This window comes from Eptatretus burgeri, chromosome 4 (assembly GCF_056783735.1).
Source record: "Eptatretus burgeri isolate ZD-2024b chromosome 4, Ebu_testis_v1, whole genome shotgun sequence".
In the NCBI taxonomy this organism is placed as follows: Eukaryota; Metazoa; Chordata; class Myxini; order Myxiniformes; family Myxinidae; genus Eptatretus; species Eptatretus burgeri.
In genome coordinates this window covers 76,208,166-76,280,254 of record NC_140964.1, presented here as the reverse complement: position 1 = coordinate 76,280,254, position 72,089 = coordinate 76,208,166, and the positions used below count along the sequence as shown (strand labels likewise).

The following is a 72,089-nucleotide window of genomic DNA, read 5'->3' as shown; positions in this document are numbered from 1 at the left end:
CCCTAGAATCTTAGGCCAGCCACCTTAACCTTAAAGCCAACACCAGGCTTGGAGAGCAAAGTAATCAAGTATAAATGGGGTAATATTCAATGTTGCTGATTTTTTTTGTTGTTATTTGCACCCCACACGACCCCAAACATGCCTGAGACAAGCACCTTCGTTCCCCTCCCCTTCAAAACAATCTGGGATGGCAGGATTGTCTATACTATAGGTATGCACACTCCCCTCTGAGCTGTCTTGCTGGGTTTGAATGTCAGCCCAGCTTTGAAGTGCCACCCTGGTGTTTCGCAAACAGAGTGAGTGATTCGTCAATTTGAGTCCCATCCCTTGGTTGGATGTTAAACTGGGTGTCCCATCTGCCAGCATTAGTTTGTGGACGTAAAGACCCCATGGTGTTCTTTGTGAATGACAGGCGGGTTATTGCAGGCTCTGAACAAATTACAAATTCTTGTCAAGATATGCAAGTATTAAGTGCTCTAGTCTTTTGGATATCCCTTAACATTATGGATTAGACTGCTTGTTTCCCAGTCGGGTTGCTGGCTGGGGAGAAACTCCTCCACTATAAACAAATTAATCATGTGGTTCACATGTTTCGTGTGAATAGCCATCATCGATCACATATGGCAATCCATTGTCATAATGATGCAACAATCTATGATTTCTTATGAGCCCTGAGAAGTTTATCAAATCTCACAAAAACCTCCTGTGCACGTCTATGGTGACATTTAGTCTTATCTCCTCCCTGCACCTTTACATTTTGTCCCTCATTCCCCCCCCCCTTTGCCCTCCCTCTGTATGCCTTTATTCCTTCACCTTCCCTTCTCCATCCTTTCCCTCCCACCTCACTTTTCCTTAATCTCTTCAATTTTATTTTTCTCCTTTTACCAAACACTTCCATTTACATTATTTAGATATACCCTTTCAACTGTTTGAGAAACTTCCTGTATGTGGGTTCCTCCTCTCTTATCTGTTCGAGAGTGGTTGTAATTGTTGTTTATTCGATGCATAAAGGAAAGTGTAAACCGTTGCTAATCGTGTGGTTACATTCCTGGAAAACACAGTGAATACTAAAATTATGGTCCAATGGGGAAAAGGGGAGTTTGGTGGCTCATATGGAAGAATAAACATGATGTACTGTATTAGTGACTATAGTGGTGATTATGATGGTGTTGGTGTCAGGTCAGGTATGGGAGCATGTGCCATAGCAGCACACCGATGCGTCCATTTTCTGCCGGTACTCCAGGGGCCTCCGTCTGGCCATCCTCCAGGCAGATGCCTGGCCCTTGAGATGCTGATCAACCTGCTGCAACCACGAGGCTCCTGTCGTGTAAATTTTGAACACCTTGAAACAGAAAAGACTTTATAATTCAAGGAGGGTTGTTTATTGAATAATGAAACAAAGGCAATACACATGTGCGTGGAAACAGACTGTAGTGAATCCTCAGCAATCTAACTATGGAAGGTAACATCGAGTATATATGTAATCTTAACAAGGTATGGTTATAGCTTATGAGCATTATTTCAAAGAAAACTGATCAATCACTGACAAACAGAGGCCTTGAGAAAGTATATAAGGGTCTTGTAGGGTTTAAAATCATAAACGCAGCATTAAAAACGGCTCCTTATCTGAACCTCACTCTAGAAGGCACGGACGACGGAGTAGAGGGTCTTCAAATCAATACGGCCCAAACACACCTCTCGAGCTGGCAGCCACAAAAGCAGTGACTTTCCGACCCTAAAGCGACTTCTCTTCAACCTCATCTGGACGTTGACTTCCCCAGAAAACGTTGTTGTGTGAATTGACACCACCATTGACGTGAAAGCGTGCCTCGTCACTAAACCACACATCGCGAATCCATTTTGGGTTTTCCTCCATCTTCTGCTGCAGAATGTCACACATAGCGACTCGTGCTGCTTTATCCCCATCGGTCAATTTATGAGCTGTTGTGATGTGGTAAGGATAAAGGTTTAAATGTTGTTTCATTATTCTTCTGATACTGCTGGGAGTGAGACCCAGTTCAGCCGATCTTTGTCGATGTGATTTCTTTGGACTTTGCACGACTGACTCACGAACTCGCAAACTAACGTTTTATTGACACACCCTGTATATCGAACCAACAGTTTCAAATGGAGCTCCTTGCTGCCATTACAGCATTTAATTGCATTGGATGTGGCAATAAATGCAAATTGTTGTTGACGCCATTTGCATTTTTCCCGGTAATTCAGAGGCAAACGGGGGTTTCATCGATGATGTAGCATTTCATGAACTGTCATAAGAACATTAAGAAATGAACAGAAAATGTCAGTGACTTGAAATTACATCTTCTTTTTATATATTATTTTATTATTTCTTATTATGATGTATATAAAATAGTAGTGTATGTATGTTTGTTTGTCCTCTTATAACTCGAGAACTACGCATCCCAGAGCAAAACTAAAGGCATATTCACAATCAGCACGTCTCACAGGTACGACAGCACACCTTAGATCTTTAAAAAGATCTTGAAAAAAAAATGTCTTTTTTGCCGTTTCAATTTTTCTGCCACAATTGATTGATTTTCCGCATCGTGACTTTGTTTATTCACAACCTGATCAAAATAAGACAAAGACAGACCAGTGGATGGACAGACCAGTGAACGTTTACAAAGTTTCTGATCAAAATTTGACTTTCTGATTTTCGATTCCCCGAAAAAGGAAGAGCTCCATTGGTCCCAAGACAGCTACAGCTAAGCGATAACACACTAAGGGACAACAGGAGACTGAAGAGGAGCAAGATGTCAGGCTAAATGAACAGGCACAGCAGCAGCGACAAAGAGACTGAAGAGGAGCGATCAGCCAGGCTCAATGAACAGGCTCATTGGCAACAACAGCAGCGAGCAAATGAGACTGAGGAAGAGTGAGATGCAAGACTTGAGGCAATGTATCACCGCACTGCAGAAACACGAGCACTGGCCCGGGCACAAGAGGACAACACTGCCAACAAGGTGGCATTCACGTATGACCTGGCTGACCCAACAACTCATGCAGACATCAGCCAAATGGACCAAGTCTGCACCCACTGCTCTGCTTTCAAGTTCAAGGGAGAGACCAAGGGTGTGTGCTGCAGCGATGGCAAGGTCGTCCTTGAGCCCTCTCCTGCCCTTCCTCCCTTGCTGAAGGAACTTCTCGCAGGCAAAGGTCCCCTCAGCAAGCATTTCCTTGACAACATTCGGACATATAATGGCAGCTTTGCGATGACGAGCTTCGGGCACAAGGAAGCTGAAGTCCAGGGCTGGAACCCGAGCTTCCGGATCCAAGGTCAAGTGTTCCACCACATTGGCAGCTTGCTCCCGCTTGTAGAGGGCCAGCCAAAGTTCCTACAGGTCTACTTCCTGGACTCACACGCCAAGGAGCTGGCTGCCAGGAACCACAGCGGCCTCAATCCACACATCCTTGAGATGTTCACAAAGTGGTTTCACGAGAATAACCATCTGGTCCGTGAGCTCTAGACTGCTAGATATGTACTTGCAGAAGGAGGCAACTCTGAAGAGCGCCAGATCATCATCAGAGAGAACAAGCGACCACAAGGAGAGCACACACGCCGCTACAACGCCCAGTCTGCACCAGAAGTCGCCATCCTAATGGACAATGAGCCAACAGAACCCAGAGTCATTGTCCTCAGACTTCATGATGTGGGCACTTAAAAGGATCAGTGAGCTGCATGCATCTTTTGATGTACTCCAGTATCCCATCTGTGTTCCCATATGGAACAGATGGCTCCAGCATCCATCTGGTGGCTAGGACTGCTACTGGACAGGATGGATGAAAACTCACACAGCTGCAGTACTACAGCTACCACATCATGGTGAGAGAGGGCAACCACAGACTGCAGATGCACCGATTCTTTCGTCAGTTTCTGGTCGATGTCTACTGCAATATCGAGACAAAGCGATTGGGCTTTATCCGCCGGGAGCAAAAGAACTTGCTTGCTGATAACTACGACAACGTCCGTGACAGCCTCATGAGCACTGATGACGAACGCTGACGACAAAGAAATGTGAAATGTGTCCAGATTAAATGTGATATATAAATGTGATATATATGAAGCACCACAATTTACCCCTTTCTTATTCCTATTTTTTACCCCAGGCAATGCCGGGTACTCCGCTCGTAATATATAAATAGACAAGAATAACCATACTGTTCTGTTTCATTAGCCTAGTGCTGTTTGTCCCATGTTCCCATATGAATGATTAAATACAGCTGTGTCTGTCTTGTGTTCCCATGTGAATGAATAAGATTAGATAGAGCCGTGTCTGTCCCCATGTTCCCATGTGAATGATTAAATACAGCTGTGTCTGTCTTGTGTTCCTATGTGAATGAATAAGATTAGATAGAGCCGTGTCTGTCCCATGTTCCCATGTGAATGATTAAATACAGCTGTGTCTGTCTTGTTCCCATGTGAATGAATAAGATTGGATATAGCCGTGTCTGTCCCATGTTCCCATGTGAATGATTAAATACAGCTGTGTCTGTCTTGTGTTCCTATGTGAATGAATAAGATTAGATAGAGCCGTGTCTGTCCCATGTTCCCATGTGAATGATTAAATACAGCTGTGTCTGTCTTGTTCCCATGTGAATGAATAAGATTGGATATAGCCGTGTCTGTCCCATGTTCCCATGTGAATGATTAAATACAGCTGTGTCTGTCTTGTGTTCCTATGTGAATGAATAAGATTAGATAGAGCCGTGTCTGCTTATGCTCCCATGTGAATGATTAAATACAGCTGTGTCTGTCTTGTGTTCCTATGTGAATGAATAAGATTAGATAGAGCCATGTCTGTCCCATGTTCCCATGTGAATTAATAAGATTGGAGCCTTGTCTGTCCCATGTTCCCATGTGAATGAATGGTTAAACAGAGCTGTGTCTGTCCCATGTTCCTGTGTGAATTGATAAGATTAGAGCCGTGTCTGTCCCATGTGAATTAATATTAGAGCCGTGTCTGTCCCATGTGAATTAATAATATTAGAGCCGTGTCTGTCCCATGTTCCCATGTGAATTAATAAGATTAGAGCCGTGTCTGTCCCATGTTCCCATGTGAATTAATAAGATTAGAGCCGTGTCTGTCCCATGTTCCCATGTGAATTAATAAGATTAGAGCCGTGTCTGTCCCGTGTCTCTCATGTGAATTAATAAGATTCATCATGATTCCGAACAGGGGATTTACTCTTCATATCTGTAACATCCGTTTGGTCGTGTGAGTGAGTGTGTGTCCCGCTCTCTTTGTTGTAATAAACCTTTTGTTCATAAAACCTGTACGTCATCATTTGAAGTATTAAGCGCGAGTGAATTGTCTTTAAAAAAAATCATGTAACGGGCTGGTTGGTAAACACACATTTAAATCACTTTTAAAAAATATAATCTTGTGCCATGGTGGATGGAGTCAAGTGACCAATGTGGGTGTGAGCCGTGTCTGTCCCATGTCTGGCATTTGTCTTACCAATGGATGCCCATTTCAAAAAATCGACCCCCAACAACAGCAATGTGGCATGTTTTTCATCAGTGTGTATTAGTTCACGAGTCAGTGACCACAAGATTCGTTATGTGTGTCTGTCTGTCCCGAGCATAGCTCCGTGGGTTTTGATCCGATCTTGATAAAATTTTGGTGGGAGGTTTATATCATGATCTAGTTGTTTTCCTGAGAATGGGTGGAGCCACGCCCAAAAAACATGTTTTTATGGGGTAGCCGATTTCAAGTTACATCTTCTCTAAGGGGGTTTGTCGAATCTGGCAGGGGTTTTGGTATTTGGTTAGCCCAATGGCACCTGCATAGCCCTACGGAGCTCGATTTTTCATTTTCGTCCCAAGGTCAAGGTCACAAGGTCACGAACTTAGAAAATGTCAAAAAAAATCAATAAATTGGGCATCGAGCTCCTAGGGTTTTCAACTGTTTCGAATGAAAGTTGGTATGCAAGTAGTGCTCTTCGAGTACTACAACTTTCATCATTTACGTTTTTCCCGATTCCCGCCAGTTTGCCCGTCGCAAGTCAAAAAAAAGGTCAAAAAATGTTCCCGTGTGAATAAAAACAAGGTCGAACTAGAGGGGGAGCACTCGGGAGAGTGCAAAACCTCCGCTGCCAATACTGCTGGGTCACTCAAGTGAACCTTATATCTTGTTCATTAAATATGTCAACAGTGCTGACAGTTATAGTTCTTTTCTCAACGATTTTTTTTTGGGGGGCGGGGATTGGAAATCACTTAAAACATGTAGAAATGCAAAAAAAGAAATCGAAATTTTGTTGAAAAAAAAAAGTTGCAAAAATTTTTTTTTTTGGGGGGGGGGAGTTGGAAATCACTGAAAACATACAGAAATGCAAAAAAACCTTTTTTTTTCTCTCACAATTTTTTTTTTGGGGGGGGGGACGAAGTCCAAAATCTAATGGCATGATCCTTGGACCATACATAACCCCCCCCACCAAGTTTCGTCGAAATCCGTCGAGGAGTTTTTCCGTAATACTGTTCACAAACAAACAAACAGAAAGGGGTAAAAACAGTAACCTCGGATCTTCGATGGCGGAGGTTAAAATTAAAAAAGGCGAACCGCGTACATCGCTCGTGAACCGTCGCCGTCTCCAGACTTGTTTCAGTTTGTCGTGAGCAAAACAAGTTTTACCGCAAGACACCTTTTAATCATGCAAAAACGGTCTTGTTTTCCTGATTCGAGCAGTTTTTGTCACTATAAGCTTGTTCTGAACCTGGTTTTTGGTTCCAAATCACCATTGTGTGCTTTTCATCAAAAAGTGTGTATTTTAGCTCGGACAAAGCAAAATTACACATTTTATACAATAAACCAAAATGCAGGCAAAAACGGTCTGATTTACCTCATAAAAGTGTTTTATTTTTTAATTTTCAACCATTAACCCCATTGTAATCCTTGGTGATGGCTATCAGGCACCTGGGCGATGTTTGGTCAGCATTAACCTGAGAGAAATCGGCTCCAGTCGTTTTCCCGTAATCGTTCTTGTGAGCCTCAAACCAGCCGAATGCTCACTCGCCCTGAAGCTGTGGTAAAGCGGGGTCCGACTCTGACGACAGCCAGAAGAGGACTCGCTGCAGAAACTCGAATGGGCGGGGCCAGGGAGGAGGAACGCCAATGCTCGCGCAGGCCCGCCCAATGACGTGCACATTCTCGAAGCTTCCAGGCCGGCCTTCCAAAATCGCGAAACCCGGAGCATTCGCGAGTGGCTCCTTTCAACCGTCATTGGAGGCTGTCTTTTGCAATGGTCATTTACACCTGTCTTTCAAGAGTCGTTTGTGTCTTCGGGCCCTTTCCACGTCATTTTATTTGCTTGACTCTTTCAACGGTCGTTTGCGGGCACCCTGAGGCACGACGTCAAGGGGCGCCGGACACTGTTTCCCTGAGGACACTGTTTCCCTGAGGACACTGTTTCCCTGAGGACACTGTTTCCCGTGCTGCTGGTTCTTAACACTTTCACCCCTTTGGTTTTTACTTCATGAACCGTCATCACGAGCGAGGAGCCGAGGCCGCGAGGGGCGGGCGGAGCCAAGACGATTAATAGGACCGAAACCAAGATCCACCGACTGCAGACACATCTGGTAGGATCTCACACGTAGGCTGTCCCCTCACACATTTTTTCTGTTGCACCTTTCTCAGTTTCCCTTTTCAAACACACACGTGCACACGCACGCACACACGTCACTCTTCTCCACACACCTTCGCTGCCTCACAGTCTTTCTTCCCATTTATCTTCCTTAGCGTTGAATGGCGGTTGTGAATGCTGGGCCCATGTACTGTGTTAGTGGTCGGTAAGGCGCTTGTTAAGTTTTCTCTGTGTCTCTTTTCTCTTTCTCTGTTCTAAATGCTGTACAAATTGCTGAACGCTCATTTCTCACCGTGCCATTAAAACCCTTATGTTCCCTCTCCACTCTCCCCCCCCCCCCGACTACCAACTACCGACTACCTACTCTGGTTCGGGTGCAGCCGAGCGGAAACTGCCAAAGCCGTGCCTGCTGGGATGAACGGATTATCGGGTATAAAAACCCGGCTAAAACTCAGATCCGAACCATGCTGGACGAATGCAAGAAAGGACGGAAACGAACTGGGGGCATTTCTACAATTGTTTTATTTACAAATAAAGAAAAGACACAGGGCAAGACTTATCGCAGAATATGCAAGCAAGATTTACAAGGATTCAAGCACTTAAACAGTTTCTACTTACAAGACGGGCCCACACACATCAGACGCACACTCAGACGGTTTTTTGAAAGATCCTCGCAGCCAGAGAGGGAGAGACAAGCTGGAGGTCGCAGTTTATGTGGGTAACTGCACGTTGAAGGGAGGGAGTGCTCCACGGTGCGGCATCCGACAATAGTCGTGCAGCTCGGCCCACCGTCACACGCGTGGGGCTCGTGTCCACGGAGGAACTCGAGTCGAGTGGTCGGAGTCCCAGGGCGGGAATCAGGGTCACAGACAAGACCCAGCAAAGCTCCAACGAACGCCCCACGCAGAACTCTCCGATGCAACAACCAACGAACCTCTTCAGAACTCAGAACTCTCTCAGCACTCAAACCTCCCAGCCAAGGACCAACAAACTTCTTCAGAACCAACGAACTCTCTGCTGCAACAACCAACCAACCCTCATCAGCACTCAAACCTCTCAGCCAAGGACCAACCAACTCTCTGCTGAGGAAGGCGTCGTAACTTTTATGGACCTCCCCGGACGGGACGGGGGCTCGGTGGGAACAGACGTCACCATCTGCCCTGGTTGGACGGGGCTCCCATGGGTCCGCCCTTTCTGAGCGGGGTTTCGGCCATGCCGGGGAAAATCCCGACCCCACTCCACACGTGCCTATACTCGTCAAAAAGAAGTTACAAAAGTTTGGAAGTCGAGAAGGAACTGCCAGAGATTCTGTCTCCGACAGCAAGTCGCCGGTTAGGCGAGTGAAGCGCTTGTTCAGTAGCGGGTTGTTGGTTTGTTTGTGGGATGGTCATTAGATGTAAAGATTCAATAACCTACCTAAAAATAAATCGTAACGCACGCCTTTGATTCTCCCACGAGACAAAAGGAATGGACCTGTCTCACATATACTTAATGGGATAACTGACTTTTGGGACATCTGTATGTTTGAATGCAAATGGTTTCCAGATCCGTAAATATATATATATATATATATATATATATATATATATATATATATATATATATATATATATATATATATATATATATATATACTAGCTGAAGTACCCGGTATACCCGGGGAATTTGCCCTATTTTCCTCACACTAGTTAGAATGAGGCATTAGTTGTATGGAGAAAATTAGGAAGGCTTCTTTTATTCCTGAGATTTATGGAAGGAAGGCTTTATGCTGCCGTAATCCTCAGAGAGGTCATAGTTGAAGGCGGCCTTGAGCCACTCAATGTTTCTAGCAGCAGTGGCAACTGTCCTTGATGTCCTGCCAAAACCCAGACCGAGAAAGCTGGAATGTGAGTTTTGTGCTTCTCTCGCCTGACGCTCTCTCTCTCTCTCTGCAGCCGACCCTGTTTGCCTGGCTCGTTCATGAGCAGATATATCAGCAGTAAGACCTCTCTCTCTCTCTCTCTCTCTCTCTCTCTCTCTCTCTCTCTCTCTCTCTCTCTCTCTCTCTCTCTCTCTCTCTCTCTATCTTTCTATCTATCTCTATCTCTCTATCTCTCTATCTATCTATCGCTCTCTCTCTATCTATCTCTCTTTCTCTCTATCTCTCTTTCTCTCTATCTCTCTTTCTCTCTATCTATCGCTCTCTCTCTCTCTTTCTCTCTTTCTCTCTATCTCTCTTTCTCTCTATCTCTCTTTCTCTCTATCTCTCTTTCTCTCTCTCTCTCTCTCTCTATCTCTCTATCTCTCTATCTATCTATCTATCTATCTATCTCTCTCTAATCTCTCTCTCTCTCTCTCTATCTCTCTATCTCTCTATCTCTCTATCTCTCTATCTCTCTATCTCTCTATCTCTCTCTCTCTCGATATATATCTCTCTCTCTCTCTCTCTCTCTCTCTCTCTCCCTCTATCTCTCTCTATCTCTCTCTATCTCTCTATCTCTCTCTCTCTATCTCTCTATCTCTCTCTCTCTCTCTCTATCTCTATCTCTATCTCTATCTCTCTTCCACCCCCCCCCCCGCAGCTGACTCCACTTGCCTGGCTCTTTCATGAGCAGATCGATCAGCAGTTAGCTGTTGCCGTGCACGTGGAGTTCGAGAATTCAAATAACAGGAGGAGAATGTGTATGTTTAAAAAGTCAACAAATACGAACATTTTGGATTTCAAAAAACCCGAGCGTTTTTAACCATGAAGCCTTTTGTTATGATTAATACGCCGGCGCACTATTCCAAAGCCATTTTTAATTTTTTTAATGGGAATTTTTTTTTAATGTATATATATATATATATATATATATATATATATATATATATATATATATTCATTTTTATGGAAAGCCACTTAGCGCATCCTGGAGCTGAATGTTAGGTCTATATGTGTGTAAAGGTTCATCGAGATTGGTTCACTGGTCTAGGAGCTTATTGGTTACAGACAGACAGACAAACAGACAGAATGACTGCCATTTATTTTGTATATATTGTTGTGGTTACCAAATTCGCAAACCACCATTCAGGTCCCTTAGGTGAGGTATCTCGGTAAGTGCATGTGTAGTTAGGCCCAAACCCGTTGTCTAGTGGGAATACATGTCATTTATGCGAGCTGCGACTCTTCAGGATAGCCGTTTTTCTTTTACTATCTTTATTTTGGACCAACCGCCATGATTACCACCACAACCACAACATCAACCACCAACCACAACGCCGCTTCACCACAACCGCCACGACCTTCACGTCACACCTCGCAACCGTAGCATCGCCACCGTTCTTGCCCCGCTGTGGGTACCGGTGTTGGACTCGTGCAGGGCGCGCGTCGAACAGCGTGTACAAAATCACGGATTTTGTGCTTCAAAAACGGATCAAAAACGACACACGCCCACTTTTTGCCGTCCAATCGGTGAGCGAGGGGCGATTTGGCCCCGCCTCCAGGACGATCGATATATGCAAATTTGTGGATCAAAAAGCCTTCACGCCCACTTTTTCTCGGGCCAATGGGGAGCGAGGTGAAAGGTCAAAGGGAGGGGGTCAAAGGCGAAGCTACGGGGGGGGGGGATAAAAGGACCGTGTTCGTCAGTCAGGAGAGAGGAGAGTCCAAAGAAGAGTCCAGAGTGGAGAGTCGGAGAGTCCAGAGTGGAGAGTCGGAGAGTCCAGAGGCGGAGAGGGGGAGAGTAGGAGAGTCGGAAGCAGAGGGTCAAGACTTCGCGGGCGGTGGAGCTGCTCGTCGTGTGCGTTGGAGTCGGAACGGAGGGGACGAGCTGTGGAAAGGCGGCGACACCAGGCGAGGGGGTGCTCGCGTCGTGCAGGGAGCTGCACCCGAGGGAGGCCGACAGCGCGACCTGGCCGAGGTGGAGACGCACACCAGGGATAATAAAGATCCTCTATACCCCGAGCATCAGCAACCCCCTCCTGTTTCCCCCCGCGCTGAGATAGTGCGACCAAGGGGGCCCCTTTCCCACCCCCTACCAGACACCGTCCGCGAGGCCCGCGGGGTTGGGGCGCCATCGCCGCTCCGCGTCTCATCACCAGACGGGTAGGCGCGACCCGGTCTCGGCCTCAGGCCCGCCTCATTCTTGGGGGTATTCTTTTCCTTGGTTTTGGGTATGTGTTGTCGGCGCCGTCTGTGAGGTAGAATTGTATAAGTGTTGCCGTGTGCTCGGTAGTCGGTATTAGCTCTGCATTGTCTTCGCTTTTATATTTGCTTTTTGTGTAAATGGAATTGTGTCTTTTCTGTGTGCTTTTGGTGGAATTGTATATGTGTGCTTCCCGTGTGCCGCGAATAAATGTGCTTTTGTGTTGAACTGTTTCCCGCTTCGCTTCGTCATTTCTCCCATTGAATCCTCATCTTGCTTCACGTAAAGGGTTGGTAGTGGGCTGAATACGCCCGATAATTAATCGAACCGTCGAGGTCGACGATAACACCGCTCGGTTATTCTGATAGTACGGAACGGGTCGCTTAAGTGGCCCGTGTCCGAAGTCGACCTGCGGCGAGGTGCGATCGCCCGGTCTACCCTCCGCGTGGGTACTTAGGGAGGTCGAATTTGGCGAGCAACCCTATCCCACGCGGGGGCTGATTGGCTCGATCGCGGTGAGACCGAAAGGTCCACCCGTGACTGGTTCCCGGCGTTAGTCCGAGAGGGTCATGACTGGATTGTCCGTCCGGTGGGCGACGTGCCGCGATTCGAGTTACGTGGCCGTCAGCACGCCGGCGGGCGCGAAATCCGCAACACTGGTGTCAGGTCGTGCGATACAAATTCATCGCCCTCCTCGCGGCACTGGTATCGGAGAACAGGACAACGGGCTCTCCTGTCTCCAGCGAAATTCACGGGAATCGGTCCAGGGGTGAGAGAAGCGACCCCCGATTCCCTCCAAATTACGAGCGAGCAAATTAACCCTTCACGAGAAGCAAGATGGCGTCTCAAGGCGAGCGGGAGCCGGGGGTATTAGAAATGGATGTAGAATGTGTGGGATCCATGGTCCAGGATGGAATCCCCGAGCAGGAAATGTTGATTGTGCAGGAACACGGACTCGCCCAACTGAACCCAGGGCCCGAGGTGGGTGCGGCAGCGGCCGCGGTGTATGACACCTCCCCCCCCTCTCCACCAAGACCCTTCCCCAACCCCTGCCGAAACGGCTCACTCAAGCGCACCCGACGTGGCCCAGCTATGCGCCATGCTGGCGGCAATGACAAATGAAATAAAAAACGAAATGAAAGACATGAACAAACAAATAAACGAAAAGATGGATACAAATAAAAACGAAATGAAAGACATGAACAAGCAAATGAATGAAGTGAAAACGACGATGGATACAAATACAAACGAAATGAAAGGCATGAACGAAAAGATGGATACAAATACAAATGAAATGAAAAACGAAATGAACAAACAAATGAACGGAATGGAAACAAACATGAGGGAGGAAATGAAAAAGTTCCGGGGTGAGACGCAGAACATGGGCCGATGCCTGCAGGCGGGCATGAAGGCCGTGACAACGGAAATAATAGTGGAGACAAGGGAGGTAAAGGGTGAAGAGTTGGCAGTGACGGTAGCCGGGAAGGGAACGATAGAGGAGAGACTGCACGGTGAGGACGGGGTAAGTGACGCACACACACACACGGAGGTAGTGGAGGATAGTGAGGGTGAGGGTGAGGCACCGCGGGTGAGTGCCCCCGCGCGAGTGAATGGAGCACCACGTGTGAGTAGTATGGTTTGTGTGAGTAGTGAGGCACGCGTGAGTGAACGGCCGTGTGCAAGGTCGCTGTGTGCCAGGGAGACCGTGTGTGTGAGAGAGCGGTATGAGAGGGAGATGTCGGTTGGCATGCGGGAGCACGCAGCCGCGTCTCCCGGTGTGAATGTGATGGAGTGGACTGTGTGCGTCGTAACACGCAGGTATGCGTGTGTGGAATGGAGACGGCGACGGCGACAGAGAGAAAGCCGAGTAGCGGCTGTAGTTGTTTCGAGGACCGTGCCGGGTTCACCCAGCAGTGAGCACGCGGTTCGTGCTGTGCAACGCACGAGACCGCCACGTGCTCGCTTGCGAGAGTGAAGTCCCGGTCCGGAAACGCACGCGGTGGATTTGCCGATCCCGCGGACGGACAAAGTTTAGGCAGGTAAACGGATTTGGACCGGACGGGTTCTCCACGCGATCGTGTGTGTGTGTGTGTGTGTGTGTGTGTGTGTGTGTGTGTGTGTGTGTGTGTGTGTGTGTGTGTGTGTGTGTGTGTGTGTGTGTGTGTGTGTGTGTGTGTGTGTGTGTGTTAAGCTCCAACGGGCAAAGCACATGTGTTCGCGTGGGGAACCCCTCGAGACGTGGGGCTTGTTTTTTTTTATGCGCACGGTGACGTCATGGCTGCACGTGGGGTTGGAATCCGGCAGGAGGGGTATCTCTGCCGGATGGTCCCGTCCAAGGAGGGACGAGGAACACGTGCAGCTGCATGACGTCACGGGCAGGTGCAAAGTGCGCGAGCTCTGAGTTGCCGCGCTGGCGCTGCGCATGTAAAGAAAAAAAAAAAAAAAAAGAACAAGCCTCACTTTCGGGTACACAGGATTCCTGGGCAAGGGGTGGAAGACCCCCTTGACCTGGGCACAGGATGAAAACTAGTTAGGGGGAAGGGTTAGCTTAGCTAGACCGACTTCATGGGGCAGGGGTAAGTCCTCATGGAGTCCGTGGAATGGATTAGGTAGAGGGATTTAGTGAGCTTTAGGTTGGGAAATAAAATGAATTTTTGAGTTAGAAGACAGTGACAGACTGGTGGATGTGTAGAGTTGACGTAGTTTAGCTACGTAGTGTTAAAAGGAACGTGCTATAGTGTAAGGGACGACGTGGGAGCACGAGTTAGTTAGGGGATGTAGTTAGAAGGATGGCAGAGTTCAGTGGTGTGTGTGTGTTGAAAAGAGTTGGTGAGTGAAATGGAAGCATGTGCTTGGTGAGTGAGTGAGGCCAGCGGGTCTGTGTGTATGGAGTGAATGGGGAATGCATGGTGCGATGAGTGATTGGGGGGAGGAGTGACTCCCGCCCAAGGGACCCCGGGGTCAGTATAAAGTGAGTTAGGGGGTTAGTCAAATTGAAAAATGGAGGTCGTTTTGTTGTTGGTGGGAAAGTAGGCTCGAGACCCATTTGGAGGGGTGCAGGAGCCCTGTTGACGGGCTTGGGAGCGTGGCTGCGAAAGGTGAGTATCGCTGAGTGGGTACCCCGGGCACCAGGCTAGTCGGCCGCGGTAGGCCATGGGCCCATGGGGGGCCGGGATAGAGTAGTGGGCACGGGTGCGCCTGCTTGGTGCGGGGGCCCGGGCGCCATTAGCCGCGTGGGCAGTGTTGTGGGCACGGGTGACCCTCGGAAAGGGGCCCGGGAGGCCGGCCTGCCACGTGTGCGTTTCAGGGAGGTGCCATGGGGGCACTCCCGGTGTTAGGGAGCTGGTAGGCTCGGAGGCAGTGTAGTGCCCGGGGGTGCCATAGCGGGAGAATCGGCAGAGGGTCGTGCCTGCCAAAGGGAGCCACGTGTCCCAGCCAGGAGACCGTGTGAGGGCACGGAGAGAAAATTGGGGGGCGAGGCCCGAAATTGTAAGGACACCAACACAGGCGACGGGAATCTGGGTTGTTAGAACCAATAGTTTAAGCGAGAGGCGCTTGTTGAAAGCCCCGGGGTAGTTTAACTGTTAAATGGATAGGGTAGATTAGGAGATGTACCCTTCCGCACCATCCATCCCCTCGCTCTCGTTGTGGGCCGCTGGACCCACTTTGGTTATAGATCGCCGAACTCTGGGGAGGCCATTCTGAGGCTTCGTTGGGCCTCGACACAGGACGTTAGCTCTCCCTTGTTCCCCTCTGGGAAGGGAACGTAGGGGTTGGGAGTAGGCTAGGTGACAGGATAGGTTAGCCGAACAAGGACGATAAAGGGGGTTAGGGGACGATTTATAGTGGGGAAGTAAAAAAATAAAAACAACAAAAAAAATAAGTGGGGGCTAAATTGGTTTTTCACAAATTAAGGGAGTGGGTATGTACAGTGACAGGCAAAGGCGATAGGTTGGGAGGGAGACAGGTAGGTAGGTCCGAGCCCGCCTTCCAAGTGGCCAGCACCACCGCACTCCCTCCACCAACCTCCACTGAACGGCAAAGGCTGGCCAGCTTCATCTGCTGGCTGTGTTACTTCAAGGCCTGTGCCGGCCCACTTGATCGGCAGCTGTTGTGTTGCTGCAAGGCCTGTGCCGGCCGGATCATCTGCAGCTGTGGTACTTCAAGGCCTGTGCCGGCCAGTTCATCTGCCGGCTGTGTTTGCCTGCAGCGGCCTTCTTCTGCGGGCTGTGTTTGCCTGCTGCCTTTGCCATGCCATGCCCACTGTCCCTGTTCACCAGCCCCCGTTCAATTTTTGCTTTGCCCTCCCTGTTCATTTCCATGTGCGCCAGGATCCGCAAGGCAACAGTTTGCAAGCTGCAAGAACTGCCCTGTTGGCAGCTACAACACGGGCCTGCAGTGGCGGCCCGTGCACCGTGTTTTGCGTCCATCCATTCATCCATTCATTCGTTGTGCTCATTGCGTGTGCCACTTGAGCTGGCACGGAGACTACGTTTGTGCAGCCCATGCACCGTTGTGGTTCACTGCGTTCAGTTCAAAAAGGGAAGGCCTTGGACTGCGTGTGAGCAGCCAGCCACGTTCCCTGTCACCTGCATTGTTTGAGCCAGAGACTGCATGCGGGCAGCCTGGCTCCCTGCTAACTGCTTTCTTTTTGCAGAGTTCAGTGATCCTGGGCCATGGTTTAGTGTAAAATTTGTAAGTTAAGGTTAAGATGTACTGTACATATGAGTGCGCCCCCGGCATGTTTGTCTTAGCGCCGGCAATTTTATTTCAGTCATCCGTGTGAGTGAGTTTGTTTAGATAGTTACGCAGCCCTCAGGTTATTTATTTTGGGGACACGAATACCATGAATGTCGCACTCAGGGATCCGTAGGTAAAATGTACTAGGGGAAAACTACACATGATGGTACACGAAAATTTGACGACTCGGGACGAGTCTGTAAAAAGGGGAGGGGGTAGTGTTGTGGTTACCAAATTCGCAAACCACCATTCAGGTCCCTTAGGTGAGGTATCTCGGTAAGTGCATGTGTAGTTAGGCCCAAACCCGTTGTCTAGTGGGAATACATGTCATTTATGCGAGCTGCGACTCTTCAGGATAGCCGTTTTTCTTTTACTATCTTTATTTTGGACCAACCGCCATGATTACCACCACAACCACAACATCAACCACCAACCACAACGCCGCTTCACCACAACCGCCACGACCTTCACGTCACACCTCGCAACCGTAGCATCGCCACCGTTCTTGCCCCGCTGTGGGTACCGGTGTTGGACTCGTGCAGGGCGCGCGTCGAACAGCGTGTACAAAATCACGGATTTTGTGCTTCAAAAACGGATCAAAAACGACACACGCCCACTTTTTGCCGTCCAATCGGTGAGCGAGGGGCGATTTGGCCCCGCCTCCAGGACGATCGATATATGCAAATTTGTGGATCAAAAAGCCTTCACGCCCACTTTTTCTCGGGCCAATGGGGAGCGAGGTGAAAGGTCAAAGGGAGGGGGTCAAAGGCGAAGCTACGGGGGGGGATAAAAGGACCGTGTTCGTCAGTCAGGAGAGAGGAGAGTCCAAAGAAGAGTCCAGAGTGGAGAGTCGGAGAGTCCAGAGTGGAGAGTCGGAGAGTCCAGAGGCGGAGAGGCGGAGAGTAGGAGAGTCGGAAGCAGAGGGTCAAGACTTCGCGGGCGGTGGAGCTGCTCGTCGTGTGCGTTGGAGTCGGAACGGAGGGGACGAGCTGTGGAAAGGCGGCGACACCAGGCGAGGGGGTGCTCGCGTCGTGCAGGGAGCTGCACCCGAGGGAGGCCGACAGCGCGACCTGGCCGAGGTGGAGACGCACACCAGGGATAATAAAGATCCTCTATACCCCGAGCATCAGCAACCACCTCCTGTTTCCCCCCGCGCTGAGATAGTGCGACCAAGGGGGCCCCTTTCCCACCCCCTACCAGACACTGCCCGCGAGGCCCGCGGGGTTGCGGCGCCATCGCCGCTCCGCGTCTCATCACCAGACGGGTAGGCGCGACCCGGTCTCGGCCTCAGGCCCGCCTCATTCTTGGGGGTATTCTTTTCCTTGGTTTTGGGTATGTGTTGTCGGCGCCGTCTGTGAGGTAGAATTGTATAAGTGTTGCCGTGTGCTCGGTAGTCGGTATTAGCTCTGCATTGTCTTCGCTTTTATATTTGCTTTTTGTGTAAATGGAATTGTGTCTTTTCTGTGTGCTTTTGGTGGAATTGTATATGTGTGCTTCCCGTGTGCCGCGAATAAATGTGCTTTTGTGTTGAACTGTTTCCCGCTTCGCTTCGTCATTTCTCCCATTGAATCCTCATCTTGCTTCACGTAAAGGGTTGGTAGTGGGCTGAATACGCCCGATAATTAATCGAACCGTCGAGGTCGACGATAACACCGCTCGGTTATTCTGATAGTACGGAACGGGTCGCTTAAGTGGCCCGTGTCCGAAGTCGACCTGCGGCGAGGTGCGATCGCCCGGTCTACCCTCCGCGTGGGTACTTAGGTAGGTCGAATTTGGCGAGCAACCCTATCCCACGCGGGGGCTGATTGGCTCGATCGCGGTGAGACCGAAAGGTCCACCCGTGACTGGTTCCCGGCGTTAGTCCGAGAGGGTCACGACTGGATTGTCCGTCCGGTGGGCGACGTGCCGCGATTCGAGTTACGTGGCCGTCAGCACGCCGGCGGGCGCGAATACCGCAACAATATATATATATATATATATATATATATATATATATATATATATATATATATATATATATATATATATGTCAGTTAAAATGTGTTATGTGAAAAATGTATTTGAAATTATTAAAAGGCATGGATTGCATAAACGTGTGATGTTCCAGATGTTTGAAATGAGAGTAATGTATTAGAAACCATAGAACAGAATGGGAGCCTCCATCCCTTCCCCTTTCAGAAACCCATACAGGCACGGTCAACTTACTAGTTTCATAAATGTTCAAACTTGCACCACACACCTTCATTGAAGTAATCATGAAACAAGGTCCATCTTTCATTTGAAGCATAAGGCTGTGAGTAGCGCCATGGGTTGAGGGCATGTCTGTGCCACTGATGTTGTGCCCCGTATAGATGAGGTCAGGAATTTGGAATTTCGCCATTGTGCAGGTGATACCTCACCTATTCCTCACAAAGGACACCATGGGACCTTTAATGTCTACCAACGAATGCCAGCAGCGAGGACACCCAGTTTAACGTCCATCAGAGGGACGACACACACATTGATGAATCACCCTGCCTGTGAAACACCGGACTGGTAGTTTATAGCTGGGTCGGGATTCAAACCCCGAATGGACAGCTGAGAGCTAGCTCGTGTGCATACCTCTCGGCCATCCTGCCAGCACAATTGGGAAACTATATAGTACCTGAAAATGGAGCTGCATCTCAACATGTATGTTGAACAAGAGCAAAGAGTATTTTTTAATACAGTGATGTGGAAAGGAAAAGTAACTTTGTGGTGATGTGATTTATTTACTTTTCCCTCCCTCGAAGCAGTTTGGCCATTTCAATGATGCCTGCAATGTTGTTTCCAAGCATGTGAACGAACGGGGAAATTGTTGGTGGTGACCCTTACACTTCATACTTCATGTCAGGCACACAGGGGAAGATTTGTTTTACAATACTGTATTTATTTACAAGAAAAGATTAATTACTCTCAACCACACAATCGTTTCACTTACCAGTGTAAACAAAAGCAAGCTGTATCAGCACTCCAATTTGAATGCGACAAGACATTTCACAACTATTCAACAAACACAAAACGTGTGAGTATACTTCCCCCATCACAGGCATGGCCCTGGGGCCACCACGTCACACTTCTGAGTTATTTGATATCCTCAAAACATTATTTATGCTCGCTGTATTAATTCCGTTATTGCGAGTTTTGTCGCATGAGGGATTCCAAACGTGTTATAAGACTTCCGAGATTACAAAAAAAATATTACTACAACAACGACCTGATACCTTGGTGGTATGAGGAATGGATCTGTAACATCTTGAACGGTTTTTCAAATATCACGTCACCAAGATTGTTGTCATGGCAACATAATTCGGACAATAGGCTGTGATCGAATGTCATGAAGAATAGATATCTCCAAGATGAAAGGTAAATGTTCAACTGTTTTTGAAACATCGCATACACAAAAGTACGTGGACCGATGATCGGTCGGACGGAGCTCGTTTTAATGTCGCCCATCTCCAACCTTGTCGGAGGGGCAGGGACCAGATTCGGTGGCCTTGTGTAGAGTGTAGGTAAGTAGACGGTTAAATGCTGACCTTGGTTGAGTCGTACTGAAGACTCAATGGTATTACACACACACTTGCCGGCCCAAACTCCCCTTTAGTGCATATGTGATATATGGACCCCCTTAAAACGCAGAGAGTCGAACAGTGTGTGAACCATGTTTGGGAAGAGACGACGAGCTGCAATCTTGGGATCCACTGGTCTGATCCTGGGTGAGAATGAGGATTAATTTCATCACTAAGTGGGGAAAACCAGTGATTTAATCCAAAGGGCTTGCTCGCAACATGAAGAGCCCATGTTTGAGCTTCTGGGTTTAATTGCCATTACTTTGCTGTCTCAGGTAGAGGTGCTTTGATTTGTTGCCGTAACCATTTTCTAGGGCCTTGTGGTCACGTTTTGGTTTCAAGATGAAAGTACAAACTCGATGAACCAAAATAAAATCGTCAAGAGACCTCTCAACGGAGCAACTCTTGGGCTGTGATCGGTTGTTGTGCTGACAGCTTGCGGGTAAAAAAAGCACCTGCTTTGGCCCAAAATTGACAGGTTGTGCAGGTGCCTCTGACAGCAGTTGCCTTATCTAATAAAGTCTGTCTCGTGCGCACAAAGGAGTGAAGTCATGAAAAACAATCCTTTGTTTACGGATTATTTCTCACCCAATAAGTGAAAGGTTATCTCATCCAAAATATATTTTATATTAAAAAAAAATTGTTTTATACAGCCATCCCTCGACTGCGTGACCACCCTTTCTTCGAAAAAAAAGTGATCTCTGCGGACAGGTGTCCTCATAAGATGGAAAGAGAAATAATACAGTATATGTATGTATAGATAATATTATACTCAATGGTAGTTTTCAGTTGTTTGCCTTGAAGAATATCTTCACTGCTGTTTGTTGAGATCATGCATTCATGGATTTACACCGCACTATCTCTAAGATGCCGTGGCATTTGCTCATCATCTTGAACTGAATGGTCGTGATGCAGTCCAGAGTCACGAGGTTTCTCAGGAGAGATGATGGGTGGTTGAGGCACTGCCTCTTCTTCATCATCCTCTCGCTACTTTCCTTGTCAATCCTCCTCTTAAACAATCCCTGATCCCATGGCTGATTTGATGATCTCCCACCGGTAAATCTCCCACTGGCTCTGGTGCACGCTCCCATACCTGACCTGACCTGTGGGTGAGGTTGAATGGTGTCACTGCTGGCAAACTCCTCAAGGGACATCTCCCCAAGGAGGGGAATCAAGTCATCCATGGCTTCCTCCTCTTCCTTCGTTGTATATTCCTCCTCCTCTTCCTTGCCCCCAAACTTGAAGAAACCATTCTGGTCATAAATGGTGATCGTTCTTCCCAAGCGGAGTTCAACCATAAGATAGCATCGAGAATGCCAATGGACTTGTCAAGGTCTCAGGCTATGTTAACATTAACCACCTTGAAGATGATGTGGTGCCAACATCTTTCTGTAGAGGGCCTTCACACCCTGATATCAGCATCACAGAGGTGTAATTACCCTCGTCGAAGGAGAGGCTATTGCATTTGAGTCCGTTTGTTACTTGGCGAAAAAAATTTGTTGCCAAGTATGTTGCGTTTGTCTGTTGGGTGGTCACTAGACTACCCTTATTCTCAGGTTTTCCGTCTGTCTGTATGTCTGTCTGTTTGTTTGTATGTAATGGACAGCTCTGGAGGCCAGAGGAGTCAACCGATTTTGATGAAACTTGACTGGTAGGTTCATACCAGGATCTAGTTGTATGCTTTTGAGCACCGTTGCTATGGACGCCACCGTTGCCTAGCAACGGGACTTTGAATTTTTTGAAAAAATCCGAATTTTTTTTTTCGAAAATCAAAAATCGGCTTCCAGGCTTTTATGCGCACTATAATCAACCTCTTTGTCAAAAGTTTTCAACCCGATCCGTCAAAAACTATGACTAGTATACAATTATATAGCGACCACCCATGTCGCCTAACGGCTTGTCTGTTTGTTTGTTTGTTTGTTTGTCACGCAATTTTTGGCCACAGTTTTCAAGGAATCGTTTTGAAATTTTTGGTGTGTATAGGTGACCGGCGAAGGATGGCACCGCTAAATTTTGGTGAAGATCCGAATCCAGATCCGGATCTGAGAATTTAAGTGATTCTTCGCCATTCAGAGATGGGGTTAAAAACGATATATAACACTATCTCAAAAGGTTATGGATGGATTCACACGAAACTCAGTTGACATATTGGGAGTGCCACGAGGAATAATTGATTCAATTTTGGTGAAGATCCGAATCTTGATGTGGATACAATAATTATTTAATTTTTAACTGATTCTTCACCATTGAGAGATGTGGCGAAAAATGATATTGCATGATATCTCAAAAAGTTGAGGACGGATTCGGATGAAACTTTGTGGTCAGGTTGGGTGTGTGAAAAGGACTAATTGCTTCGATTTTGGTGAAGATCTGAATCCGGATTCGAGAATTTTTCAAATGATTCTTCACCGTCGAGAAATGTAGCCAAAACTATGTTTAGCATGTTATCTCTAAAAGTTGTGGACAACTTGTGATAAAACGAGGTGTAAGAGTTGGTTTGGTGACAAGAACAAGCCGATTTGATTTTGGTTCAGGTCCGGAATCAGATCCGACCTATCAGTGGCATACAAAATTTAAACTGCTCAGCTTGGCGGAGGTATGTGCTCCACCGAGTGCCGTTCCGTTTCGCCAAGTTGACACTCCCTGAGTGATTTTTCATTTGTTTATCTGTCCGCTCGCCTCCAGCCCAAACCGCTCAATCAATTTTTCTGAATTTTTTGGATATTATGGTCATCACCCCTGCGAGAGTCCCGTATTGAAGTTTCATAAAATTCGGTCAACCAAAAAGGTCAACATAGGCAAAAAGGCCAATTTGGACCAAATTTTCTAAAATCCTCAAATTTCATGATTGACTTGAAATTTGAACAGGATTTACATATCTGGTCAATGAATTCAACCACCGAATTATTTTTGAGGTCGATATCGGCCAAAAGGTCAACATAGGCCAAATTTCTAAAATGTATTTTCATCGGATTCACTGGAAATTTGAAGACCATTTGCATATCAACTTACTGAATTCAAACTCAAATTATTTTATGTCAATTTCAGTCAAAAGATAAACGTAGGCCAAATTTCTAAAATTTTCAATTTTCATCCAATTGACTTGAAATTTGGACAGGATTTTCATATCAACGCAATGAATACACTCACCCATTATTCTTGAGATCAGCACATGCCAAAAGGTCAATATAGGCCAAAGGTCAACAACTTAGTATCACTTTCTAATATCCTCAATTTTCATATGATTGACTTGAAATTTGAACAGGATTTGCACATCAGGTCAATGCATTCAACCACCAATTATTTTTAAGGTCAAAAGGTCAACATCGGCCTAATTTCTAAGATTGATAGGCCCAAATACTATATATATATATATATATATATATATATATATATATATATATATATATATATAATCATTATGTCTCAAAAAGTTGTGGATGAGTTACGACAAAATAAAGTGGATGACTTGGTTAGGTGACGAGAACAAGCAGATTAGATTTTGGTTCGGATCTCGCCCATCAGTGGTACAAAACGTGAACTGTTAAACCTGGCAGGGGTATGCACTCTATCGAGTGCCGTTCCACTTTGTGCTGTTTTGCGAAGTGTCCCTCTATGAGTGATTTTTCATTTGTTTGTTTGTTTGTCCGCACAGAACTTTTGTGTTTTTCTCTGCAACTGCTTGTCGGATTGAGATGAAATTTTCACCATCGGTGCAACTACTCATGTAGAATGTTTTAATGATAACCATGGCATCACAGGTTACTGGTGTGGCAGCCATGTTGGAAAAATGAAAAAACTTGACCTCTGTATCTGAAACCACACCAAGGAAAAAATTGAAACTTGGCATGTAGCAAGTACTCCTCATGCGGAATGTGTAATTTTTTTTATGACATCATAGGTGCCTTCGTGATGACATCATAATTGCATATGTACAACGCTGTGTCCGATCAGTATGAAAAAAATTGAGGGTCACCTTGGGATAAAATGGTCCACAATTTTTTTTTGATAACATCATCGGTCACGTGATTCAGCAACCATATTGTTAAAAAAAAAAAATCTTAAAAAATCCTCTTCCCTGAAAAGGCTGAACAGATCGAAGCAAAACTTTACACATATGACCGCCTATTCCTGAGGAAAAAAAGGTTCACACATGATGTCATAGGTCACATGGTTTTGCAGCCATATTGGATTTACCCTAAAACATATAAAAATCTTCTCCAGAACAGCTAGACAGATTGAGGGAAAACTTCACATGAATGTTGCCCAAGGCATGTGTGTATAAGGGTGTGAAGGAATAATTGATAAGTCACATGGTTTGGCAGCCATATTAGATTGAAGAAAAACATTAAATATTGTTTTCTCTCGAACCACTCATCCTATCGAGGTGAAACTTTGCAACTAATCATCTAACGCCATTGCTGCATATTCGGTAAAAATTATGTCACAAATCACTTGATTTGGTGGCCATCTTGGATAGAAAAATGCACCTTAACCAAATTAACACAAAACTTCACAAGCGTTATCACCGACCACATTAGAGACAGAATATAAAGTTATGATGTCATAGGTCACGTGGTTCTGCAGCCATATTGGATTGAAAATTTAATTTTTTAAAAAATCTTCTCTGAAATGGCTGAACAGATTGAGGCTAAACTTTACACACATGTTCTCCAAGACATGCTTGTACAAGCTTGTTAATGACTAATTGATAGGTCACATGGTTTGGTAGCTATATTGAATTTACCCTAAACCTTCATGAATCTTCTTCTCCAGAATGGCTGAGCAGATCAAGGGGAAACTTCACACACATCTTCTCAAAGACTCAGGGATACAAGTTTTTTTTTAATGAATAATTGATAGGCTATATCGTTTGGCAGCCTTATTTGATTGAAGGAAAATATTAAATAATGTTTACTCTGGAATCGCTACTTCAATCAATGTGAAACTTCATAATTATGATCTAGGAGGCATGTGGAATGTATGCTTAAAATTTCATCCCAATTGGCTGCATGGTTTGGCAGCCATATTGGATTGAAGGAAAAATATAAAATAATGTTTACTCTGGAACCGCTGCATCAATCAATGCAAGGCTTCACAATTATGATTGAGCAGACATGGGGAATGTATATTTTAAATTTCAACCTGATCAGCCACAAGGTCGAGCAGCCAGAATTATTTAATTGTTTGAATCTGAGATTTTTTAGAATCTTTTTTTTATTTTTTTGCATAACGCTCACTTTGCTGCGAATGCATGCATTTGAGGATACAGGAGATGGCCCAGGAAAATGGTCAACTGTGTAAATAATAAATGGATGGAACATGGCCTGTTCCTCACTCCATAACTTGTGAATCCCTTGTGGAGCCTCATTAGACTCAGGGGAATCCCGCTTTACCCTCTGCATCAATGGTGTCCACATTTATTACTTTGTGTTCAGGTAATTTAAATGCCATTTTAATTCATACCAACAATGTCCCCAGGAAAAATGGCTGACTGCATGCGTAATGAATAGATTGAACACTTCGTGTTATTCGGTCTGAAACTTGTCAAATCTGTGTTGTATCAAAGCCGGACGTCTTGGGACCTGGTCATCACTGCCAGCAGTTATAAAGTGGCAGTTCAAGTTATTTTTGTTATTCCGCCAGCAATTTTCGGATTTTTCACTTTTACATTCATTTTTTCAGCAACTGTTCGTCTGATCGACACAAAATTTTCTCCTTAGTATGTATCTTTTTAAGTATAATATTTAATTGATAATTATGATGTCATCGGTCATGTGGTATGCGTGCCATCTTTGAAAACCTGAAAAATTTTGGATCTCTGTATCTCTGAAACCACACTGTGGAAAAAATTTAAACTTGGCACATGGAAAGAACTCCCTCTGGGGAAGAAGTTCGATTTTTCGTGACGGCATTGTTGAAGTGGTAACCCAGCGAAAATTTGACAAGTACAATGCTGCATCCAAAATATTTGAAATTTCTTGAGCATCATCTACGCAATAACTCAAGTAAGAAAGAAAAAATACGATGACATCATAGGTCACATGGTTCTGCATCCATATTGTTTTGAATTTTTTTAAAAAATTAATCTTCTTCTCTAAAACGGTTCTTCAAATTGAGGGGAAACTTCACACACACGTTCTCCAAAACTAGGGGATACAAGTTTGTTCATGAATAATGATGATAGGTCACATGGTTTGGCAAGCATATTGGATTGAAGAAAAATATTAAATGATGTTATCTCTGGAACCACTTATCCTATCGAAGTGAAACTGCAATTATCATCTAATGCCATTGCTGCATAGATGGTTAAAATTTTGATGTCACAAGTCACATGCTTTGGTGGCCATATTGGATAGAAAAACGCACCTTATCCGATTAACACGAAACTTCACAGGCATGATCCCCTTCCCAATTAGATGGAAAATGTAAATTTATGATGTCATGGGTCATGTAGTTCGTCAACCATGTTTGATTAAAAAAATTTAAAACCTCAAACGGCTGAACAGATTGAGGCGAAACTTTACACACATGTTTCCCAAGTCATGGGTGTACAAGTTTGTTCATGGCTAATTCATAGGTCACATGGTTTGGTGACCATATTGAATTTACCATCAAACCTACAAAAATCTTCTCCAAAACGGCAGGACAAATTGAGGGGAAATTTCACACAAATGTTCCCCAAGCCAAAGGTAGACAACTTTGTTAAGGAATAATTGACAGGTCACATAGTTTGGCAGCAATAAAGGATTGAAGAAAAATATTAAATAATGTTTTATCTGGAACCACTTTATCAATCGATGTGAAACTTCACAATTATGATCAAGTTGTGATGGGAAATACATGTTTTAAATTTCAACTTGGTCAGATGCATGGTCTGGTAGCCAGAATTATAAAAAAAAATTTGATATGTTTGTTTGTTTGTTTGTTTGAATAAGGCTCACTTGGCTGTGCCTGGATGGGTTTGAGGGTAGAGGAGTAGCAGCTGAAATGCAAATCCTATCCAGGTTCCTCCTGATGACTTCATCTTTCCTTTTTGCTTGTTTGAGTTCCTTCTGATTACTCCATAGCAGGATTATACCTATGTGGTCTTCCATTTAATGTGAATTGAATTTATTTTAATCCCAGTAGTATATTACCTGTCCCATGGACGTGGTGGTGGTCACGTGATTTTGGTGTCCTTCACGGTTCGGAGATCTGCAGTTGGAATTTTGTTCCTTTTTGTGTGCCATTTTTTTCCGAATGAGCCGTTGATTCCTGAGTGGATTTTATGGGGTTGTAATTGAAGATAGTCATGCGGAGACAACGAATATGTTGTCACAGCATTTATTTGAAAATGTACTACAGTAACAGACGATAATGAGCGAGTATGTACATTTTTGCTCATGATCTAAAAAGTATAGCGATCCAGAGTCATGTACACGAAGTACAAAATAGCCAAGCTTCGTGGACCGTTGACGCTTCATCAAGGAGGAGATAAACAGATAGCTCCATTATCTATATATTACTAAAACTCTCGTCTTGTATGTATGTATGTATGTATGTATGTGTGTTCCCGAAATACAGCCAAAACGGTACACGATGGCGCAAAAATTTTAGTGCCACCTTACTCACCATTCTCCTACGGTATGCAATTTTCATTCAAATCAAGAAACGAAAAAATTATTAAAAATCAATTCCCGATTCAGTCAAGTACTCTCCGGGAGAATTTGATCAATGCAAACAACCTCAGCGGTATAGTTCACTGGAGCTATCTTTTGTTTCTTTCTTGAAATGATTTATTTTAAAATCTCAAACATTTAGTATAGACAAAGAACGATTTATTTTTAAGCATAAAATAAACATCACCATTTTGATCTAATACTTCCATGTTCATTAATAAATAAAAATGTGTTTAGAAGATTACGCACAAAAATTTCTTCGACTTTCTGTTCTCGGTTTTTTTTTTCTTTTCACATTGATGCGCAGTGTCAAGTTTCGTTCAAATCGGGCAACGAAAAAAATTATTAAAAAAATCAATTCCCGATTCAGTCAAGTACTCTTCGGGATTATTTGATCAATGCAAACAACCTCAGCGGTACAGTTCACTGGATTTATCTATTTTTTGTTGTTGTTGAAATAATTTTTTAATCAACCGCTGTCACATCGAGAACCCAACGGGTTCACGGGTCATCTTGTAGTAAATAAAGTTGCCATCACTGGTCTGTTCTGTGGTAGGTATGTGATAGCACTGGACCAATCATGTTTGGTGATGTATCGTGGGCTGCATAGTTAATACTCGGCAGCCTCGGCTTCACTTTTTAACCCCCCTAATTTTGCTCATTCGCTCGTGATAGTGAGCTCGAAAGTACAGCGATCCAGAGTCATGTATACTAAGTATGACATAGCTGAGTTTCGTAGACCGTTGACGCTTCATCTTGGAGGAGATAATAAACACTTATCCCCATTTTAGTATAGATTCTGAATTCAATTGAATAATAATTTTAAAAAAACGTCATGGGTCAGGGTCGGGTGTCCAATCAAAGTGGGGTTGCGTCACAGCGGGACGTCTTGGCACTGGCAGCAGTTATAAAGTGGCAGTTCTAAGTATGTCTCATTAATTACATAACGCACCAGTACATAGACGCCACACAAAATACATCACATAAAAAAAGTCCTGGTGAGGGTCTGCAATCTCTGATTGCTCTTTTTCTTCTTGTGATGTGTTGTTGGATGGTAGGAATACGAGCTTGACATTGCTGAAGGACACCGCAGAATGAGTAAGAGCACCATTAGGAGGCTGTGGCATTTTTCTCTCCTCATTTTGCTGTTGAATTGATGATGCTCACCTGAATCCTGAAGATCTCATGTGTCTCTCTGTTGCTGTCATCCGTGTTGGGGAAGAGACCAACCGATGATCGAGCAATATTGAATATGAGAGCATATGAGAGATCCATGGTGTGTCTGACTATTTCGAAATTCTCGTTGTTGGATTTTTTTTAACGCCCCATGTACAATGATTGATTATTTTTATTCTTCCGCTTATCCCTTTATTCATATCAGGTGAAAGAAAAAGTGTTATAAAATTAATGAATTTAAATGATTTAGAAAAGCAGTCACAAAATCTGTGAACAAAACGAAAGGAACGAAAGGAAGGTCATTTCCATTTGATTTTGTGTTGGAGATATTGTTGCGAATCTGGAAGCCATGAGCACACAACATTCAGGTCCTATAGCTCAGTTATATCGATAAGTGAATGTGGACATATAGCTCCCTTTCCCTTGTCTAATGGGTAATTAAATGTTCATGCGCTGTGGAGTTATTTTAATAGTCAGGTTTTCTTTTCTTTTATTTTTACACCACCATCAACGCCAGCGTCATCTTCCTTCGCTCTGCTCAACGCCATTGTCTACGTGTGTTCAATCACGTACGGGAGCAGAGATTTCCTTCATCTCAGATCGAGACTCTGCCCAGAAGGGCAGGGGCATGCCCCTTGTCCAACCAGGAACCTCATCACCTCAGATCGAGACTCCGCCCAGAAGGGCAGGGGCGTGCCCCTTGTCCAACTAGGAACCTCATCACCTCAGATCGAGACTCCTCCCAGAAGGGCAGAGGCGGGCCCCTTGTCCAACCAGGAAGGTCAGCACCTCAGGCTAGCTCCGCCTTAGCCAGATAGAGTGTTCGGCCCCAGCCAATCAGGACGCCGGGACGAGTCGTCCGAGAACGGACCGTCCAATGAGGAGGCAAGTGGCGAAAAAAGTAGGTCTCTCGTGCCTAAGCACAAAAAGGAGGGGTGGTCTGGACGAGGGAGGAGGAGAGATGGTGTGCTCGTGGCAGCAACATTTCGCGAGTTCGGAGGATCGTGTGTGAGACATCCCTGGTGTGAGAGGGCGTTTCAGTCCAGGCAGTTTTGAATCTGGCATCCAGAGCCAGTGAGTGGTTGTCGACGAGGGCTCTGCAGATGGTCGTGGTTGTGGGTTTGAGTCCCCCCCCCCCCCAAGATCCCGAAGACCACACGAGGTGGACAGGTCCGAGACAGGCCTCAATAAAGACCGCTTTTGGTCCGATTATTGTGTGTGTGTGTGTGTGTGTGTGTGTGTGTGTGTGTGTGTGTGTGTGTGTGTGTGTGTGTGTGTGTGCGTGGCACCAGTCAGTTAAGTAGGAAATTGTATAAGTGCCATGCTGTACATGCGTGCCTTCTATATTTGGATTACTCTGCCCTTCTGTGTTCCCCTCCTTGCCTATTGTTAATAAATATCCCCATTTGTGAAATGTATCTGCTCGTTTGTGTCCTTTCCTCCATTGGCTTAGTGTGCTGCGTGTTGGAAAATTAGCAATGCCGTTGTGCCGCTGAGAAGGGGATATTTGGACCAACGGGACTTTGGTGACCGTCCACTCGGGTCACACGCGGTTCGAGTGCGCTAGTGGCTCATTCAGTACTGGTGCCGTCGAGGGTGTGGAGACTCGGTAAATCGCCTCGTGGATCTCTAGGTATTTTGAAAATTGGCAAATAACCCTGTACCACGTGGTAGAAATATTGACGCTTCACGGTCCGATAAGGGACCCGTATTCTTCGGAGTTTTCCGAAAAAGTACGATCTAAATTCCGGGTGATCGGTGGAGTCTACTCTACGGCTCCATCTAGCGGTCGTGCTCGCAGCCGATACCCGGCCCCGTAACAATACAACCTAATATAATATAACCGTGGTGGGAATCACAGTCATATTATATAACCGTGGTGGGAATCACAGTCATATTATATAACCGTGGTGGGAATCACAGTCATATTATATAACTGTGGTGGGAATCACAGTCATATTATATGACCGTGGTGGGAATCACAGTCATATTATATAACTGTGGTGGGAATCACAGTCATATTATTTAACTGTGGTGGGAATCACAGTCATATTATATAACCGTGGTGGGAATCACAGTACTATTATATAACCGTGGTGGGAATCATAATATTACATAACCGTGGTGGGAATCACAGTCATATTACATAACCGTGGTGGGAATCACAGTCATATTATATAACCGTGGTGGGAATCACAGTAATATTATATAACCGTGGTGGGAATCACAATAATACTGTGTCACCGTGGTGGGAATCACAGTCATATTATATAACCATGGTAGGAATCGCAGTAATATTATATAATCGTGGTGGGAATCGCAGTAATATTATATAACCGTGGCGGGAATCACAGTAATACTATATAACCATGGTAGGAATCACAGTAATATTATATAACCGTGGTGGGAATCACAGTAATATTATATAACCGTGTTGGGAATCGCAGTAATACGATATAACCGTGGTGGGAATCACAGTAATACGATATAACCATGGTGGGAATCACTGTAAACGATATAACCGTGGTGGGAATCATAGTAATACGATATAACCGTGGTGGGAATCACAGTAATACTATATAACCGTGGTGGGAATCAGTAATACGATATAACGGTGGTGGGAATCACAGTAATACGATATAACCATGGTGGGAATCACAGTAATACGATATAACCGTGGTGGGAATCACAGTAATACTATATAACCGTGGTGGGAATCAGTAATACGATATAACGGTGGTGGGAATCACAGTAATACGATATAACCATGGTGGGAATCACAGTAATACGATATAACCGTGGTGGGAATCAAAGGTTGGAACTATGTGCCGTGGGAAGCAAAGTATAATTGATGTTTCAGACGCTCTAAGTTGATGTTTGCTATGAGATGAACCCGTTCAGGTCAGTAATGCATGTGGAATTCGTAACATCACTCACCCTTTATGAGAAGAGCACTCGGTAGTGTGCACCCCTCCACCCTGTAATGCCTGACCCACGAGAACATATTGGGCCCAGTACATTTTTGAAATATCATGCTATACAGTGCTATATCATTTTTACCCCATTTGTCAATGGTGAATAATCACGTGAAAAATTCTCGTATCCAGATCTGCATTCGGATCTTCACCAAAATCGAATAAATTCGTTTTTGTCACACACCCAACCTGTCAACCAAGTTCTGTCAGAATCTGTCCATAACCTTTTGAAATACTATGCTATATGGGCGTCGATTGGTGGGGGGGGGGGGGGGGGAGGGACACTTTTTATCAAGGGGGGACAACATATCGATTCCCTCCCCCCCCCCCACTTTTTTCATTGAACGTAAGTTACGTAACACAAAAAGAGCTGCTCTAGTACAACCAGGCCAAGATGCTCCTCAAATACAAGAATAAATTTTTAAATCTCTCTCATTCCAGCAATCTCTGTGTGCATGTTTGTCTGCGACCGCTGCTTCTCGACAACCACTGGTCCGATCCACTTGAAACTTGCCAGGTATATTGCTGGGGACCCGAGGATGTGCCTTTTCAAGGTTTGATATTAATCGGACAAGTGGTTCCCAAGTTATGGTCTCCGTACTCGCAAGCCGTTCTCGTCTGCTTTGGCCTTGGGAGTTGGACCAAACCATTTCACGTAAATAGAGAGGGGGGGGGGGGGTTGCCAAATATAGAGCCTCTCTGGATCTTTACTTTTTGCCAAAAACAACAAAAGAAAAAGAACCGTTAGTTTTATTGGTCTATTATAGTTCTATTAAAGATGATAGGTTAACAATTCAACATTGAGTATCCGTGCTTCCCAAGCCATGGTCTCCCACCGGCCAAGCGTCCATAGCGACGTCGCTTTTTGATCCTTCGATGTCGGCTCTTCCTATCATTGCGAAGCAGAATTCGCCAAGCGTTGGATTGTTCACCCACTAATGGGGAACGTGACCTTGACATTTTGAGGTATGTTGGGACGTTTTCGGACTGTGTATCGTCATTTTATGAGTGTTTAAATAAATCGCGGCTTCATGGCCCGGAGCGCCACGCCTCGGAAAGTGTTAGGCCGCAATGGCTCGGGGCCCCTTTAGCGACCAAAATAGGTTATTTCACCTTTCTAACTTATATCGCCGGATGCCTGATATTATTACCTGCACGATGATGTGTGTGTTTAATTTTTGTAACTTTTCACCGTCGAGTTATAAGCCAATAAAAGATTTTGCAGTCTGGTACATGCTGATTGAGATGGTGAAGCTTGTGCAGGATGACGCGGTTACACTCTCCCGGCTCGCACGAACGAACGGAAAGATATTTTGTAATTCTGTTTTCATATTTCGCAGTCGATAACAGTGGCCTAAATCCCAACGTTGAAAACCGGGTGAAAATCGAAGGAAAGTGGGTATTTTGGCGACTTAAATTAGCTTTGAATACTTGGGAAACATAAAATAAAATGCGCTGATCCACTCGCTTTTGCGGCGGTTAATGTAAATCATTTTTTCATCGGTACTTGGACTTAGGGGAGGTATAGACCTACAAAACGAGAGGTATCATTCGGTCGTCGGACTTATGAGGATTAAATTATAGATTTTAAAAGGTAGCTGTTGAAAAATATGCAAAATTCACCTCAGAGGTTCGGACAAACGAACGGAAAATTATTTTTGAATTCTGTTCTCGGATTATACAGTATCTATAGGGTAGTAATAAGATTACCTCGAAAATCCGATTAAAAAAGGCTAAGGCTTAGTAGCTTAGCCGCGGCTTGCAATTTTTACTAGGAAAAATAACGTTCCGGAAGGAATTTCTCTTCCACCATCATCCGAATAATTTTCCGTTTGCACGAGGACAAAGACAAAGGATAGACCGACAGAATAAGGATAAAGGATAGACCGAATAAAAATGCGCTGTTACGCAAAAATAACCCTTATAAATCACATGTCAAAATTTATTCAACTGAAATGTAATTCCCTTCTCGTTTCATCGAGGATATGGATATCAGAAAGTTTTTCGCGACAGCATCAAGTAGCACATCCCCGACCACTCTCCTGGAGCAATCAAGTTCCCAGAAAGAGGTGGACGATTCAAAGGAGAAGATAGCAGAAAAGGGTGCATGTGCGAGTACTCGGCCTAATTTCCCAGATCAGCCTTTTCAACCTCATGATGTCAGTTGTATCCCAGTCCAAATACTGCCAAACCAAAAGTTGAAGTTTCAACAACAGTGGTTCAAAGATTTTCCGTGGCTTCATTTTGATCAGATATCGGCGGTGTACTCTGTCACACCTGTACGGACGCTTCTCGTGAAAAACTTACCGAACTTGCCTGCTGTGCAGAAGACGCATTTGTCTCAAAGGGCTTTCAGAACTGGAAAAAGGCTACAGAAAAATTCAGACAATACGAACGATCAAACACACATAGGCTTGCCTCTGAAAATCTGAAATGTCGCAGAAGTCAACCTGGTGTCCATGTTATAGCAAACTGCTATAAGAGCAAAGATCTGCATGGTCAGCACTTGTGAAGATTATCACCTCACTGCAATATTTAGCCCGACAAGGTTTTGCAATTCGTGGGAAGGATGCTTCTGAAGGGAATTTCAAAATGCTCTTACAGTTGCGTGCCGAGGATGATGTAAACCTCAAGACATGGCTGTCAAGGAAGATGACGTTCACAAGTGGAGAAATTCAGAACGAAATTCTACAGTTGATGAGTCATGCCATCCTCCGAAATATCTGCAGTAACGTGAATGAAATGTCCACTCAGTTCAGACTCATAACTGATGGAACGCAAGATATTCAGGGTAATGAGCAGGAGTCGGTGTGTGTGCGCTATGTGACGGATTCCTTTGATGTTCAAGATCTCATCGGCCTCTACCAAGTATCGTCAACAACAGGAGTATCACTTTGTAAGATGCTTCAGGATGTCCTAATTCGGTGTCAACTCCCTATTGAACACCTTAGAGCGCAGACTTACGATGGGGCAAGCAACATGTCCTGGAAAGTACAAGGGCTGTAAAGCACAGCTAAAAAAAACTCCAACCGCTGGCCAATTATGTTCACTGTGGAGCTCATGTCACCCAACTCATTACATCCAAAGCCCTACAAACTGCACCGTTCATAAGAGATGCCCTTGATTATGTCCAGGTACTCAGAAACATCTACAACAACTCTGGAAAATTCAAGCATCTGTACTTGAATATCCACACTGATGATGCTGACACTCCTTGCCCTACACGCCTGAGGCCAATTTGCCCGACGCATTGGTTAACTCGTTCTCCTGCCATGAAATCGATATTGGATAACTACGAAGCGGTACTGGATGCCCTTCAACAAGCAAGTGATGACTTTGGTACGAACACGGCATCGTGAGCCAACGGTATTCAAAGCTGTCTTTCATCAGGAAAGTGTGTTCTCGGTCTGTTTGCATTATTGCCCCTCCTCCAATCCCTTGAATACCTCAATAAGGCACTTCAGGGTTCACAAGTTACCGTCTCTGGTATGCTTATTGCTGCAAAGGTAACTGCACAGAATCTCCAATCTCTCCGTACCGACCAGACGTTTATGGAGGTTTTCGAAGCAGCACAACATAAGCTCCAGCAGTGCCAACTAGATCCAGTGACCCTCCTCGTAAGCGCAAGCTTCCGAAGAGACTTGATGGAGGCACGCAGGAGTACACTGCCAATTCTGCAGAGGAGGTATACAGAGTTGAATTTTTCAGTCATCGACAGCGCATCCGAGAACTTGAATGAGTACTTCACATCAACCGACCTCATGGCGTATAGGGACTTGGGTGAAATGCTCCTGTCTGGGTCATTCAAACCACAAATAGTCCGCAAATATCCCGAACTGTCGGATTCCCTAGAGCAAGAACTTGGCTTCTTTCGTAACCAGTTCAGTGGTTCATCTGTTGAGGATTACCGTAAGATATTTGTAGACATGGTGCCGGAAGTCCGTCGAATGTTCCCACAGGCAGAACGTTTGCTTAGGCTTCTATTGGTTTCCCCAGCAGGTTCATGCGAAGCTGAACGGCCATTCAGCGCACTCAGACGTATGAAGACTTGGTTACGTTCCACAATGACCCAACAATGCCTCAACCATCTCATGATCTGTCATGTTCACCGAGATCGTCTGACTGCACTTGACCCCCAAGACATTGCTACAAAGTTTTTAACTGGATCGGCAGACAAGAGGGTTCATATTGTTGGCTAGTTTTAAGGTAAGTTGACCGTACTCGTGTAATATCAATTTGTATGTCAGTCTAGTTTTCAGTTTATGTTTAGTGAATCAGTTCAAGGGTCGTGAGAAGGAGGCTTGATAAACAATTCTATATATATATATATATATATATATATATATATATATATATATATATATATATATATATATATATATGTATATATATGTATTTCTTTGATGACATTTGAAACTTTGAAATGTGTATGATTAATGTTTAATTAACTTCGCTCCGTCTGCTTACATTTGATAAAAAAGATGGTCGATAGATGGTCAGATTAATTTAAGAGATTTGTGTGATCAGAAGACAGCATGTCAACGAGCGTATAAAATCAAGAATTTGCAAGGGTAGACTTGCTGTGTCCACGCCGGCACGAAGTGGGCTTCGTGGTCTGGACATGCAATGTCCCCCCCCCCCCCCCACTTTTCAAAAGCAATCGACGCCCATGCTATGCTATATATCATTTTTAGCTATATCTCTTAATGGGGAAGAATCACTTTAAAAATTCTTGTTCAGATCTACATTCGCATCTTCACCAAAATCGAATCAATTTGTGCTTATCACACATCCAACCTGTCCACCACATTTCGTCACAATGCTTCCATAACCTTTTGAGATATCCTGCATTGGATCATCAAGCCAAACAGATAGACAGGGTTGAAAACATAACCCACATCCACCATTGGTGGTATTTTTTTTTTTTTTTAAAGAAGAACACCATTTCCTTCCCTTTATTTGGGATATAAAATGTATCTGGAGTTAAACAGAAAGTTGTAAATTGAAAACAAAATCAACATCCCTGTTGTCGAGTTTGGCACTGAGCGCCAGTTCAGAGTCTCAAGTGAGATTACGAGTTACCGGAGGTAGAGCGGCAGAGAGTAGTGGCGGCAAAGTTCCGCTGCCAGTGACTATTGGGACCATTTGATGATAGCTGCATTGCTGCTTTGAATCACAGGTTTCTCCCAGTCTTTCCAAACAAAATACTTTGGCTCTCCGATGGCGTGTCCGTCAGGCATGATCTGATTGTGGTCTAAATATAGTGAACATAGACATGACCGTTTGCTAATGATCAGTTTGTATACCGTTCCATCTGGGCTTCCTCCCCCCACGTGTTAGCAATTTCTTTCAGTGTTGCAGGGAAGTTTGATCTCGCAGAAATTTCACCCACATCATGCTTGCTCTGAGCAGATATATTTCCACTTTCTTTGCAGAATGTGAAATGCTTAAGGCAAATGTTGATAAAAATGCCATTTTGAGAATTTCCCAGATAATACAATGAAGGCAAAAAACTTATAACAAGAAAAAGAGCAGAGATTGCAGACCCTCACCAGGATTTGTTTGATGTGGAGTTTGTGTACTGACCACTTGGTGTGCTTTGTGTATTTGCCACAATGTGACATAACTAGAACTGCCACTTTATAACTAACTGCTGGCAGTCATGACCGGGTACCGAGACGTTTGATGCAACCCCACTTTGATTGGACACCTGACCCTGACCAATGATGTCCATTATTATTCAATTGAATTCAGATTGGGATTAAAATGAATTAAATTCAAATCAAATGGAAGACCAAACACTGAAGGTACAGTCCTGCATTGGAGTAATCAAAAGGAACCCAAACAAACAAAAAGTAAAGATGAAGTCATCAGGAGCATCCTGGATAGGATTCGGGTTTCAGCTGCCACTCGTCTACCCTCAAACTCATCCAGGCACCACCAAATGAGCCTTGTTTTTATTTTTAAAAAGTCAAAAGGAACCCAGATTCAAAAAATTAAATTATTCTGGCTGCCAGACCATGCTTCCAATCGTGTTGAAATTTAAAACATATATTCTCCATCACCACAACATTATAATTGTGAAGTTTCATATCGGTTGATGAAGTGGTTCAAGAGCATCTTGTTTTTTTCAATATTTTCCTTCAATTAATTATGGCTGACCAACTATGTATGTCATCCATCAATTATTTGTGAACACCCTGGTATCCTCAAGGCTTGGGGAACATATATGTGAAGTTTCCCCTCAATTTGTCCAGCCGTTCTGGAGAATATTTAAAAAGGTTTGAGGGTAAATCCAATATGACTGCCAAACCATGTGATCTATGACATCATAGGTGGGAACGTTTTGTTCCTCATGGATAAGCGGTCATACTTGTAAAGTTTTACCTCAATCTGTTCAGCGGTTTCAGAGATTATTTTTGAAGGTTTAAAAAACAAAAATATATGGCTGCCGAACCACGTGACCGATGACATCCTCAATTTTTGTCCGTCAACCAATTTATCCCAAGATTAACCTCAAAAATGTTCATACTGATCAGATATAGCATTCTACGCATGCAATTATGACGTCATAACGAAGGCACCTATGACATCATCAAAAAAATCACACATTCCCCATGAGGAGTACTTGCCATGTGCCAAGTTTCAATTTTTCCATGGTGCGGTTTTGGAGATGCAGAGGACCAAAGTTTTTCCTTTTTTCCAAAAGGCTGCCACACCAGGTGACTTATGACATCATAATTATCATGAAAACATTCTTAATGAGTAGTTGCTCCTTTGGTGAAAATTGTGTCAATCCAACAAGCAGTTGCAGAGAAAAACCGTATTCACTTTGTGTGTGGCAAAACAAAACAGACAAACGGACCCAAATGCAATAGCCTCTCCTCTGGCAAGGGCAACTCGGAAGAGAAATCAGAGATTGCAGACATTCGCCAGGACTTGTTTTGTGTGGTGAATTTTGAAGTGGCAAATAAATGGAAGGATTCACCAAATGAAAGGTCATCGATTGCAAATGAAAGGTCTAAATGATCGAGAGGGCAAAGGTGTAAATGTCAAAAGGTGTAAAGGTCGTATGGTCTTAAAAAGGTGTGAAGGTCTGAAGGGAAGTGTAAAGGGTCTTAAAATGTCTATAAAGGGTCTGTAGGGTTTGAGGGGTATTAAGGTCTAAAAGGTATGTTCCAATAGTGTGTAATGAATTGACATACTTGAAGATAACTTAAAACAAAGAACAGGGTCAGAACAAGGTAATTTGTTACAAACGCTTGTATTAGGTAAATGAGACCGTTTTTGCACGATGAAGGTTTATTGTGTAAAACGTGTAGTTTTGCTTTGGAGGTGTCTGGCCATTGTGCCTTGCGTTACCTCCCCCGTGCTGCTACCAAGCCGCGGCAGCAGCATCTGCGGGGGTTGGTGTCGATGAGGTGGTGATGACGATGGAGGAAGGTGGGTAGTTCGTGTGTGGTGGCGATGAAATGGCATGTACAATGTCTTACCAAAAATATATGGCTGCCAAACCACGTGACTGATGACATCCTCAATTTTTGTCCGTCAACCATTTTATCCTAAGATTACCCCCAAAAATGTTCATACTGATCAGATATAGCATTCTACGCATGCAATTATGACGTCATAACGAAGGCACCTATGACATCATCATCAAAAAATTTACATCAATGTAAATTAACGTGTGGAATGAAAACCAAGTGTAAATGAAAATGTGAACTAATGAATGATAAGGTTGTGTGCACTTACCTGTGTCGTCTGAAGGAAGATTATGGGGAGGTTGAGTCAGGGGGCAGGATAGTCTTGGCACGTGATTCAAACGAGCTTTTGGCACGATATGCAAATTAGCCATCACCTGTGTTTCACAGTGCGTGCCACGACGCTCGTCAGTGATTTACAATTAACCTTTGCTGGTGGTGGTCGTATGGCAGCTTAGCTGCCGGGGTAGCTATCATTTCTTGAAGCACGACTGTCGCTGATGCAGTGCCCCTCTACCAGTACACACACTGGAACTGGTACTCATTTCGCCGACCTCCGAAGGATGACAGGCTGAGTCAACCCCCTGGTGTATTAATCCAGCAGCCGACGGGGCTTGAACTCAGGACCCAAGGATCCCAAGCCGCCACCCTAACCAATGAGACAACACCAGGCTAATTAACCTTTAAGAAAGGGGGGGGGCGATCGAACACTTTACCAACGCGTTCAGTCACATTCAACCCACTACACAAGGGGAAGAGACTACTCTCAACTTAAACGATGGAAATAACTAAACTGGGTGACTTGTATATTGTGTGCAATTGCCTTCGGGGCTGGTTCCTTGAACCACAACAATATACTGTATATACCAAGGGATGTAAGTCTGGTGTTGGCTTTGTGGTTAGGGTGGCGGCTTGGGATCCTTGGCTCCTGAGTTCAAGCCCCATTGGCTGCTGAATTAAAAATACACCAGGAGGTTGACTCAGCCTGTCATCCTTCTGAGGTCGGCAAAATGAGTACCAGTGTACTGGTAAGGGGGACACTGCATCAGCGGCATATCCGCGTCCCAACCAATGATGCAACCAGCAGCCACAGGCTGCACTCGATAGAGAGAGACCAAGGGATGTTATTTACTCCCACAGATAGTTTATCGTCGAAGGGGGAATCAAACTCACAGTACACAGTTCAAAGGTAATACATGCTAACTCAAAGGTAATACATGCTAATCCTTTCGACTATTGGTAGCACTCAAAGTTACTGGCAGTTGTAGCACTCACAACCAATGGTAGCGCTTCCAGTTACTGGTGGCTGCATCGATGGCTCCGTTGAAGACGTTAAGCAATGCTCACCTATCTTGTTTGCTGCCCACTGTGGACTGTCTTTGAGCTGACATTCAGAACATAGACAAACGGTCATTGTCCTCCAGGGAGACATTGCCAGGCATTGTGCTCTGGGGACGTTTGACACCAGGGATGTGTTCCATTACCAATCAGCTTGTAGAGCACCCGAAACGGTTGATGAACGGCTGACTTGGCAAGCGATAGCAAGCTTCTTGGTAATGGAGCACATCCCTGGACCTGGCGTCGCAGAACGTAGACCAGCTGACGTTTGTGTGGTGTAGTTCGAGACCTCTCCTAAACCTTCCACATCTTCACGATCAGACATATGATGCCGAATGTGACATCCGTACAGTGTTGTGGAACAGCCCTCGACAGAACAGCAATGATTCCTGCAAGAGCAGGTTGAGGCTGTTAAAAGAACGACATAGTTTTCCGCGAATTCGTCATGGGCAACAACGGGAGCGTGGCCATTGCTCCTCATCCACAATGCAACCATATGGCCATTGCTCCTCATCCACAATGCAACCATATGGCCATTGCTCCTCGTCCACAATGCAATGGCATTACCATTGTTCCTCAACCCACTATGGCCTCAGCCTCACTATGGCCAACCACATGGCCTCATTCACAATGCAACCGTATGGCCATTGGCCCTCATCCGCAATGCAACCACGTTACCATTGCTCCTCATCCACAATGCAAGCACATGACCATTGCTCCTCCTCTGCAATGCAACTTCATGGCCATTGCTCCTCATCCACATTGTAACCATATGGCCATTGCTCCTCATCCGCAACCACATGACCATTGCTCCTCATCCACAACACAACCTCATGGCCCTTGCTCCTCATCCACAATGCAACCATATGGCCATTTCTCCTCATCCGCAACCACATGGCCATTGCTCCTCATCTGCAACCACATGGCCATTGCTCCTCATCTGCAACCACATGGCCATTGCTCCTCATCCACAACACAACCTCATGGCCATTGCTCCTCATTAGCAATGCAATCTCATGGCCATTGCTCCTCATCAGCAACGCAGCCTCATGACCATTGCTCCTCATCAGCAACACAACCTCATGGCCATTGCTCCTCATCAGCAACGCAACCTCATGACCATTGCTCCTCATCAGCAATACAACCTCATGGCCATTGCTCCTCATCTGCAACACAACCTCATGGCCATTGCTCCTCCTTAGCAATGCAACCTCATGGCCATTGCTCCTCATCAGCAACGCAACCTCATGACCATTGCTTCTCATCCGCAACCATATGGTCATTGCTCCTCATCTAATACAACCTCATGGCCATTGCTCCTCATCTAATACAACCTCATGGCCATTGCTCCTCATCTGCAACACAACTGCATGGCCATTGCTCCTCAGCCGCAACTCAACCACTCTGATCAATGTGTTTGTTCCTTACTCAAAGTTCTACAATCCGTCCACAGACCACTTCACCGTGCTTCCTTACTGCCCACTATGCCATTGTCAGGTCAGGTCAGATTAGATGTGACTTGCTGTAGTGCGTCAGGTCAGGTCAGATGAGATCTGTGAGTTGCTACAGGTACCATGAAAACCTGTACGAACCAGTTCCATGTTCGGGGTTGTCAGTGACTAAACCATCTCGCCCACCAAGTTTCTTGGTGAGGAGGGCGTATGATATAGACACCCAGCAAGATGAAGAACAAAACCGGTCAAAGGGCGGAGGAGCTCCTTGTGAGCCAACGGCCATCCATACTTAGTGCCCAACTGTGTCTGCAGATGTCCTGCAGTTGGGTTACTTTTTATGAGGAGGTTGGTGGCAGGATTTGCCCTCCGGCCACCGTAAAAACTTTCATTCCGCAAAACATTCTGAAAGCATTTTTAAAATCTGAAAGCACATTCCATGGGAGTACCTTCTGTGCAGCTTCCCTTCACAGGGCAGTTCACCGGATTACGGGATTGGGACAAAGCCGTCGGAACCCCCAATCTTTGATGATAGGAGGGAAACCACAGGGTAACCTTCCTGGGTCAGATTGTGGTAGTGTGTGTCAGGGAGGTGCTGAAGTGTCGTCCACCAGACGGCGGTCTCCTTGAGTTAACCTGGGCGGTCCCTTTGGTCGGGTGCCTGGAATGTCCTATCCCTCAGAGAGGATGATCACCTGTCTCTGTTATCATCTGAGCTCAAGCATTTGGACATTGCTATTGCAGCAATCTCTGAGGTTCGGAGACCGGATTGCGGTGAGATCATGGCGGGTGGTTACACCTACGATTGGTCTAGTTGCTCTGATGGTTACCATGCTCAAGGAGTTGCTGTAGCTGTATCCAATAAGCTGACTCCAATGATAATTGACGGAACACCGGTCAACGAGCGTATTATGAGACCAAGGATTCATCACTCTTTGGGTGTCGTTTCCCTGGTCTCTCTATGTGCTCCGACTGAAGCGAGTGATGTCACTGTGAAGGACGCATTCTATGCCACGCTCGAGTCTGTGGTTGATCAGTGCCCCAGGCAAGATACTCTTCCAGTTTTGGGGGATTTCAATGCATTGACTGGGATGGTTATGAGACATGTGTTGGTCCCCATGGGTCTGGAACTATGAACCAGAACAGCACTAAGTTCCTTGACTTTGCAAGAAGTCATGGACTTTGGGTGGCTGGTTCATGGTTCCAGCACTCACAGGCTCATCGCTGGAGTTGCTGTTCCAACGCTGGCGGTGTGTCAAAGGAAATTGACCATGTGCTCGTTGACGGTCGCTGGAGGATGATCCAGAACTGCAGGGTCGACTGGAGTGCTCAGTTCCTCAATACTGACCACAGGCTTGTTGTAGCTTAAATCCAGGAGAATGGTACCATCCCAGCCTCGGCTGGATTTGGCAAGCTCAAGGATAGAGGGTAGCTGAGGAGTTTGCAGACAGGCTGAGTGGCGATTTGGGGGTCTGGGTGCTTTGGGTGATTCTGAACAGTTGTGGAGTGCCTTCAAGACCACCGTCCTTGATGTTGCCGGTAGATGTCTTGGAACTCACTGTGGGATGAAGAATGAGTTTTGTCTCTCAAGGGACACTGGATACTATTGACCAGAGTCGCAGGGCCAGGCTGAATGGCAGAGCTGAGCTCTTCAGGGAGCTGAGGTGTAAAACAGCATGTGCACTTAGGGTGGGTGGACAAGGAGGCCTATGTGAGGGGGTAGAGCATCACCTGTGGTCAAGTGATTCTCATCCTGTTTACAGGGGAATTCATGCATTGCGTTAATCCAAGCCCGCCCCTCGTTGTACTGCAGTTAGAGCAGAGCATGGTAGGCTCTTGACAGAGGAGTCCGAAGTGAAGGCCCACTGGGCCGATTACTTTGAGTGGTTGTACCATGCTGATCCACCAGCTGTCAAGCTGGATGTCAGGGGTGTTACAATCCCGATTGCTGACCCTCCAATCAACTGTGGTTCACCTTTGTTTGTGGAAACACAGGCTGCAGTGAACAGGTTTGAAAAGCTCCTGTGATCTGTGGCATCCATGCTGAACTTCTCAAGGCTCGTGGAAATGCTGTACTCGTGTCATTGCATGAGGTTCTGTGCTCTGCCTGGAACACAGGCATCATCCCAACTGACTGGAAGAGGGACCTTGTTGTCCCTCTCTGAAAAGGGAAGGGTGATCACCAAGACTGCAACTACCTAGGGGTGACACTGCTCTCAGTGCCGGGCAAGGTCTTTGCTCGGATAATGCTTGATTGGGTTCGCCACCATCTGCTTGATCACCAGTGTCTAGAGCAGTCAGGCTTTACAGTTTACACCAAAGAGGTCAACGATTGACCATATCCTTGCTCTCTGGGTCCTCACCAAACACTGACGAGAGTTTCGGCAGGGGCTGCTTGCAGCATGTTGATCTCTGTAAAGCGTTTGATTCAGTGAATCGGGATGACCTCTGGAGGATTCTTGGTCTTCGTGGGGTGCCACCAAAACTGATCAATTTGATGTCTGAAGTATACTCTGGTCCTGAGAGTGCTGTGAGATGTGGTGATACCATCTCCGACTTATTTCCAGTTGTTACTGGAGTTCGTCTGGGGTGTGTACTGGCTCCCACACTTTTCAGCACTTGTATGGACTGGATTCTGGGGAGGATGTCAGATAGTAGGGCAGCTAAATTGGCCCCACGTGTACCCCCCTGAGTACTTATGCAAACATACTTTTTTAGAATCTTTAAGGTGTCAAGTTAACATTTTTAGATGTTACCAAGAAAATTGTGTTGGTCTTGGGGTGTATTTGGCTGCCATCTTGGATTTTGACATGCCCAATTATCAAAAAACAGAAATTTTCATAACATTTGAACCAAGTGGACTAGAAACACAAATGAAGCATTAATTCTGCACAATTATGGCACAGGAAATTAAACCAAATCATCATTTTAAACATTAGATGACATCTCTAATGAGAAAAATCGAAAAAATATCCTATTTGAACAGAATTATATACAAAAACTAGAACGGGCACTCATAGAGCGCATACCTTCGCCGCCACTACTTTTTACCTTCGCATTCTGCGAAAGGTTATGTTTTGGTCGGCGTGTATTTATTTATTTATTTATTTGTAATCTTGTGATTCATATAACTTAAAAAGTATTAAACCGAATTGCATGAAATTTGGTGGGATGATTGGTTATTAGCCAGGAAGCATTCGATTAGATTTTGGGATCGTTTGGGTCAAAGGTAAAGGTCAAGGTCACGAAAAGGTCAAAATCGTCTTTTTACGATAACACGGTCAATTTTTATTCAATTTGCATGCAACTAACGCCAAAATGTTCAGAATTCAACGCCTCATCTTGTGATATGCAATATGACACAATGACGCCCATACTCTTGTTACCGGTTCGGGGTCAAACGTCAGGGGGGTCACGACCTTGAAAAATATGCGGTTTTTGTCATAACGCGGTCAATTCTTGTCCGCTTTACATGAACCCAGCACCAAAATGTTCAGAATTTAATGCCCAATCTTGTGACACAATAATGTCAAAACACATGTCACCGGTTGGGGTAAAATGTCGGGGGGGGGGGGTCACGCCCTTGAAAAATATGCGGTTTTCGGCATAACTCAGTCAATTCTTATTCGATTTGCATGAAACCAGCATCAAACGAGATTACCTTCTCTTGTTGAAACGTTGTATTCACCAAGCTTGCGAGTGAAGACTCGCCAAAACGACATGAGTTGATTGTTGTTTAGTCCGTAGCCCCCGAAAGTCAGGGGGGGGGGTCATGACATTATAGATATGTGGTTTGTGTCATAAGACCATTCATATGAAACCAGTTCCCCACACTCATACCAAGAACAAAAAAAGTAGTGGCGGCAAAGGTATGCGCTCTATGAGTGCCCGTTCTAGTTTTGTAGTGCCCGCTTCATACCAAGAACAAAACTAGAATGGGCACTCATAGAGCGCATACCTTCACCGCCACTACTTTTTTTGTTCTTGGTATGAGTGTGGGGAACTGGTTTCATATGAATGGTCTTATGACACAAACCACATATCTATAATGTCATGACCCCTCCCCCCCGACTTTCGGGGGCTACGGACTAAACAACAATCAACTCACGTCGTTTTGGCGAGTCTTCACTCGCAAGCTCGGTGAATACAACGTTTCAACAAGAGAAGGTAATCTCGTTTGATGCTGGTTTCATGCAAATCGAATAAGAATTGACTGAGTTATGCCGAAAACCGCATATTTTTCAAGGGCGTGAACATTTTACCCCAACCGGTGACATGTGTTTTGACGTCATTGTGTCACAAGATTGGGCATTAAATTCTGAACATTTTGGTGCTGGGTTCATGTAAAGCGGACAAGAATTGACCGCGTTATGACAAAAACCGCATATTTTTCAAGGTCGTGACCCCCCTGACGTTTGACCCCGAACCGGTAACAAAAGTATGGGCGTCATTGTGTCATATTGCATATCACAAGATGAGGCATTGAATTCTGAACATTTTGGCGTTAGTTGCATGCAAATTGAATAAAAATTGACCGTGTTATCGTAAAAAGACGATTTTGACCTTTTCGTGACCTTGTCCTTGACCTTTGACCCGAACGATCCCAAAATCTAATCGAATGCTTCCTGGCTAATAACCAATCATCCCACCAAATTTCATGCAATTCGGTTTAATACTTTTTGAGTTATACGAATCATAAGATTACAAATAAATAAATAAATAAATAAATACACGCCGACCAAAACATAACCTTTCGCAGAATGCGAAGGTAATTAGTCATCATCAAGGTAATCTAACAGTTCCTCATAGTCAGACACCAGCTTCCTCTTCATTCTCTTCCTGCTCCTCAGGGGTGTCAAAGAGGTCCACTTGGGAAGGGGGCCGAATTGGACCACGTGACCACACAGGTTCCAGGAATCCATCCATCTTCATCCAGCCATGATCATCCTCGGGTTTGGGAAGTTCATACGTGGGCACGCTTCCACTGACCAACCCTGTAGTTGACCCTGTCAACATGAGGAATTAGGGAGTCTCTGCATGGGGGAAGATGAGAAAGTTCAACCTTTGACTTTTTCAGTTTCCATGCAGTAAATGACTACCGATTCTTCAACAGACTCAACTCAGTAAGGCCCATACATTGATACATTGCAAAAAAAATCTTAACACCTGAAACAAACAAAGTATTATTTAGTGTTCTGGGAAGGTCAGGTAAGTATAACACAGCAACAATGGGAAACAGCATAAGTTCCTATTATTGTATTTGATTTAAAGATCAGGTTTTGGGTCGCTGATGACTTTATGTGATTCGAAGGTTGTAAGCACATTAATAATCGTTGGGCAATTATTTTCTTACATTTGAAACTCAAAATATGCTAAAATTAACTTTTAAGTCAAAACTTTTGTCAGTGATCGAAAAACAGTCTGGAAGTTCCCGAAGATGCTATGACGTCACGTTCTCCGAAAACTTCGTGAACATTCGGAAACAGCGTGTAAACAATGGCAAGATGCGAATCAGAGAGTGATTTCAGCGGCGATGAAATTGAGTGTTTTCATTCCGATATTGCCGAGGACGAGTTGGGGGATGATGGGAATTTATACTATGGAGTTTCTGGCTCTGAGCCATATAAATTTGAGCCACTTGCAAGTGCAAGAAAATGGCCTATTTCGTGTACAAGTGGCAGGACTGACTGGCAGCTCAGGGAGGACGGAAACCTCCCGTGGAGCAGAAGGGCGAAAGCTTGCTTGATCTTGATTTTCAGTACGAATACAGACCATGAAAGCGTGGCCTCGCGATCCTTTTGACTTTTTGGGTTTTCAGCAAGAGGTGTCAGAAAAGTTACCACAGGGATAACTAGCTTGTGGTGGCCAAGCGTCAATAGCGACGTTGCTTTTTGATCCTTCGATGTCGGCTCTTCCTATCATTGCGAAGCAGAATTCGCCAAGCGTTGGATTGTTCACCCACTAACAGGGAACGTGAGCTCGCAAGAATAAGGTAAGTTTGGTGTAATTTGAGCTTTTATTCGTCGAGTTATGAATGTTTCAAGTTGAGGGCGCCTGGCGCGTATGGCCGCGGGCGCCTTGGCGAGATCTAGGCCGTGGCGCTTTTTCCACAAAGATGAGGTTTAAAAATCATTTTTCATCCCAATAAAGTTTATCATCACATGCCTGACTTGTTAAGCTGTGGGATTATGTAAAGATTGTTCGTGGATGGCTGAATATTACGGTTTTATGACTTTGACAAAATAATTTTAAATAATGCCATGAATTTCTGTGGTGAATTGAGATTTTTGCTTCGATCGGCGTTGTGGGTTCGATTTAAAGTCAATTCAAATTCTGTTTTCGTTTTTTGCAGTCACTTAGGATGCTTAAGACTCGGTAATTGTGAAGTTTGTAAAATTCCGATATTTTATAAGGTTTATGTTCGATGGCGCGCAGGACCTAGGGCGCCTTGACTTGATGTTAGGCCGCAGCGCTTTTTCCACAAAGATATTGTTGCGGATTCGCGCCCGCCGGCGTGCGAACGGCCATGTAACTCGAATCGCGGCACGTCGCCCACCGGACGGACAATCCAGTCGTGACCCTCTCGGACTAACGCCGGGAACTAGTCACGGGTGGACCTTTCGGCCTCACCACGATCGTGCCAATCGGCCCCCCGCGTGGGATAGGGTTGCTCGCCAAATTCGACCTACCTAAGTACCCACACGGAGGGTAGACCGGGCGATCGCACCTCGCCGCAGGTCGACTTCGGACACAGGCCACTTTAAGCGACCCGTTCCGTACTATCGGGATAACCGAGCGGTGTTATCGTCTGCCTCGACGGTTCGATTAATTATCGGGCGTTTTAGCCCACGACCAACCCTTTACGTGAAGTAAGATGGAGATTCAATAGAGGAAAAGACGAAGCGAAGCGGGAAAACAGTTCAACATAAAGCACATTTATTTCACGATGAACGGAAAGCACACATATACAATTACACCAAAAGCAAATGTAAAAGAAGAAGAAACACAATATTACACAAAAAGCAAATATAAAAGAGAAACACAATGCAGATCTATTACCGACTACGCGAGCACACGGCAACACTTATGCAGTTTTACTTCACAGACGGCGCCGACAACACATATACCCAAAGCAAAAGAAAAGGACCACCCTCAAGGATGAGGCGGGCCTGGGGCCGAGACCGCGTCGGGCCTACCCGTCTGGTGATGAGCCGCGAAATGGCGCTGGCGCCCCGACTCCGCGGGCCTCGCTGGGACTGCCTGGTATGGGGTGGGGACGGGGCCCCCTTCTCGCACTATCTCAGCGCGGGGGGAAACAGGAGGGGGTTGTTGATGCTCGGGGGATGGAGGATATCTCCCTGTCTCGGGTCCCGCGACGAGCGTCTCCACCACGACCTCGGTCGCGCCGCCGGCCTCTCCCTCCGCAGCTCCCCGACTCCGACACGAGCACCCCCTCGACCGCCTTCGCCGCCGCCACCTCTCCACAGCTCCGTCCTCTTCACTCTGACTACTACCACTTCTTCCCAGCTCCACCGACCACTCCTCTGACTGACGAACGCGGTCGTTTATATCCCCCGTGGCCTCGCTCCTTCACCTTTGACCCTTTACCTCCGACCCTTCACCTCTAACTGGCTCCCCATGGGACCGAGGAAAAGTGGGCGTGAATGCTTTTTGATCCATGAATTTGCATATAGCGACCACTCTCCAACGTACCTGGAGGCGGGGCCAAATCGCCCCATGCTCACCGATAGGACGGAACAGAAGTGGGCGTGAGTCGTTTTTGATCCGTTTTCTTCGGAAAGGCCGGCGCTTTTGCACCCCTGCTCGGTGCGCGCCCTGCACGAGTCCAGTATCGGTGCCCACAAGTGGTGCGGGAATAGTGGTGATGCGATGGTTGCGAGGGCGAGTTGTGACGGTAAAGGTCGTGGCTGTTGTTGTGAAGCGGCGTTGCGGTTGGTGGTTGTTGTGTGATGGCTGTTGAGACGTGGTTGGTGGTGGTAGTAATGGCGGCTGGTCCAAAATAAAGATAGTAAAAGAAAAACGGCTATCTAAAAGGGTCGCAGCCTGCATGAATAACATTTATTCCCTCTAAACAATGGGTTTGGGCCTAACTACACATATACTTACAGAGATATCTCACCTAAGGGACCTGAATGGTGGTTTGCGAATTTCGTCAACCACAACAATATTATTTAAAAGTTTAAAAGACGGAAAATTCGCCCATTTTGTTCGTACAAATCTTATCCACTGCCGGCGAATGTTTGATTCCTTCGGGAATCGGTGGGAGCGATTACCCGTTTTCCAGCCATTTTCGCAAAACATGACGACACACGTACGAGGCATGATGTACAAATATCCAAATAACTTTGTTCTACAATAATTCAAGATAAAAAAAGGATAATATAGGCAGTTGCAAGCTCAAAAAAAGCGAAAGAACGGCCCACTCAACTGGACACTTCTTCAATGAAAGAGTGAGCATCCGCTTTGTTTTGGAGAACGTGACGTCACCATCCATATATGGCACGCGGCTGTTTTTTTCAACATCCTCGAGAAATAACAACTTCGGAGTTAAATTTCATCAATTTTCCCAATAGTTAGGCAACCACAATAGTTGGCATCGAACTATTTAATGCACATATAAACATATTGATAAATTTTCAGAACATGTTTGGTGACCTGCAACCTGCTCTTTAAAATTCAAGTTTCAGGATCTTATCACTTAATCAAGCTGCCTCATTTTAGGGTACTTCTACTCCATACATAAGGTGAGTGAGACTATTCTTACCCAGGCCCAACATGGACTAAGAGTTCTAGGAAGACTGACAAACATGTCACAAGGTTACAAAATTTTACACGGAATGACCATTGCTGACGCATTCTATGCCACGCTCGAGTCTGTGGTTGATCAGTGCCCCAGGCAAGATACTCTTCCAGTTTTGGGGGATTTCAATGCATTGACTGGGATGGTTATGAGCAGTGCTGGATTAAGATGCCAGTAAGCCTAGTGCCCAACATATACCTATACAGATGCCATATACTGAAGGAGTATGAGACACAAGGGGAAGTAAGCCAGTAAGCTTCATTTACCAGTAAGCAGTAAGCAAGGCCTATACAAAATGAAATAAGTTACAATGTTGTTGGTCAGTTTATATGTGGCAATAAACCACCATGGACCCAACATAAGGCATATATATATATATATATATATATATATATATATATATATATATATATATATATATATATATATATATATATATATATATTGTTGTGGTTACCAGATTCGCAAACCACCATTCAGGTCCCTTAGGTGAGGTATCTCGGTAAGTGCATGTGTAGTTAGGCCCAAACCCGTTGTCTAGTGGGAATACATGTCATTTATGCGAGCTGCGACTCTTCAGGATAGCCGTTTTTCTTTTACTATCTTTATTTTGGACCAACCGCCATGATCACAACCACAACATCAACCACCGACCACAACCACCGCTTCACCACAACCGCCACGACCTTCCCGTCACACCTCGCCACCGTAGCATCGCCACCGTTCTTGCCCCGCTGTGGGTACCGGTGTTGGACTCGTGCAGGGCGCACGTTGAACAGCGTGTACAAAATCACGGATTTTGTACTTCAAAAACGGATCAAAAACGACACACGCCCACTTTTTGCCGTCCAATCGGTGAGCGAGGGGCGATTTGGCCCCGCCTCCAGAACGATCGATATATGCAAATTTGTGGATCAAAAAGCCTTCACGCCCACTTTTTCTCGGGCCAATGGGGAGCGAGGTGAAAGGTCAAAGGGAGGGGGTCAAAGGCGAAGTTACGGGGGGATAAAAGGACGGTGTTCGTCAGTCAGAAGAGTGTCGCAAACGAGGAGAGTCAGCAGAACGAGAACGAGGAGTCGGAACGAGAGTCGGAGTCAGCAAAAAGGGGTCGGAGAGTCAAGAAGAGGAGAGTCGGAAGCAGAGGGTCAAGACTTCGCGGGCGGTGGAGCTGCTCGTCGTGTGCGTTGGAGTCGGAACGGAGGGGACGGAGCTGTGGAAAGGCGGCGACACCAGACGAGGGGGTGCTCGCGTCGTGCAGGAAGCTGCACCCGAGGGAGGCCGACAGCGCGACCTGGCCGAGGTGGAGACGCTCGTCGCACATAATAAAGATCCTCTATACCCCGAGCATCAGCAACCCCCCTCCTGTTTCCCCCCGTGCTGAGATAGTGCGACCAAGGGGGCCCCGTTCCCACCCCCTGCCAGGCACTGTCCACGAGGCCCGCGGGTTGCGGGGCCATCGCCGCTCCGCATCTCATCACCAGACGGGTAGGCCCGACCCGGTCTCGGCCTCAGGCCTGCCCCATTCTTGGGGGATTTCTTTTCCTTGGTTTTGGGTATGTGTTGTCGGCGCCGTCTGTGAAGTAGAATTGTATAAGTGTTGCCGTGTGCTCGGTAGTCGGTATTAGCTCTGCACTGTGTTTTCACTTTTATGTTTGCTTTTTGTGTAAATGGAATTGTGTTTTCTTTTTTTTGTGTGCATTTGGTGGAATTGTATTTGTGTGCTTTCCGTTCGTCGCGAATAAATGTGCTTTTGTGTTGAACTGTTCTCCCGCTTCGCTTCGTCTTTTCCCCCATTGAACCCTCATCTTGCTTCACGTAGAGGGTTGGTAGTGGGCTGAATACGCCCGATAATTAATCGAACCGTCGAGGTCGACGATAACACCGCTCGGTTATTCTGATAGTACGGAACGGGTCGCTTAAGTGGCCCGTGTCCGAAGTCGACCTGCGGCGAGGTGCGATCGCCCGGTCTACCCTCCGCGTGGGTACTTAGGTAGGTCGAATTTGGCGAGCAACCCTATCCCACGCGGGGGCTGATTGGCTCGATCGCGGTGTGACCGAAAGGTCCACCCGTGACTGGTTCCCGGCGTTAGTCCGAGAGGGTCGCGGCTGGATTGTCCGTCCGGTGGGCGGCGTGCCGCGATTCGAGTTGCGTGGCCGTCGCACGCCGGCGGGCGCGAATCCGCAACAATATATATATATATATATATATATATATATATATATATATATATATATATATATATATATATATATATATATATATATATATAATTCCTTAGGCATGTTTTTTTCATATTTTTTTCATGTTTTTTCACCATTTTGAGAAGTATGACCCACAAAGCATTATCAAATATTAAAAATGATATAAATAAATTTGTCATGTCAAAATTGTATGGAATAGATGTTTCAATTGTATTTCTAGCATGCTGGTTCAAAAGTTATGAAAATTTCTCTTTTTCGATAATTTGGCATGTCAAAATCCAAGATGGCAGCCAAATAGACTCCAAGACCAACTTAATTTTCTTGTTAACATTTAAAAATGTCAACTAGACACCTTCAGGATTCCAAAAAAGTATGTTTACATAAGTACTCAGAGGGGTTGCGTCGGGCCTATTTAGCTGCCCAACTAAGAGAGATCAAGCTGCGGTGCATTGTTTGGGAATGTCAAGATCTCTGACCTTGATTTTGCAGATGATTTCGCACCTTGATTTCACAGTCATCTTTGCGGAGACTCTCGATATCCTTTTGGGGGCCCTCAAGGTGCTCAATGAGGAGTCGGAGCTGCTGGGATTACAGGTTTCCTGGGTCAAAACTAAGATCTAGGCTTTCAATGACGTCTTGGATGCTGTTAATCTTTCTGTACATGTTTGTGGTGAGGATGTTGAGGTCATGGAGAGATTCACTTACCTTTGCAGTGATATTCATGTCTCTGATGGCTGTGAGCCAGAGGTCAACAGATGTCTGGGTCGGGCCTCGGGAGTCATGGATTCACTGGATCATGGGGTGTGGTGCTGCCGGTACCTGTGCAGGAGGACGAAAGTCAGAGTCTTCAGGTCCTTGGTGCTTCCAGTCTTGCTGTATGGATGTGAGACTTGAACTCTGACAAGGGATCTGAGATGGAGACTTCCTTTGGTACCAGGTCTCTTCGGAAAATCCTTGGCAATCGCTGGTCGGACTTTGTGTCCAATGAGTGGTTGCTGAGAGAGACTCAAATGAGATTTGTTACGTCATAGTCCGTGAGTGTCAGCTGCAGCTGTATGGACATGTGGCTCATTTTCCTGACGCTGATCCTGCTCATCAGATTCTCTCAACGAGGGAGTCTCGTGAGTGGAGGAGACCAATGGGCCAGGTAAGGCATCTGCCTGGGGAATGGTCAGACAGAGGCCCCTGGAGTACCGGCGAAAAGTGTATGCAGCGACGTGCTGCCCCGGCGCATGCTCCTATACCTGACCTGACCTGATGCCATTGTTCGACAGGCTGGTGCACTTAGCTTTGAACTGTCTAGTCTGGGTTCGATTCCTGACCCGAATATGAACTGGAATTGGTACTTCACAGGTATAGGGTTGCATTAATTAATCCACAGTCCCTCGGATGAACATTAAACCGGGTTAAAACATGGAGCAGGTGAGTTGTCAACGACAACACAGAGCATGTCTTGACTCCGCCTATGGTGAAGCATGAGATGCTGGTTCGAGGACCCCGGCATAAGACCTGGAACGAAAGGTCGCTGCGCTATACCCGGCAAGGATGATTAGTCAGGAATCGTTGTCTAGAATTGGCCAGTTCAGTTAGGAGAGAGAGAGACAGAGACAGAGACAGAGAGAAAGAAAGAGAGACACAGAGATTTGACACGAGTCCTGATCCATCCAACATCCATGGGTGAGTGGCGGGAATTCTGGGCTTACTCACGAAGACCCCATGCACGTACTCGTGAAAAGTGCAAATAAAACACGGGATTACGAGGAACCTGAAAAAGAGTAAAACTGGTACTTTCTCAAAACACCTTTCACAGTGATCTCATGGGTGGTTCACGTTACCGAGGATATGGGACCTGGTAGCGTGGTACTGGTACGTAAATACCGATTCCTTGAATGGTTCCCACGACATGTAAGTCATTGCTTCCTGTGGTGTCAACAGAGAAGATTAAACACCATTTCTAATATTCCGAAATTCTCATGACTTGGTGTGCCTCACACTACAGGAGATCAATGTCTCCAGATGGTCGGGAGGTCTCGATATGGTGGAGTCGCCTCCACGGGAACACCAGGCAGCGATCCATGCTGTTGCGCATCCTGTGCTGTAAAATCCACGTGAAACGTTCCACGGTCCAGTACTTGTGATTTCTCTCCCCCTCCTTCCCCTCCCCGTCTGTTCGTCCATCACAGCGTGGCGTTCATCGCCGTCTGTCTCGCGCATCACCTAGCAACGGCTCTCGCGCTCCCAGTTCGCGCGTCATTCTTACCTGGAGGCCGCTCGGCGCTGTGCCGGCGATGGCCGCGCCACCTTCGGGGCACCCTCGTCTCCGCGCTGAGAACGCGCAATATGACTGGAGGCCTCCGGAAGGCTCGGTGGTTCCAAGGGGATTCCTCGCACCGCAGCTGCTGTTTTCGCTCGACCACAGGACAAATCGCTCCGAGAATCGCGGGTGTTGTGGACCGACGGAATAGCACTGCGATCATGGCGCCGCGGACTCCCGGAGATCGAGCGTAATCGATCAGGCCCTGCTTTCGTGCCGTCCTCGGTGAGTATCAGCGGGTACGAGGCGGTACCTCGCCCCGCACCACACGGTACGTCAATCAGCCGACGTTGGATTTATTTATTCTCTTTCTCCTCTTCGGACGAGACGACAGTTCTCGAGTATCGTTCGTTGACTCGCACAGAATGCGTTTGTACACCGAGAATCCGTGTCCTGTACCCTCCAGGTTGGACAACGAACAAGTGTTCAATGCACACGTGGACCTGAGACGCACTCGGACAGCGGCGGGAGTATCGGGTCGGCACGTGGGTTGTTTCGGGGTTATTTGCCGAAACCTCAAATCGATGTGAATTGTACAGGAAAATCTCATTACTTTAACGACAAAATAATCTTGTGTCGTGTTTAATAACGTCATGGAACTCGTGTGTTTAACCCACACTCCCTCCCCCGTGGTACACGTGGTTACATCCCCTGTGGTACTCGTTTCATCCCCTGCGGTACACGTGGTTACATCCCCTGCGGTACACGTGGTTACCTCCCCCGTGGTACTCGTGGATATGTTCCCCGTGGTACTCGTGGATGTTCCCCGTGGTACTCGTGGATATTTCCCCCGTGGTACTCGTGGTTGCATCCCCCATGGTACTCGTGGTTTTGTCCCCCGTGGTACTCGTGGTTATGTCCCCTGTGGTACTCGTGGTTACATCCCCCACGGTACACGTGGTTACATCCCCCATGGTACTCGTGGTTACATCCCCCGCTGTACTCGTGGTTAGAGTCCCCATAGTACTCGTGGGCGGAGTCCCCATCGTACACACGGATATGTCCCCCATGGTACTCGTGGTTATGTCCCCCGTGGTACTCGTGTCCCCTGTGGTACTCGTGGTTACATCCCCCGTGGTGCACGTGCTTACATCCCCCGTGGTACTCGTTACATCCCCCGCTGTACTCGTGGTTAGAGTCCCCATAGTACTCGTGGGCGGAGTCCCCATCGTACACACGGATATGTCCCCCATGGTACTCGTGGTTATGTCCCCCGTGGTACTCGTGTCCCCTGTGGTACTCGTGGTTACATCCCCCGTGGTGCACGTGCTTACATCCCCCGTGGTACTCGTGGTTACATCCCCTGCGGTACACGTGGTTACATCCCCCATGGTACTCGTGGTTAGAGTCCCCATGGTACTTGTGGTTGGAGTCCCCATGGATATCCCCCATGGTACTCGTGGATATATCCCCCATCGTACTCGTGCGTGTATCCCCCGTGGTACTCGTGGTTACATCCCTCGTCGTACTCGTGGATATATCCCCCTTGGTACTCATGGTTTCCTCCCCCGCGGTAATCGTGGTTTGATATTTGAGCCACCGCACTACTTGTGGTTAGACTCTCCCCATCTTGCTCAGGTTTGATCTCCCCAGTCGTCGGAACTTGTGGTTAGATCCTCTGGTACGCGTGGTCGGACCCTCCGGTACTCGTGCGACCCTTCGATACGCGTGGTGCGACCCTCCGGTACGCATGGTGCGACCCTCCAGTACACATGGTTGGACCCGCCGGTACTCGTGGTGCGACCCTCCGGTACTCGTGGTGCGACCCTCCGGTACGCGTGGTGCGACCCTCCGGTACGCGTGGTGCGACCTTCCGGTACTTGTGGTGCGACCCTCCGGTACTCGTGGTGCGACCTTCCGATACGCGTGGTGCGACCCTCCGGTACTCGTGGTGCGACCCTCCGGTAATCGTGGTGCGACCCTTCGATACTCGTGGTGCGACCCTCCGGTAATCGTGGTGCGACCCTTTGATACTCGTGGTGCGACCCTCCGGTACGCATGGTGCGACCCTTCGGTACTCGTGGTGCGACCCTCCGGTACTCGTGGTGCGATCCTCTGGTACTCATGATCAGATCCTCCGGTACTCATGATCAGATCCTTTCATGGTTGGATCCCTACTTGAAACGAAACAGTTATTTTAGTAAATGAACGTTTTCCTTCACATCTGCCACCCCTCGTGTGTAAACGGCGAACCCCGATGTACTCCTGGGGATTGAACGATGTAACATGAGGAACGCCTTCACGTGGCCCAATGATCCATTGCGAAGAAGGGAACACACAGCACGCACGTTCACCTTGATAGTTGGGTTCGGGTTCAAAGGTTTTTTTCCCTGCCCCCCCCTCTTTTTTTTTGTAATGACAAAAAGAGCTTTCACCATAAGAGTGCATCTTGTAACCTCTGGAGGTCAAAATTTCCTTCTCAAGGGTCAACCAGAACAGATGTATAATTGATAAGCAGATCATAACAAACTTTTATAAAAAATTTCATTTAATAGGGGAATGTTTGGGGTTGGAGGGTTTGGGGACGTTATGGCATTTATTTTTCACAAGAGGCATTTTTATGCACATCCAAAGTTGCTCCATTGCCATTTAAAAGTCAGCCACGAAGGATGAATCTGTTTATGCCGTGAGAACGAAGATTGGATACACCTCCCGACATTTCGTGAACGTTACCTGCATTGCTTTTCAAGGTATTCTCTTTTCTTTTCTTTTTTCTATGCGAGTCAAGGCTCGCGGAAGAGCTCGTATACTGAATGGATCAAGACGTAACAGGCCAAAAGGAACAGTAGAGAGGGTGTTTGGGTGGATGCCAACAGTGGAGTTGATGGGGGATACTTGGACAAACAATGTAAAGAACACATGGGGTGGACAATATGGATACAGAAGGAAGCTATCAGGAAGGAAAATCTGGAAATTTAGAAGGAGCGGGGTTAACAAGGGTAGAAAATATCATGATTTTGGATTGGGGACGATATGAGACGGTGGTGAACAGCTGTCTTGAAGATATGGAGGGAAGAATGAGATTGAAGAGGATGTAGAAATGGGTTCCACAGGTGGGGGGAAAAGAGGAATCAATAAGTGGAGGTGAGCAGTGATCCTGGATTTTGGGAGTTTCATTAGAAGGGGGTTGATGATGAACCAGGGTGGGGGGGGGGGGGGACAACGCACAGAAAGAGCAGACGGTGCAAGACCAGAAAGGAGAAGTTAGAAGACAGAGAGACTACTGACCTGTCTGCGATGGAAAAGTGATAGGCCAGCTTCATCGTGGGAGATGCCAATGACCTTGAAGGCTTTGGTTTTCACAGCATCAAGCTGAGGAAGGTGTGAGGCAAGGAAGTCAGCCCAGCAGGAAGAACAGTACTCCATCAAGTTGTGGATGAAAGCCTTGTCAGCGGATAGGAGTTCAGGTGTGCCAAGGAAGGACTTGTACAACGGAGAATGCTCAGTTGGCAGCTTGCTCTGGAGGCCAACGTTGAAATGTGCTTTTCTCAAGAAAGATCATGGCTGATAGTGAGACCCAGGAGTTTGAGTGACTGAACTTCCTCAAGTGGATTGTTAAGAAAAGAGATGGGGTGGGGGTGGGGTTGCCTGGTGGTCCTTTCAGAGAGAGAGAGAGAGAGAGAGGGGGGGAGATAGTGAGAGTGTGAGATTTCTCAGGATTGAAAGACATATTCCAAGTGTTTGATCAGTTTTGGATTTTGTCAAGGTCTGAAGAGAGGGAAGAAACTACAGCCTGCCTGTCTGAAGGATGAGGGATCTCATGGCAGTCTTGTCTTATATCGGAGTGAAAGCTTTTGAATGTCTGCAGACTGCAGTGGTGGATGATCTTTAGTATGGATACACAGCCAGTGCAGGACATTCTTAAAAGCTTTGTTCATCAAAAGCTTGTTACTTTCGAAGTGCTCTTGAACACTTGGCATGTCATTGGCAGTGCTGTGTACCCAATCGTCTGTAGAGATTTTTGTTTTTGTTTTGTTTTTGTATACATAATCAAGACTCGTGGAACAGCTCGTACACTGACCGGATCAGGACATAAAATGATGCAAAAGGAACAGTGGAGAAGGGGGGGGGGGGTACACACCAGCAGCAGAGTTGAAGGCTAAGATAGAGGCAGACTTGGACAAACAAAGGGTGTGGGGAGGAGTGAATGCAGGTGGTGGACAAGATGGATACAGAAGGAAATTTGAAGTAGGGAAAACTCAAAATTTGGAGATAGGAGGGATTGTGGTGGGGTGGGTTAACAAGGGTAGAAAATATCATGGTTTTGCATTGGGGATGATCTGAGATGGTGGTGAACAGCTGTCTTCAAGATCTTGAGGGAAGAATGAGATTGAATAGGATGTGAAAGTTTCTTCCACAGGCAGGATAAAAGAGGAACAAATGAGTGGAGGTGAGCAGTGATCCTGGATTTAGGTAGTTTCACCAGAAGGAGGTTGATGGTGGAACTTGTGAGCCCTGCAGAAACCTGGCAGGTGGACAAAGCATGGAAAGGGCAGAGGGTGCAAGACCAGAAAGGAGCGGGTAGAAGACAGAGAGACTACCGACCTGTCTGCGATGGACTCAGCTTCATCGTGGGAGATTCCAATGATCTTGAGGCCTTGATATCCACGGTGTCAAGCTGAGAAATATGAGAGGCGGGAGAGGGGGGGAAGCCCAGAGTGGAGAGCAGTGTTTCATCAAGCTGCGGATTAAGGCCCTGTAGGTAGATAGGAGTTCAGGTGTGTCAAGGAAGGACTTTGTAAAACGGAGGATGCCCAGTCGGCAGCTGGTTTTGGACAATTCCTCATCATTCACCGATTCCACCCTCGTCGTTATCCCTTTGTCGCCATCTTGATTTTCAGCAAGTGCATTTAAAACAGGAACCATGACATTATGGGGTCTGGTTACCAACTGCTTATAAAAGACAAATCTCCTTAACAAAATTATTAACCAATATCTGTACTACTGTGTGGTATCGCAACAACATTTGAGGTGAAACGTGCTCGGTACCCTCGTGATGCCCGTTTTATCGTGAATTCTCTGTTCTTTTCTTGGCTGTGATATCTTGGCCACCCCTGCCGATGATATCTCGGCCATCTCGTGTCATGCACGAGTTTTCCAAATCATCAAGCTTCTGGGGCAGGAAAAACAATTTAAAATAATGGATGATTTTATTTTCCATCAAAGTAATCGACATTCATTTTCTGATTTGTAAGAAAGAAAAATATTTAACATGCTGATTGCTTCCCGGTTTCCCAGCGGATTCCCTGCAGCGCCCACGAGAACAAGGCTTGTAGCCCCTGCATGGTTGTCACAGCACTGTGCAGTGTGCACATGGTTGAAACACCTCCACCAATGAGTTATAATTACACACATGCACCTATAGTTGTCTGACAGACATCCTCAGAGAACAACTGAGTGTCGTTAGGGCACATTGTGTTTGACGTGTGTGGAAATTACAAAATGGCAAATAGCACAATCGAGTAGAGATGTTATCTAGTAGTAGTAGTAGTAGTAGTAGTAGTAGTAGTAGTAGTAGTAGTAGTAGATAGCATAAAGTAGAGATGTTATCTGAGAGCAAATTGAAATCATTTGGATGTTCCACGTTTCGACCACAGAAATGTTTTCATCTGGGCCGAAGCACAACATATTTGTGAAGTCACAGGTGAAGATATACTCCTCAAAGGAGGGACATGGGAGGAGAAGAAGGAGATGATGGATTTCAAGAGAATGGGGTTGACAGTGCATATTTTGGGATGACAGCGAGTGAATGAGGAGGGTGGGGTGGGTGGGGGGGGCGGGTTGGGAGTGGAATGCGAAATGTGTTGTGCTTTGGCGCAGTTTGAAGGTATCTGTGGACAAAAATTCGGACCGCTGAACATTTCTTCAGAGACAAAATCTTCAGGAGTTGTGCTTTTATGCTTTTCATCATCTCTTGATCACACACTTCAAACCTAACTCCCCAATTTAAATTAATTTATGAGCTCTCAGTCAGAGTACACCATGGATGGCAAAAATACCTTTCTGGATTTTTTAATTTTATAAGGAGAAGGATGATGCAACATGGTTCTTCCTGATATATATATATATATATATATATATATATATATATATATATATATATATATATATATATATATATATATATATATATATATATATATATATATATATATATATATATATATATATATATATATATATATATATATAACGGGATGAAATGAGTCACAGATAAAGCTTCTTGACGATCTTTATGGTGATGAGCTTACGGCCAAATAAGCCCTCTTCTTGGTCTCTGGATCAAACTGCTATTCAAATAAAACAAGTTACAATGTTAAAAGCAAGTTACACTGTCCCATATTGGATGCCATCCCATGTTGGACAACCTTACCTGATGTGTGCAGGAACCCGGATTGCTGAGATTCAATTTCAAGGGTAAACCAAACCCCTTAAAACAAAGAGGAAAGCATAAGGTTATAATCACCTCATGCATAGGGTTACAATACAACATAGGGGTACGGAATGTTCTGGAACTTCATGTTTATAGCATTAAGGGACGTTATACTGGGCTTCCTATCTGCCAGCATTAGTTGGTGGACGTTGAAGATCCCACAGTGTCCCTCGCAAAGAGGGGGAGAGCTATCGCCGGGATATTGGACAAATTCCAAATTCCTACCCTGACATATAGGGGGCACTGCATCAGCGGCACAGCCATGCCCTCAGCAAGGATGCAACCAGCAGTCACAGGCTCCACATAAAATGAATGAATGTGGGCCTTAAGGACATTAATTGGCAGATGCTGAAGATGCTACCTTGTCATTCCCGAAAGGTAGGCGAGCAATTGCAAACACCTTGACCAAATTCCAAATTCCTGCCCGAACTACTTAGTCGAGCATCAAGCCTAGCCAGCCGGTTCGTGAAAGACCTGAGCCAAAAACTTCCCTTGGCCAACCCCACAAGAATGTGGGAACAACTGTGGCCGTTTAAGAAGTTCAGGGCCTTAAGACACACACCTGTTAAGGGTTATACAACACTTATAATAAGGACTATAACACATATTTAACCAGCACTGGGCCTGATTTTAACAGGGTGACAATGTTTTGAATGCTTTCCTTTTTAAACCATCTCACAATTACACTCCCAGGGGCCACACCGGTAGAACGCGAGGGAAAAGTGAAAGTGGTATCAAGCGACTGTTTTTCTTTTTGAAGCATGTTGTTGTCAGCGTAAACTTTTAATGACAATAATGGCCTTGTAAAACTGCAAACCTATTCTCACTGACGAGCTGCCAACATGACCTGAGGCCTCAAATGGTGTGCTGATGTGTGGGCTCTAGATACCTCAGCCTCAAGCGAGCGATGATCGCCACGGGAGGAGTCCTCCGGGGAATCGCTGCCACACGTAAACCCGAGGCTCTGGCCCTGAGCAAGCGCCGTGAGGATGAAAAGCAGAAAAAGAAGAGGAGGAGAAAGGCGAAACGTCAGAAAAAACCCGACATGGTGGTCGTGAAGGGACATGTGCACATGTGTTCTTTTTCTGGAGTGCTGGTCATTGTGGGTATCCTCATCCTCATCGTGGGTATCACCATGACGTTCATGGGTTACTGGCCCTATAAGAACAAACCAATGGAACAGATTGGAAAGCTGAGCAATAGAACAGCTGCTGGACCTGAATGGCATGAAGCTTCAGAGGGATTGCTCATGACATTTGTTTCTCGCCACCTGCAGTCAGAACGCCTGAAACTACTGGGACCTCTTCTCATGGGTATCGGGTTGTTTGTGTTTATATGTGCCAATGCCGTGCTCCACGAAAACCGTGACCGTGAAACTCGCGTCATCCACATGCGTGACATATATTCGACAGTCATAGACCTTCAAGCTCAGAGGGTGCAGGGTTACGGAGCCCTAAACGCTTGCCCTCTTGTTGACTGTGGTGTCCCATGCCTGGACATGCCCTACGCAGAAAAACTTGCAGCCACTTCACTACCTACCTTCCTTTGTCCTCGAACATCTTTATCACCAAAAGGCCAACCCACTTGCACTGGCAGTCAGATGTGTGATGATGATGTTGGAGTATGTGAAGCTCGGTGTCTGGATGATTGCAATACAAAGGCCTTGAGTCCTTGCCCTTGTGAGAAGGCAGGACTAACTCCTCTGATCCCTACTGATTGTGGGACAAGCTCGATTGTATCATCGTCCATTAATGCCTTCACTCTGCCCATTATCAAGCTGAACAACTGTGTCATCGACGAGGCAGACGTTGGAAGCATCACAAAGGAGATCATGGAAGCCAAGACTTTGACGATGGAACGACTTTCCAGCTATACCACGTATTCCACCACCGTCACAACACCTTGTTCTCCACTTTCCTCCTCTGCAGAATGCTCAGATGGTCATCGTCCTCTCCAGGAGCAACCAGATGAAAAAAATGCTGATGGGGTAAGCCTCGTGCCTTCCGCTTTCCAGGGTAAACTCTTATCTCCAGCGCCGAAGTGGCGTGGTTGTCCTTCACCCAGTCTATCCAAATCCCTGGACCTCGATCAAGATGGTCCTCTTATGGAGATAGGTGTTTCTGTAGTGACAACACCAAAACTAGAGCGAAATGAACAGCGTAAGCATCCAAGCTGGCCTTGTCGCCTAGATAGCAGTAACAGCAAGGGCTACATGAAGCTGGATGATTGGGATGACACAGCGGATCGTTTCTTTGCCATGCCTTTGTCCTCTTGCCGGGAATACAACAACCATGAAAAGCTCATGATGATCTCACGATCACACAACAACCTCAGCTTCGAGGGAGACAGTTTACCAGGAGAAGGTCTGACTCGCCATGCTTCAGAAACACAATTTTGAGTCTGACACTGCTTCTTACTGTGTAGAATGCATTTGAAAGCCCCGAAGTTCCAATGTGACTGGTTCTAAAAATGCAGTGCAAAAAGAAACATCACAATATTAAACTGTAATGTTCAAAACAACGACGAGATCGTTTGGTTTTGTGTTTTAACTGGCAATCTTCTTCGATCGGACCGATTGCTCCTTGACTGGCAGGATAGCTCAGAGGCAGTGCACTCTTCTTTGAGCTGTCTAGTTTGGGTTTGATGCCTGACCCAACTAGAAACTGTCAACCTAGTAATTCACAGTCAGGGCATTGCAGCAATAAGAGCATCGTCCTTTTAATTGGACGTTAAGCTGGGTGTCTCCTCTCCGATCAATAACTGTTGGACATGGACAAAAACCTTTTAAAAAGAGGCCATTGTGCTATTGTACCCTGAACAAATTCCAAATTCTTGTGCTGACCACCCTTGGGGTTCATTCCTCTCTCCTACCCACCATGGCCCTAAGGACCGGCCACCAACCGGGATACATATACAGTAAATGACGGTTTCGTCATTACTCTTCAATGTTCTGGTTTCAACCAGTCCAGCCAGCCATAAATGACACACACACACACACACACACACACACACACACACACACACACACACACACACACACACACACACACACACACACACACACACACTTGCTCGTTGTGTTGCTTGTACGTATCACCATCAATCTGTATCTCTTTACACACTCTGCTGATGTTCAGTGATGACTGAAATATTGTGTTGCTTTGACCTTTTGTGGTTCATAGCCTGTTGAAATATGTATTTCAGATCACATGACCAGTCACATGATATTGTTTTGCATGAAAATGAACTTGATATGGCTATTTCACGTTATTTCATGCCAGTAATTGAGCTTTGTATAAACCAAAATGTAGAAAAGTGTGATCCTTTAATGATTTTGGGCATTATGCACAAACAATGAGTGAAAGGGTGAATCAGCTCTGGGGTTAATTACAATTGGGGCTGAAATTCAGGTAATGATTTTGTTTGATATGTTAATGTAATGTAATTAATCATTGTAAATTGCCCCGGGTCTGATTTGTTATATAATTATTATAATATTATGATTATAATTATTTCATATGAAAAGCATACTACAGGACTTAGTTATTTCATTGCTATTTAACGGCAGGCCGTCGGTTGAAGCTCAGTGTTCACTGAGTAAAGGTGTTAACCTCGAACAATTCATGTATTACAAAGATCCCAGTACATCCATTGGTGCATGTTCAGAAAATCAGCATATGCATACAAGGTATAGCTCTTACACCTGTTTCGACTATATGCACCTGGATATCGTAGCCGTTATCAGTATCCGGAAAGGAGAAAAAGTCCAATATATCACATGAAGTTCCTTGTCTTTTTCTGATAAATCATGGTACACAACAGATGCATGTATGTACGAACACAAACTATGGTTTCTATTTAAACAAGCAGTTGGTGGTCATTGTGTGGTCATGAAGGTCATGCTCTCTGGCAAGGTGTTTTGAGTTGTCAGAGAGAGAGAGAGAGAGAGAGAGAGAGAGAGAGAGAGAGAGAGAGAGAGAGAGAGAGAGAGAGAGAGAGAGAGAGAGAGAGAGAGAGAGAGAGAGAGAGAGAGAGAGAGAGAGAGAGAGAGAGAGAGAGAGAGAGAGAGAGAGAGAGAGAGAGAGAGAGAGAGAGAGAGAGAGAGAGAGAGAGAGAGAGAGAGAGAGAGAGAGAGAGAGAGAGAGAGAGAGAGAGAGAGTGTCGTGGGGGGGGGGGGGGTGTTGTTTCTTCTTGTCCTACAATCTCACACAAAGGATGACACTCCTGCAGATTGTCCTACAATCCAACACACAGAAGGATGACACTCCTGCAGATTGTCCTACAATCCAACACACAGAAGGATGACACTCCTGCAGATTGTCCTACAATCCAACACAGAGAAGGATGACACTCCTGCAGATTGTCCCACAATCCAACACAGAGAAGGATGACACTCCTGCAGATTGTCCTACAATCCAACACAGAGAAGGATGACACTCCTGCAGATTGTCCTACAATACAACACAGAGAAGGATGACACTCCTGCAGATTGTCCCACAATCCAACACACAGAAGGATGACACTCCTGCAGATTGTCCTACAATCCAACACAGAGAAGGATGACACTCCTGCAGATTGTCCCACAATCCAACACACAGAAGGATGACACTCCTGCAGATTGTCCTACAATCCAACACAGAGAAGGATGACACTCCTGCAGATTGTCCTACAATCCAACACAGAGAAGGATGACACTCCTGCAGATTGTCCGATAATCTTACACAGAGAAGGATGACACTCCTTCAGATTGTCCGACAATACAACACAGAGAAGGATGACACTCTTGCAGATTGTCTGACAATCTCACACAGAGGGGTGGCATCCTGGATTGTCCTGAAATCCCACGTACGGAATGATTTCATTCCAAAGCATCCTACAATTCCACAAGGAGAAAGGTGGCATTCCAAACCATCCTTTAATTCCGTACTGGGTACTTGGTGCACTGCAGAAAGTCAAATATTGCAGTATTGCAAAGCTCGGAGTTGCTCAAATGTTGTGCACATTGTAACATCCTCAATATATATGCTTTATGTTCACTTTAAACGTACCTTGGGCCCCAGAGTTATCATGTACATGGTTTTGCTACCTCACTGCAATGGGATTTATTATTTCTTTTCAATGAGCAGGAACCCAGTTTGTCCAAAGGAAGACCACAAGGTGTACCTGCTGTGGTTCGCATACGTAAATGACAGAACATTCCTGCGTGTGTGTGTGTGTGTGTGTGTGTGTATGTATGTATATATATATATATATATATATATATATATATATATATATATATATATATATATATATATATATATATATATATATATATATATGTTGGATGGTAATTGCAGGGTCTATTACGACGGGATCACATCAATGAAGAAAGCACAGAACCTTCAGGGCAATGCGGGCCGATATCAGCCTTAAACAGGTTACCAGCTTGTATTAGCGACTCATTGGTTACCTGTGAGTGGCAGAAGAAAATGCGCTTTTTTAATAAAGAAAAAAACCCTGAATAAAGAGAAACAAATGGAAACCCACTGGTACTTTGTTCCACTTTTTAATGGACATTGATGGTTGTTTAAAGTCAAGACTCATGTCGAAAAAGCACGCGCACCTGCTGTAATTAAGGTAATAATGTGGGACGGGTAAGGTGAGATCTTGGTGTAATGTCAGCGTTTATTGAGCATTGATTTGATGCTCTCTTGAAGCTTTTAATTTGCTTTTTACGGAAACAGCTTAACACCGATGCCGCGACCCATTAATACACTCTTTGGCAGATTTACTAATGATTTAGAGGTGGATGTGGATGTGGATGCTTTAATTTGCTTCCTTCAGCTCTGTGGATGCTGAACTTACAAATGCAACAACCACTTGTGATTAATTTTCCTCTTGCACACGTGGTATTAACCCTCCACAAGGTTGTATACGTGGTATTAACCCTCCACAAGGTTGTATACATGGTCTAACCCTCCACAAGGTTGTATACGTTGTCTAACCCTACACACAAGGTTGTACATGTTGTCTAACCCTCCACACAAGTTGGAAATGTTGTCTAACCCTCCACAAGGTTATGGATGTTGTCTCACCCTCCACAAGGTTGTAGACGTTGTCTCGCCCTCCACAAGGTTGTAGACGTTGTATCACCCTCCACAAGGTTGTAGATGTTGTCTCGCCCTCCACAAGGTTGTAGATGTTGTCTCGCCCTCCACAAGGTTGTAGACGTTGTCTCGCCCTCCACAAGGTTGTAGACGTTGTCTAACCCTTCACAAGGTTGTATACATGGTCTAACAGACTCAAACCCTTCACAAGTTTGTATACGTTGTTCAACACTCCACAAGCTTTTATATGTGGTCTCACCCTCCACAAGGTTGTATACGTGGTCTCACCCTCCACAAGGTTGTATACATGGTCTCACCCTCCACAAGGTTGTAGACGTTGTCTCGCCCTCCACGAGGTTGTAGACGTTGTCTCGCCCTCCACAAGGTTGTATACGTTGTCTAACCCTTTACAAGGTTGTATACGTTGTCGAACACTCCACAAGGTTTTATATGTGGTCTCACCCTCCACAAGGTTGTATACATGGTCTTAACCCCCACAAGGTTGTATACGTTGTCTAACCCTACACACAAGGTTGTACATGTTGTCTAACCCTCCACACAAGTTGGAAATGTTGTCTAACCCTCCACAAGGTTATGGACGTTGTCTCGCCCTCCACAAGGTTGTAGACGTTGTCTCGCCCTCCACAAGGTTGTAGACGTTGTCTCGCCCTCCACAAGGTTGTAGACGTTGTCTCGCCCTCCACAAGGTTGTAGACGTTGTCTCGCCCTCCACAAGGTTGTAGACGTTGTCTCGCCCTCCACAAGGTTGTAGACGTTGTCTCGCCCTCCACAAGGTTGTAGACGTTATCTCGCCCTCCACAAGGTTGTAGACGTTGTCTCGCCCTCCACAAGGTTGTAGACGTTGTCTCGCCCTCCACAAGGTTGTAGACGTTGTCTCGCCCTCCACAAGGTTGTATACGTTGTCTAACCCTTTACAAGGTTGTATACGTTGTCGAACACTCCACAAGGTTTTATATGTGGTCTCACCCTCCACAAGGTTGTAGACGTTGTCTCGCCCTCCACAAGGTTGTAGACGTTGTCTCGCCCTCCACAAGGTTGTAGACATTGTCTCGCCCTCCACAAGGTTGTAGACGTTGTCTCGCCCTCCACAAGGTTGTAGACATTGTCTCGCCCTCCACAAGGTTGTAGACGTTGTCTCGTCCTCCACAAGGTTGTAGACGTTGTCTCGCCCTCCACAAAGTTGTAGACGTTGTCTCGCCCTCCACAATGTTGTAGACGTTGTCTCGCCCTGCAATAGGTTGTATACATGGGCTAACCCTCCATAAGGTTGTATACATTGTCTAACCTTACACACGAGGTTGTACATGTTGTCTAACCCTCCACACAAGGTTGGAAACGTTGTGTCACCCTTCACAAGTTTGTGTACCTTGTCTAACCATGTAGATCATAGACTTAATATGTAGAACGCGACATCTGATAAGTATGAAATTTTTTGAGGGTCATCTTGGGATAAAATGGTCCCCAGAAAGAGAAAATTGATGACGTCTTTGGTCACGTTAATCGGCAGCCATATTGTTAAAAAAAAAACCTTCAAAAATCTTCTTCTTTGAAGTGACTGAACAGATTGAAGTGGAACTTTACACGTATGACCACCTATCCATGAGGAACAAAAGGTTCACACATATGACATCATAGGTCACCTGATTTGGCAGCAATCTTGGATTTATCCTAAAATCCCAAAAATATTCATCTCCAGAATGGCTGGACAGATCAAGTGGAAATGTCACACAAATGTTCCCCAAGCCACGGGTGTACAAGTTTGTTGAGCAATAATTGATAGGTCACATGGTTTGGCAACCATATTGGATTGAAGAAAAATATCAAATAATGTTTTCTCTGGAACCACTTAATCAATCAAAGTGAAACTTCACAATTATGATCGAATAGTGATAGAGAATACAAATTTTAAATTTCAACTTGATCGGATGCATGGTCCAGCAGCCAAAAATATGAAATTTTTTAGATGTGGGTTCTTTTTTTCTTTTCTTAATAAGGCTCACTTGGCTGTGCCTGGATGGGTTTGAGGGTATCGGAGAAGCAGCTTAAATGTTAATCCTATCCAGGTTCCTCCTGATGACTTCATCTTTGCTTTTTGCTTGTTCTCGTTCCTTACGACTCCAATGCAGGACTGTTCCAATTTCGTCCTCTATTTGATTTGAATTGAATTAATTTTAATCCCATTCCAACTTAGATTGAATAACAATGAAAAACGTCACAGGTCAGGGTCAGGTGTCCAATCAAAGAGGAACGTCTTGGTACCCGGTCATCACTGCCAGCGGTTATAAAGTGGCAGTTCCAATGATGTCTATTATTATTTACGTAACACACCAGCACACAAACACCACGCAAGATACACCGCACAAAACGACACAAACACCACACAAAACAAGTCCTGGTGAGGGTCTGCAACCTCTGATTACACATTATCTTGTTCGTCCTGGTTTTGTTTGTTACATCCTGATCAGTACAGTGTACTGGTTCTTCCACGAGCCTTGACGATGAATACAATAAAAAATCGACCCTCCGCAAGGTTATATACATGTCTAAGCCTGCACAAGGTTGTATACGTTGTCTAACCCTCCACAAGGTTGTATCAGTTGTCTGACCATCCAAAACGTTGTATAGGTTGCCGAACCCTCCACAAGGTTGGATAAGTTGTTGAACCCTCCACAAAGTTTTTATACGTAGTCTAACCCTCCACAAGGTTATATACATGATCTAACCCACCACAACGTTATATACATGATCCAACCCTCCACAAGGTTATTTACATGGTCTAACCTTCCACAAGGTTATATACATGATCGAACCCACCACAAGGTTATATACTGATCTAACCCACCACAAGGTTATATACATGGTCTAACCCTCCACAAGGTTATATACATGATCCAACCCACCACAAGGTTATATAACTGATCTAACCCACCACAAGGTTATATACATGGTCTAACCCACCACAAGGTTATATACATGGTCGAACCCTCCACAAGGTTATATACATGATCTAACCCTCCACAAGGTTATACACATGGTCTAACCCTCCACAAGGTTATATACATCGTCTAATCCCCCACAAAGTTAAACACATGATCTAACCCACCACAAGGTAATATACGTGATCTAACCCACCACAAGGTTATATACATGGTCTAACCTACCACAAGGTTATATACGTGGTCTGACCCTCCACAAGGTTATATTGTTACGAATCTGGCAGCCATGAGCAGTCAACATTCAGGTCCTTATAGAACAGTTATATTGGTAAGTGTGTGTTTATAGTTAGGGCCCCCTTCCTGTGTGTAACGGGAATTACATGTGTGCGCTGCGGAGTTTCTTTTACAACAAATCTCCTTCACTTCAGTTCGCACACCGACGCCATTGCCCATGAGCGTTCGGCCAGGTACGTGGGCAGAGATTTCCATAGCCTCAGACCGGGACTCCGCCCAGGAAGGCAGAGGCGTGCCCCTTGTCCAATCACGCCACAGAAGGCGACTTTCCCACGATACGCTGGCCAATGAGGGTTGAGATGGCCATAGAAGGTGATTTTCCCACGACACCCCGTCCAATGAGGGCGGAGATCGCCTCAGACGGCGATTTTCTCACCCTGGAGGAAAAAGGAATATTAAGGAACGCCAGGCTGGGAACGTTTGTGGTTGTCGTCGTCGTCTTGGGGGTCGCGGGTCTTGGTGTTGGTTGGTTCGTCTGGTCCTGGGTCATCGTCTCTGATGTTCTCCTTGGTCTTGGTCGATTGGTGCGTGGCCGGTTGGAGAGCGTGGTACCTGGTGCTTGGAGTGGCATCGTGTTGCGGGTTCGAGTCTCGCTGAGCCAGATCGTCGAAGACCACACAAGGTGGACAAGTCCAAGCACAGGCTCTGGTCTCCAGCTCACCTTTCCTCGAGCTGGAAGCCTTCAATAAAGACCCGACGGGGTCCATTTCTTTGTCTGTGTGTCTGTGTGTGGGCCAGTTTTCAAGCAGAATTGTGTAAGTGCCTTCTTTTGCTCATTGTACATTACATTTCTTATTTGGATAACTCTGCTCCCTCCCCGATTATTATTATAAATAAATTTCCCTATTGTTGAAAGTCCCAGCTC

The 72,089-nt window shown here is 45.7% G+C and overlaps 2 protein-coding genes across 7 annotated transcripts in view; both read left to right on the top strand.

Moving 5' to 3' along the window:
* The window catches only part of LOC147028403 (A-kinase anchor protein 6-like), a 72,243-nt gene extending 63,071 nt beyond the window's left edge, over positions 1-9,172 (top strand). For 4 of the 5 annotated variants that reach the window (XM_085878759.1, XM_085878756.1, XM_085878755.1 and 1 more), the window contains one exon: positions 1-1,139. This exon is cut by the window's left edge and continues 1,129 nt beyond it. Coding sequence is in view for 1 of the 5 variants with exons in the window: in XM_085878758.1 (XP_085734884.1) it covers positions 7,983-8,020 (38 nt within the window). In the remaining 4 variants the exon portion in view is untranslated. Of the gene's footprint in view, positions 1,140-7,982 lie in introns of those variants that run through there. The other variant, XM_085878758.1, reaches the window with a different exon arrangement.
* Positions 9,173-32,679: 23,507 nt separating this feature from the next.
* On the top strand, positions 32,680-65,393 carry LOC147028402 (transmembrane protein 200A-like). 2 transcript variants are annotated; one of them, XM_085878742.1, is made up of 3 exons: positions 32,680-32,810; positions 35,841-36,050; positions 62,770-65,393. In XM_085878742.1, exon 3 carries the CDS (start codon positions 62,792-62,794, stop codon positions 64,280-64,282), a length of 1,491 nt encoding a protein of 496 aa, XP_085734868.1. In that variant the 5' UTR covers positions 32,680-32,810; positions 35,841-36,050; positions 62,770-62,791; the 3' UTR covers positions 64,283-65,393. The 2 variants fall into 2 exon arrangements, with proteins under 2 accessions (XP_085734868.1, XP_085734867.1); XM_085878741.1 differs by lacking the exons at positions 32,680-32,810; positions 35,841-36,050 and adding an exon at positions 55,086-55,676.
* Positions 65,394-72,089: the final 6,696 nt, after the last annotated feature.

Excerpts from the sequence above, each read along its gene's own strand:
- LOC147028402 (XM_085878742.1), top strand. The coding sequence starts at position 62,792 with ATGATCGCCACGGGAGGAGTCCTCCGGGGAATCGCTGCCACACGTAAA.